This window comes from Malus sylvestris, chromosome 17 (assembly GCF_916048215.2).
Source record: "Malus sylvestris chromosome 17, drMalSylv7.2, whole genome shotgun sequence".
Taxonomy (NCBI): domain Eukaryota; kingdom Viridiplantae; phylum Streptophyta; class Magnoliopsida; order Rosales; family Rosaceae; genus Malus; species Malus sylvestris.
Window position 1 is genome coordinate 30,898,709 of NC_062276.1, and position 72,089 is coordinate 30,970,797.

At 38.2% G+C, this 72,089-nt stretch overlaps 2 protein-coding genes and 1 pseudogene across 2 annotated transcripts in view; 1 reads left to right on the forward strand and 2 right to left on the reverse strand.

Annotated features, from left to right (window-relative positions):
- Positions 1–4,497: 4,497 nt before the first annotated feature.
- On the forward strand, positions 4,498–18,072 carry LOC126611964 (putative F-box/kelch-repeat protein At1g12870; annotated as a pseudogene).
- Positions 18,073–21,420: 3,348 nt separating this feature from the next.
- Positions 21,421–22,440, reverse strand: LOC126611965 (uncharacterized). Its single transcript, XM_050280266.1, has one exon. It carries the CDS (start codon positions 22,438–22,440, stop codon positions 21,421–21,423), a length of 1,020 nt encoding a protein of 339 aa, XP_050136223.1.
- A 25,500-nt stretch (positions 22,441–47,940) lies between these two features.
- Positions 47,941–72,089, reverse strand: part of LOC126611474 (F-box/kelch-repeat protein At3g06240-like) — a 137,626-nt gene continuing 113,477 nt past the window's right edge. The window contains exon 3 of the mRNA XM_050279767.1: positions 47,941–48,568. Within this exon, the coding sequence (XP_050135724.1) occupies positions 48,023–48,568 (546 nt within the window). The 3' untranslated portion in view covers positions 47,941–48,022. The remainder of the gene's footprint in view (positions 48,569–72,089) is intronic.

Here is a 72,089-nt window from a genome sequence, read left to right on the forward strand (position 1 = left end):
CCCGTCCAGATGACCAGTTTCATGTATATTAGTTTGTTGTGAATTTCTCTATATAAACACCACTTCTCATCTAAGTTTGTCCAACCACTTAAGTTATTATTATTTTTCTAAGGGTTCTTTAGATATAGACTCTTGCAACTCTTATTCCCTAGATAAAAACCCACCTAATTCTAAATATCCAAATAAAACCCAAATTTGAAAAAGATTACCAAGTAAAAAAGTAATTGACCTATTATTACAAAATATTTACAACTTGTGCCACAATATTCAAATCAAATCAATAAATGTTATTACTCACCTTAATTATAATGAACAAATAATTATTGCATATACTATTACGCCTAACATACATACATACATACATACATACATACATATATATATATATATATATATATATATATAATTATTGCATATACTATTACCCCTAATATACATACATACATACATACATACATACATACATACATACATACATACATATATATATATATATAGACACACATATGTCAAAAGAATATAGTACTACTATAAGTTCAATATATATATAATTTACAAATATGTACTACTATATGTCTTACCTATATATGTAAATTTATGATTAGCAAATAATATATATTTTGTAGGTAAATTAATAATGAATCAACTAACATTTTTTATTTTTGTAGGTAACTTACTGTTCATATATTATTACATATATTTGACACATTTTATTATTATAAGATATGTACAAATAATAGGTAAATTAACTTCGAATCAAATAACCTTGCTTTATTTTGTAAGTAAATTAATTTTGAATCAAATAGCATTCTTTTGTTATGTAGGTATTTTATGAGCTTTAAATGCATCTAATCACAATCATTTAAATGTAGGCCCGTGCCATATCTTTGGCTAAATCACAATCACGCTAGGTGCAGTTTTATGAGCTTTAAATACATCTAATACAACAAGTACGACACATAAGCAACATGTACGACAATGCCGGAGTTGCCTGCTATTGCAACCTGTACGATAGTGTTAGAGTTGCTTTAAACATAAATGTAGTCATATCATAACCCCATCAATTCAACTAATACCATATACTTACTTGAACGTACCTAAACGTACCTGAACTTACTTGTGTGTCATGCGTTCACCTTTGCACTTCAGAGCGTTCACAATAATTTTGAGCAAGGAATATACGTATGGATATGCCATGATGAAAATCTAAAATAAAAACATTTCATAGTATTTCCAATTATATAATATAGTGTATTAACTATCAATCACCAAAACATAAAGTTAAAATGCACATTTTCACCAATATCCCTCACATTGCTCAATTCCTTAAACAAAGCTATTGTCTCGATTATATAACCTCATTTCTTATATAGCTACATCTAACGTCTCGTTAGACTGCCTACGTCACATTGCTCAATTCCTTAAACAAGGCTATTGTCTCGATTATATAACCTCATTTCTTATATAGCTGCATCTAACGTCTCATTAGACTGCCTACGTACCTTAAACAGGGATCAAGCTATTCGTAGTTCACATTAATCATTTATAGTGATACACATATGGATATATCACGATGAAATCTAAACTCAACCATCTCATAGTATTTTATAACATATATATATATATATCATGGCATAGATTTCTCAATTTTATTTAAAAGCATTTATAGAATTATCAATCATGAAAAATATGATAAGCAAGGAAAGATCCACTCTCCTGGAGTCTGCGCTACAACTTCCTAGCATAAACATCGAGGTGTCACAAACGATCGGCGCCTGTGACCAATTATCAAACCATATCTCAAAATTCTCGTTGATACAATACATAACTTACATCGCATATGAGTCTACATAATTTGGCCCGGAAGATCTATAGATCAGATCTTTGATCCATAACTTCCAAGGATCCACATTATGCTTCTAGAATACCAAACTAAAGTGCCAGAATGATCCAACAGTCAGATCTCCACCAATTGCCAAAACCAAGTGGCAGTTAACATTTTATTTTATGAACTTACAAATCCAATTCGAGAAGATCCGTACGTCAGATCCCAATCTGTTAGTTCCTATATTCCTCAAATATTATGAATAATAACCTATTATAGTTTGATGACGATCCAACGGTCGGTTCGTCGATTCATATAATGGCCTATTAACGTATCTTAGAGAATTTTGGTTCTAATGATAAATCTATGTCATTAAATTCTCAAAATTGAATGCAAGGCATCAAATATAGCCTAAAATAGCATTGGCGGTCCTCTGGCAACGCGTCGCCGTGGGTGGCAATTGGCCACCTCGGCTTGCTGGAAAAATCAACTATTTCTAAAAATTACCAAAATTTGCAGATTTGAAGATCTCAATGAGTAGAACAACTTTCATACATGTGACCAAGGCCAATTTGTCCTGGAAAGGCTCCAATTTCATCAAAACCCGTCGGAACCCTAGAATTTGGGTGTCCTCAATTCGACTCCATAGCAACTCCAACGCCTCCAAACTTGTTTGGGCTTTGTTCCTGGTCTCTAAAGGAGTATTTTGGTGGTGAATATCGAATGTATTTCATTCAAAAACGAGTGGATTGTCGCCAAAAGCTCCACGGTACCATTGCCGCCATACCTCGTGAAATAGCTTCATTTACTTCGAATTTTTGGGTGGTGAACTAAGGAGGGAATGTGTGATGATATTTACAGGTGGTGGGAGGTCGTAAAACACTGAAAATTGGATGGAAAACCCGTCGAAATTGCTAGCAGTGGTGCGAGTCATAACCGGGTCAAGGGGAACCCGTCGGGTTCCTCTCCTTCTCTCCTCCTTTCCTTTCTCTTCCTTCTCTCCTCTCCCATTGGTCCCTCACTTCTCTCTTCCTTCTGGTTGGCCCAACTCGTCTCTCTCTCCTGTTCCGATTGGGTAGCTCTGCCCAGTTCTTTTTCTCTTCTTTTCCTTCCTCTCCCCTTGACGCCTTCATCTCCCTTTTCCCCTAATTCTAACAACAATTAATAAAATAATAATACTTCTCAATATATACATATATAAATATATATATATATATATATATAAATAGTAACCAAAAATAAAAGTACTTCTCGAAAATGCTAATGGATTAATTCATACACTTCGCTATACGTTGATCAACGAAAGTCAATACCCCTGCCTCTAAGGGCATTTTCGTAAAATCATGCTTTTAAAATTAATAAAAATGTAAAATTTGGGACGGGTTGTCACATATTGGGTTTGTTATTATGTAGGTAAATTATTTTTCATGTATTTTACATATCTTGGGTAAATTTTTTTTTAAGCAATCTAACATTTTAAAATTTTAATAGTAGGTGCACTATTTGAATCAAATGTTTTTATTTTTTGTAGGTCAATTATTTTACATGAATTTTACATATATCAGGCATTTATATGTATGTATGTATGTATGTATGTATGTATGTATATATGTATGTATGTGTATGTGAAATAATTTATCTACATTAATATGTAAAATATAAATTTATTGACTTAATTAAGCATGTGTAATAACATATATTAGACATGTTTTATGTTATTATATATTAGGCAATGAATTTATAATGTTAGTGGTTTTTTTTTTTTTTTTTTTTTTGTAAAATCATTAATTCTTCCTTATAATCTGCATGACATTAATTATGTACATCAAACATCCAAATAGGGTTTATCAATAAAAAAATAATTCAAATAAGGGTATTTTAGGCATTCGGAAAATTTAAATGTGTGAAGTCAAACATAATTAATGAATTTGTTGATGTGGAATCTAGTCAATGGGTTTTATTCAAGTAAAAAATCTATATCAAATTTTATGTAGAGAAAATTAAGTTTTAAGGGCTAAAGTTATATTTTCAATTTTTTTTTTAACTGTGTCAAAAGCAAAAAACGGTTGTTATTCAAAACCAACATGTTAGTTTCTGTTGAATAGTACAGAAAGAGATAAAAACATGTTGGTCTATAATGAAGTTAAAAAATTGGGGTGCATGGGAGGCTGCGTTAGGGTGTTGACGAGGTGGTGTTGGTCTTTGAGAGTGTTTTGGAAAGAAAAGTGCTGAACTGAGAAAAGGTTTAAATTTTAAATTTTTCATGCAGTAAATAAAAATTAGGGTAAGATTAGATGAAAAGCGGTTATGTGATTGCATTTTTAATGAAAAAATTGACTTAATTAGTTAAAACTCGTGCATGAATATGTGAATTTTCTTTTCTTAGTTAATAAAAATAATGTGATATTACACGCTGGCCCATATACGATATGATGGTCCCTTCAAGGACATTCGACAAAATTGGAACGATATAAAGATATCATTTGAATTTTTCTTTCTTAGTTAATTTAATGTATCAATAAAAAAATTAAAAATAGCAAAATTAATGTATGATCCTCCATAAATCTCGAAACTGACTGCATCAGCCCTGTTTTCTTTAGAAAACTCAAAAACATGAACTTTGGATCGCCCCTGGTTTCTTTGATAGCTATATATGTTGTGGCTGTGGAACTCCAAGTTTACTTAGTACTGTTGGATTTTGGCATCTTAAGTGGTAATATGTTTAGTAATTGAACATCGATCTACCAAGCCTTAGGGACTTCGAGTTTGATTTAGTTTGTCACTCAAATTGGTGGTGTTCTTTCCTGTGTATATATACATGTGAAGAATTTCCGTGGAACAAAACTACCAAAATGTTCCTGGTGCGTGAAAATGAAACTCTTGAAGATAGGGTGGTCGAAATCTTGTCTAGGTTGCAACCTAAGTCTCTGATGGATTCAAATGCATACACAAGTCTTGGTGCACTCTCATCAATAGTCCAAGTATTGTGGCCAAACACCTCAACAATTCCGTGGACAACAAACTCTCATCCTCCACTTGTATTCTTCTCAACCGTTTTCAGGCTCACATTTTCCCGGAAGAGAGTTGGAAATATGAAATTTTATGGTCCATAATTAATCTTTCCATTTATAGTAATAATTGTTTGTGGTAGGAATTTCCGTCGGGGATGACTTCCTGGCCAACGAGTACACAGCTCCCCTGGGAGATTGGCGTCGGTTGAGGGCTGCTGTCGGGCTTCTGCTTTCCTGTCGGGCTTTGTTGGGCAAGTCTCGTCGGGCAAGACTCTTCGGGCAAGGCTGAAAGAGAAGGACAGCGTTAACTTTGAGAGGTGCCTTTGTGGGGCCTTAGGTGTAGGCCTTGAGGCTCACAATCAAGGTTAACATTTTAGTGCTCAGGCGTGCCACTGCCATCTTCAGCATGGTAGATGTCAAATGGATATCAAGTTTTAGTTGTGAATATGCATATGCCCGAGAAACCGTGTTAGATATAACAGGTGCCTTTGTGGGGCCTTAGGTGTAGGCCTTGAGGCTTCCTGTCAAACTAAACCAGTACTTGAGCATATTATATTTGGTCTTTATGGTTGTCGGAGTCTTATAACTATTATATTTCTGATTATCCGAGTCTGAGAGGTAGAGCGAACCCAAATAGGTGCCTTTGTGAGGCCTTAGGTGTAGGCCTTGAGGCTTCCCATTAGAGTTCGTTCTTATACTCAAACCATCTAGACCGCAGAATAGAATGAATCCAAATAAGTGCCTTTGTGGGGCCTTAGGTGTAGGCCTTGAGGCTTCCTATCAGAATCCATTCCATACTTAAGCGTTCTATGATAATCATGATAGAATAGAAATAAGACCAAGAGGTAGGTCGATTACTTGCGCCCCAAGTAACTTCGGACTTCTCGTTTATCAAGGATTGTCGTGGATGGGTTAAGTCCACATAAAGTTCTTTTTTATGCCTTGAGGCCAAGGACTTTTAAACTAATTAGATTTACATGCCTGAGGGCTTAGGACTTGGATCTGATTTAAACACTGAAGATATATTCAAATCGGATCCAAGTACTGAGAAAGCTTTGTCATCGTGATTTTGCTAGAAACAACTTGCATATAACTGGAAATATACAACATATTGCTAGACTTTAAAGAAAGAGAAGACAAAGACAGAGCAAAGCAGGTCGGGCAAGATTAAACCTTATCAATTAAGGCTGATCGTCTTGCAGGTCCCTATCTTTGTAGTTCTGTCAAAGGTCTGAAAGCTTAGAGGGGGAGAGGGGAAAGGAGAATACAAAAGGTGAATCGATACTATAACAAGTTCGAACAAGGTAGCAGAGCTATTACAGAGGTTTGGAGAAAAGATTATCTCGCGGGGGATGAAGGCTTGGGCTGACTACAGCTTCGTTTTGAAAGGCAAATCTAGCTTTTTGAGCAGAGTTTGTGCTTTTGTTTGTTTGATTGAGTGTCCTTATTCCTGTCTTCTCTTCCTCCTTTTATAGACGACTCGGTTTGGCTCCTGTAGCGACAGCTTTGCCCGAATGCGGTCTGAGGGTGATGACTCATCAGCCTTATTACATGTAATGCCACCATAAAGTACTTTATGGGCTGTGCAGTCTGATCAGTCTACACCACTTGGTCCTTGGGTAGGTAGGCAAGTGGCCCTTATGAATTGTATCAAGTCAGAAAAGGCCCTTTCCTGCTTTCCCAAGTTTCGGCCGAGCCTTGATCTTCTATTCCTCCAGGCCTCCTTTTGGGCCGACTCCATCTTTGGGCCAAAAATCAAGTTTCAATCCAAACAGTGCCCCCTTCAATTAATGTGAAGGTTGGAATCCCAGCCGTCGACATTGATTGAATACCTGCATGCATGCATATCCGTCCTTGGGAATTTGTGCTTCCGGTGCCCCTTGCTCTTCTCACGACCCTTGAACTGTCTTTTGGGCCCTATAAAATCTAGCTCGGGACTTCTCCTATCAAACTACCAAATCCCCTTTGGCTCTAGCCTTCAACTTCCATCCATCTTGAGCTTGTCTCCTCTTAGAAACTGAGAAATGGGTTCCTCAGGTTTTGAGTGGAGTTTCCTAAAACTCCCCTTTCGCGAGAAAATGAGGTTTCACCTGATGACTGCTATCTCCAACACCCTTGGTCAACCGCCCCTCTATCTCCAACACCCTTGGTCAGGCGGCTTCCTCTTGATGGTTTGTCTTCCCGCAAGCTGCGGCGATAAATCGGGCTTCACCATCACATATGGTGACAGCCCTGTCGGAGGATCCTCTACCAGGCCCATGTTGGCCGCACAACCCGATCACCCGATTGGGTTCCATCCATGAAGACATCGGGAAACCAGCTGAAGACACCACCATACTCAGAGAGAATCAAATGTAACACATAGGATTGGAACTCTGTAAATTTCATCAATTTGTCGACATGAAATAAATACTATTTTAGCAATTTCTGTCTTTCTGCCTTCTTTGAATGTTTGATGAACAAAAACACTGCACATGAGACTCCCGAAGCCTGTTTCACTCTGCCCCCTCTTCAATGTAACAATCCCTAACATCCCATAATGTAGGACAATATTTTTTTAAGAATCTAACATTAATGGGATGTTTCTGCCCATTTCCTTCGAGGTCCGCTAGGTAGTATCCTCCCTTATTCAAGACTCGACTAATAATGAAAGGACCTTCCCACGTCGGGCTCCACTTTCCAAAACCCCGAAGCTGAGCTCCTAACGGGAGGACTGTTTTCCATACTAAATCTCCTTCTTTGAAAGACTTTACCTTCACCTTCTTGTTATAAGCTCGGGCAACAGCTATCTTTCCTTCTTGAATCTGGTTCAAGGCTTCAATTCGGGCTGCATCCAGGTTTTCAATACCTTGACACATGGCTTCGATATATTCCGCACTATGTAACCCAAATTGGTTCTGAATTATTACGGAACTAACATTAATCTCCATGGGGAGCACTGCATCTTGCCCGAACATCAAGGCATAAGGAGTTGTGCCTGTTCCTGCTCTTTTAGAAGTCCTGTATGCCCACAACGTATTCCCCAGCATCTCGTGCCACTTTTCTGGACTATCCATCACCATTCTTTTAATAATGTTGACCAGGATCTTGTTACTAGCTTCAGCCTGCCCATTTGACTGAGGGTAGTACGGACTGGATTGGATCATCTTTATCTTGTACTTGCTTGCAAACTCCTTGACTTCTTTTGAAATAAAAGATGGCCCACGGTCCGTCACTATAGTCTCGGGCACCCCATATCTGTGCAGGATCTTGGTCTCGATAAAATTCTTGACTACGGCGGAAGTTATGGATTTTACTGCTGATGCTTCCACCCACTTGGTGAAGTAATCCGTTGCTACAATTATAAAAGTATGCCCTTTACTAGAAGCTGGATAAATTTGCCCGATGAAGTCCATCGCCCATCCTCGGAACGGCCAAGGCTTGACCACTGGATTCAAAGGCACTGAAGGCACGTGCTAGAGAGGTCCATGCCTCTGACATTCTTCACAACCGCGGGCATAAGATTTGCAGTCTTTTTCCATGTCGGGCCAGAAATAACCGTACCTTCTGAGTAGCCATCTCATCTTTGTCCCTACTTGATGTGCTCCACATATTCCCTCATGTACTTCGGCCATCACTCTCATGGATTCTTCCTGGCCTAAGCATTTTAACAGTAATCCATCTGGGGTTTTTCTCAGCAGGTTATTCGCCCATAAGACATATTTGGTTGCTTGCTGCCTATTCTTCTTACTTGTAGGTGAAGAAGGATCCTTCAAATGATGAATGATGGGTACCCTCCAATCTTCCATATTGGTTTCTAGAACCATTACATCCAAACTAAATCCCCTGTCTAAGATGGAAGAAAGGTTTCTTGTTTGGATCTCGACATCTATTCCATACTTTCTTTCCTGTATTGGCACTCCTGAGGCTAGTTGCGCCATTTCATTGGCTGCTAAGTTAGACCCCCTAGGAATATGATTGACTGATATCTCAGACTCCCAGAAACTCAACAATTGTGTTGCTGCCATATAGTACCCCGCCATAGTGATATGTCTGCACTTGAACTCGCCATTTAGCTGGTTTATTACCAACTCTGAATCACCAAAGACTTCTACTTTTGCTGCCCCCAAATCCAACAGGATTTCTAGACCAATAATCAATGCCTCATACTCTGCCCGATTATTAGTATTTTCTTGGTAATCGAGCAGGAATGAGTAATAATGATAAACCCCTTGAGGATTTATAATCACAATCCCAGCCCCTACAGCCTTCTGAGTGTGGGATCCATCGAAATACAGCTTCCAAGGAGTAATCCAGAGGCCCGTTACTCTTATTATCTCTTGCTGGATCCAATCTTCTTTGCCCGAAACATCACTTCTTGGTGGGATCCAAACGCTAGTAACCTCCAAACTTCCCGGGATATTGATTACCTCACTTTGAGGTTCCTGATGCTCGGTCAAGAAGTCAGCAATTGCCTGGCCTTTGACTGCCATTTGGGGTACATATTGAAAGCTGAATTCTGACAGTGCTAGAATCCACTTCCCAATCCTTCCTACTAGCATAGGTTTTGACAACATGTACTTTATCACATCTGTTTTGGCAATGATGTGCACGTGACAAGGTAACATATAATGCCTTAGCTTGCTGACAGTAAAATATAGAGCCAAACACAATCTCTCCACCGGAGAATATCTTGTTTCTACCTCGGTCAAAATTCTGCTGAGGTAGTATACGGCCTGCTCCTTTCCACCTTCATTATTTTGGGCTAGCAAACTCCCAATTGATTTTTCCGAAGCAGAAATATACAGCTTCAAGGGCTTTCCCCTTTGAGGTGGTACCAGCACTGGTGGAGAAGTTAGGTAGGCCTTGATGCTGTCAAATGCCTGCTGGTGGGTCGGCCCCCACTCGAAATTCTCTTTATCTTTCAATCTTAGTAGAGGAGTTAGCGGCTGGATTTTGCCCGCTAAATTGGCAATGAATCTCCTCAAGAAGTTGATCTTGCCTAGTAGCCTTTAAAGCTGCACTTTGTTGGTGGGTGGAGGTGACTCCAATATCGCCCGAGACTTGTTCTTGTCCACTTCCACACCTCTCTGATGCACCAAGAATCCCAAGAAGTTGCCCGCTCTTACTCCAAATGCGCACTTCTTTGGATTCATCTTCAATTTGTGGATCCGCATCCTTATCAATGCTTGCCTGAGATCTACTAGATGCTGCTCTTCTATTTTAGATTTCACCACGATGTCGTCGATATATACCTCCATGCTCTAGCCAATGAGATCATGAAAAATGGCATTCATTGCCCTTTGATATGTTGCGCCAGCATTCTTGAGCCCGAATGGCATGACCAGATACTCATATGCCCCCACATGACCAGGACACCTGAAAGCTGTTTTATGAATATCATCTGGAGCCATCTTTATCTGATTATATCCGACATTTCCATCCATAAAAGATAAAACTTTATGCTTTGCTACTGCATCTATGAATAAATCAGCCATGGGCATGGGGTACTCATCCTTTGGTGTAGCGCCATTAATATTTCTGTAATCGACACAACATCGTACTGCTTTTGTTACAGCTTTTAAAACGGGTACAATGTTGGCCAACCACTCCACATATTTGGCTGGTCTGATAAAACCAGCTTTCACTAGCCTCTCAATCTCTTCTTTGACCTTTTCTTCTATCTCCTTTGACATCCTCCATGGTGCTTGCTTGACCGGTTTATATCCTTCCTTGATGGGCATTCTATGTTCCACCAAGGTTGGATCTAACCCTGGCATCTCGGTATAATGCCAAGCAAAACAGTCTTTGAATTCTTGCAAAAGACAAATAATTTTTGCCCGATCATTAACCCCTAACAAACCACTGATCTGTATTGGTCTTGGATCCTCCTTCGTGCCTAGATCAATAACTTCCAAAGGATCCTGAACTTCGGGTGATGGCTTATCAGGTTCTGCACATAAAAATTCGACCAACTCTGGGCTCTCGGGCAAGTCGTCTGGCCCATCTAGATCATATATGCACTCGGCCATTTGAATGGCCCTATCCAGTTCTTCACTGCAAGATTCCTCTACATTTCCATGCTGGCTGGTTGAAGCTTCTTCCTGCCATTCTTGCTCTTCCTGCTCCCTTTCTTGTCTTCTTCCCTTCCCATATACCAACAGTCTTTTAATCAGGGATCTGACTGCCATGACCTGATCTTTCTTCTTTTGTTCAGTCATTGATGGTGTAGGGAATTTGGTATGAGACAGAGTCTATCCCACTCCTCCTTAGTAAGGAGCATTCCTTGTTCCAGAAGCTTTTGGGCCGTCACCTTGGTAGGGCGGCCGTTCTCGTCAGCTCCTGAACACTTCAAGATTCCTACATTGGGGTTGTAGAAACTTGTTTCCGCCACATTGGCTGTGGGGAGAAATAGCCGTGATTCGGCCTCTACTATCTCCCAAAAACCTGGTCCTTCAGTACCTGCCTCATGATATATAGCCACTTGTTGATGAAGAGTGGAAGGTATGGCTAAACTTTGGTGGATCCAATCTCTTCCGAGTAAGGCTCCGTAGGTGGAGGTGCAGTCCACCACAAAGAATGCCAGCATTATCTTTTTGGACCCTAAGTCCACCTCCAAAGGTAATATCCCATGCGTCTTAGTGATAGCACCTGAGAAGCTAGAAACCGTAAGGTCCGTGGGAATAAGATCTTCCGTACCTCTCCCCATCTTCCTTATCTGCTTGGCCGGTAACACGTTAACAGCTGCTCCTCCATCAATTAAAATTCTTTTGAATGGCACACCTTCCAAGTGAGCTGAAACATATATAGGCTTCAGATGGTTGGCCAACGAAATACTCGGGCGACTGAACACCATCTCGTCTGTGTAAATCCTCATAGGACCACCTTTGGATGCTTCTGAGGGCTCAGCCTTGCCCGAGTCTTCTTCTTCTGCTATCTCCACATTGACTTGTGCCATCATTGGCTCCGTTGTTAAGTAATCACCCTTCATAGTAGCAGGCTGATCAGGTCTGGCACCAAACGTGGCGGATAATACATACGCCATGTTGATGTGGAAATTACTGGGCTCGAGTACATCCTCCTTCTTGCTCCCAATTTGGTCCATGAATTCATCTAACCAGGCTATCGCATCGGTTGGAAGTAGTGGTTCTGGTATCCCTTCCTGTTGTGGTTGATCCATGGCCTCGTACAACGTTTGTTTTGGGACTTCACCAAAGGGATCCACCAATGGCAGAGAAAGTGGTCTTGCAACAGTCCCCATGTGAATAGGTTCCGGCTTCCACCTAGGAGTTGGTACCATGATCAGACCTTCTTGAGCTCTTCTCAAGATCCTATACTTCCTAGGATGTTGGCTCTGCGGCACATGATCCCCCACCCCTTCTGCTTTGCTATTGGCTTTCTCTACCTCCTGCTTACTTCGCCAACGGGGCTGGCTACTACCTCCAGATGTTGCTCTTTCCAACTTTTGATTTTTTGAAGCTTCGGAGGTAGTGGGGGTCTTCAAAGAGTTCATGTAGGCCTTGTGCTGCCTTTGAACCCTCCTGATCATAGAAGCTCCCATCGGTTTGGTAGGCTGTCCGTTCTTCCCGACTACATACCATTTTCGCCCGAGGTGGGCAGGATTCCCTTTTCTGCCGGGATTAGCTATCCCATCAATTCTCTTGATGATCTGCACCTTTCTGGACTTTGGTCTCCATTTTTTCTGCCTCGTCAGAAGCTTCATGGTTTCGAAACACTTCTGACAAAGCCTTGGGCTGGGAATCACCTCCTAAGCGTTGAAAAACACTTCGGGAAGTATCCTTCTTTGTTGCCTGCTTACTTCTTTCGCGGGCTTCTCTTCTTGTATCTTCTTCCTTCCTCCTGATTAACTCGTGATCAATGAGGACTCCAGCCGAGGGAACCTCGAGCTCACATTCACACTGGCATTTACTACACATAACCATCCCCTTGATTATGGCAGCCTTTGGATAGTCGAGCCGTTTGATTATTCCCTCTGTAGGTTTTTCGGCCAGTCTTTCTTCTTCTTCCCTTGTAATCTTCCCTTTTCCTTTCTCCGCCCATGTCATTTTGAGCATATTTATAGGGGCCTCTGAGAAGGGAAATGCAGGGTTGATTATGACCATCTCGTCTGGCTGGCTGTTTCTACGTCTTTTGCCTTTGGGAGGAACCACATCTATATCACCTCTAGAGCCTGTGGAGGCTTTCTCCAATCATTGCAGCATTTGAAATAACGTGGTCTGTAAGTCTTCTGGCATATCTGTTTCTTTATCTTCTGATTAGAAATCCCACCGGACGTGCCAAAACTATGTTCGTGGCAGGAATTTCCGTCGGGGATGACTTCCTGGCCAACGAGCACACAGCTCCCCTGGGAGATTGACGCCGGTTGAGGGCTGCTGTCGAGCTTCTGCTTTTCTGTCAGGCTTTGTCGGGCAAGTCTCGTCGGGCAAAACTCTTCGGGCAAGGCTGAAAGAGAAGGACAACGTTAACTTTGAGAGGTGCCTTTGTGGGGCCTTAGGTGTAGGCCTTGAGGCTCACAATCAAGGTTAACATTTTAGTGCTCAGGCGTGCCACTGCCATCTTCAACATGGCAGATGTCGAATGGATGTCAAGTTTTAGTTGTGAATATGCATATGCCCGAGAAACCGTGTTAGATATAACAGGTGCCTTTGTGGGGCCTTAGGTGTAGGCCTTGAGGCTTCCTGTCAAACTAAACCAGTACTTGAGCATATTATATTTGGTCTTTATGGTTGTCGGAGTCTTATAACTAATATATTTCTGATTATCCGAGTCTGAGAGGTAGAGCGAACCCAAATAGGTGCCTTTGTGAGGCCTTAGGTGTAGGCCTTGAGGCTTCCCATTAGAGTTCGTTCTTATACTCAAACCATCTAGACCGCAGAATAGAATGAATCCAAATAAGTGCCTTTGCGGGGCCTTAGGTGTAGGCCTTGAGGCTTCCTATCAGAATCCATTCCATACTTAAGCGTTCTATGATAATCATGATAGAATAGAAATAAGACCAAGAGGTAGGTCGATTACTTGCGCCCCAAGTAACTTCGGACTTCTCGTTTATCAAGGATTGTCGTGGATGGGTTAAGTCCACATAAAGTTCTTTTTTATGCCTTGAGGCCAAGGACTTTTAAACTAATTAGATTTACATGCCTGAGGGCTTAGGACTTGGATCTGATTTAAACACTAAAGATATATTCAAATCGGATCCAAGTACTGAGAAAGCTTTGTCATCGTGATTTTGCTAGAAACAACTTGCATATAACTGGAAATATACAACATATTGCTAGACTTTAAAGAAAGAGAAGACAAAGACAGAGCAAAGCAGGTCGGGCAAGATTAAACCTTATCAATTAAGGCTGATCGTCATGCAGGTCCCTATCTTTGTAGTTCTGTCAAAAGTCTGAAAGCTTAGAGGGGGAGAGGGGAAAGGAGAATACAAAAGGTGAATCGATACTACAACAAGTTCGAACAAGGTAGCAGAGCTATTACAGAGGTTGGGAGAAAAGATTATCCCGCGGGGGATGAAGGCTTGGGCTGACTACAGCTTCGTTTTGAAAGGCAAATCTGGCTTTTTGAGCAGAGTTTGTGCTTTTGTTTGTTTGATTGAGTGTCCTTATTCCTGTCTTCTCTTCCTCCTTTTATAGACGACTCGGTTTGGCTCCTGTAGCGACAGCTTTGCCCGAATGCGGTCTGAGGGTGATGACTCATCAGCCTTATTACATGTAATGCCACCATAAAGTACTTTATGGGCTGTGCAGTCTGATCAGTCTACACCACTTGGTCCTTGGGTAGGTAGGCAAGTGGCCCTTATGAATTGTATCAAGTCAGAAAAGACCCTTTCCTGCTTTCCCAAGTTTCGGCCGGGCCTTGATCTTCTATTCCTCCAGGCCTCCTTTTGGGCCGACTCCATCTTTGGGCCAAAAATCAAGTTTCAATCCAAACAATAATCACAACCTTTATTATGATTGAGAACCTAAACATTCCGTTTCCAATGGAAGACCATCATCCTGTACTGATTCACGGTTATTGCAATGGGATTGTATGTGTAATAACAGGGAAAAATGCTGTTTTATGCAATCCTGCAATTGGGGTATTCAGGAAACTTCCCGATTCATGCCTTCTTCTACCCCTTCGCAAGCGAAAATTCGAATTGGAAACGACTTTTCAAGCATTGGGATTTGGCTATGATTTCAAAGCTAAAGAATACAAGATTATAGAAAATTGTGAGTATTCAGATGATGAGCAAACATATTACCATCGTATTGCTCTTCCTCACACGGCTGAAGTATACACCACGGCTTCTAACTCCTAGAAAGAGATCAAGATTGATGTATCAAGTAAAACTTATTCCTGGTCTTGTTCAGTGTACATGAATGGATTTTTTTATTGGTATGCAACGGATGGCGAGGAATACATAGTGATGTAGGACAAGCTAAGGGTTCTCAGGGAGACAGGGGATGATAACCTGGGACTCACTCAACCAAGGGCAACGGAGCTCGCTCACGTCGCTAATTGTGGATTTGCTCACACGACCAAGCCAAAAGCTTGATTGGGGAAGGAGAAATCACTCACTTCAATTGCACAAAGCAAAATATATTTTAATTCATTCAAGTCTCCCTAAACATACATATGGAGTCCTTTAAATAGAGAGATTACAATACATTGGTAGGATAAATACTTATTACTAACGATTATAGTTACTAGAAACCTAATAAAACATAGCTTTGAAAGATGAAAAGGCACAAACAATCAAATTTAATATAAAAACTATATTTAATGTCATCCATTGCATCATACTCCTCTTCTCGAAAAAAAACTCGTCCTCGAGTTTCAGTTGACTTTTGGTTTTCCCTTGATCTTTTGGAAGGCCTTTCACACTTTTCCATAATAGGTACAATAGCACAAGAAATTTACGAGTGTTCGAAGTCTTGATCCATATTCTTTCTTCAAATGGATAAGCTCGAAATGGCACATGACTCCAATGGTGAGCAATGTTTCTCTTCTTCAAAGACTTTCTTCTAACCAAATCATCATGATAAAGAAATTTATCCCACATATAATCATGAATATCAGAGTAAGGAGTTTTTGCCCAATGTAGAAGTTATGCATTAATTAAGTCTGAATTTACCACCTCGCTCATAAACTGTGAAGTTTCCTTCACATCCACAATCTTTACTTGCTGCTCTACATTCAAGAGGCTACCTTCAAGAATCTCATTGATCACGTGAACAACAATATCATCTTCTAAGCAATTATACAAACCTGAGGAGTTTAACTTGCTTACCTCACTACCATCCTCATCAACTTCATTCACAAAACGATTATTGACTTCGTCTTCATCAATGTACTCATCATAAATTGGTGATAAATTCCAGTCGACAAAACTGATTTCTTCGACAATGTGCTCTTCAAACAAATTGTAAATCACAGCCATAGTCTTCAACTGCAACAGAAAACCTGCTTTGATGCCACTTGGCGCAGGAGAAGCCAAGGTTGACTCTCCAGGTGAGAAAGAACTCGCCCACGAGTTCACTGATTGAAAATCAATCCATAACCCAAAGTGTTGTAACCAACTTTTCTTTGCATGCCTAGTTTTCTTTTTCAAGCTAGCAAACAACTTCTTTGCATAATATAACAAAATGGCGGTTATTTCTAGAACCGTAATAGTTTATAAATATTTCTTGAGGATGTATCAACTTCCAAATATTGCAATAACTCTTTTCGCCCTCCCATTTTTTTGGTTACATTAGTGTCCATGAAGTCATACCAAACCGGATCATGAAACTCAAATGTAGGAGTAACTTCCACAAGTTTAGGTTGCTCATGTGTGGCAATGTTGTGTGGCGAGCATCCATTTTTGAATTCTTACACCACATCTATATTACTAGAAACCATTAGTATGTTGCTGCTTGTTTGATCAACACAAGACTCCACATCTAAAGCACAAGTAGAGGCCAAAATATCCCTTCTAGAATCTGATTTGCAAACCCCTTCTTGACATAGACTTGTTGAGTTCTTTAGTGATACAAATTCAATTGTTTTGTCCTAAAAAGTGTCGAGGTTGACATTCTTCAAGTTCACTTCTTCATTGTCAACATATTCATCAAAAATAGGTTGTACAGTCCAATCAAAAGCACTAACCATTTGATCAAACTTGGGTTCTTTATCACGATCAAATTTCATTTCACCATATTGAGTTTCTTCTTCAAGTGAAATGCCCAGTTTATCTTCCTTACACCTAATTTCAAAATAAGAAGGCAAAGAAAATTGACTTACGTCTAGGTTTGAAACCTTGTTGACTTCAATTGGTGCTTCAACCTTAAACGCTAATCCTTCAGCGTCATTTGGTTTGTAATCTTCCTCATAATCTCTCGCAACCTTAAGCCAGTTCTGAAATCTTGGCATCCCAAGCTTCCATAATTGATTTTTATTCCCTTGAGACGAATGGTGTCGTGGATTGTAAAACCACCTCAATTTTGCCTCATGATCAGAATTACTGCGTCTTGACCCACCAAGCTTCATACGAGCTTCTTGGCGTTCAATTCGCTTACTAAGTTGCTCAACTTGTCTTCGAAGTACTTGAAGTTCTTTGTCTCTTTCATCCCTAGATTCCACGATGCTCATATGGTGCTCATGTTTTCCTCTACCTATTTGTCCCACCATTTTACATAAACGGTGCGGAAACGACCCAAAGAAAGTAGCAAAGCTCTGATACCAAATGATGGGGGAATGTTAAAGGGCAGAGAATCAACTAGACGAACACTAGCACAACTAGAGAAGGAGACTAAGATAAAAAGCCAAGCTCTGTTCATAAATTCATTCAAATACATCCCCCTCAATCTCCAGAATTCTAGCATTTAAAAAGGCCTAGCCAACTGCTTAATTAAAGGCTAACACAACTTCCTAGTAAAACACAACTTACAAAAATACAAATTACTAAAATATAAATTAGCACTTAATTATGAGAGCTAAATGAATTTCTCTTTTCTCTTTCATGCACTGCATCACATACTTTAATTTGATTTAGGTGATGAGATATTTTATAAAATACAGTTCCCTTCTAGGAAAGAATCCGGGTTTAGTTTTGGTTATATTTGTCTTCGTAATGAGTCTCTTGCTTCTTTTTGCTCTCATTTCGATCAAAGTGAGGATTCTCAATTATGTGAAATATGGGTAATGGACGACTATGACGGAGTTAAGAGTTTATGGACAAAAACTCCTAATCGTTTGACCCTTACAAGGCATTAAGCAGCCATTAACATTTTGAAAAAGTGACGAGCTTCTTATGCTTGCCTCTGATGGAAGAGTCACCTCTTATAATTGTAGTACCTGAAATCTTAAGTATCTTCATATTCCTCCTACTATCAATGAGGTCATAGATTTCGAAGTTCTTACTTTTGTGGAAAGTATTGTTCTAATCAAGTAAGTTGAGGACAACGTTCCATTGTCTCCTATTTAATTTGAATGCTTGATATAAAGCTTGAGTTCGAATCTTTGCTTTGTGGCCTTTGTACTTTTGTTTTGTTTATCATGGGCTGCATTTTGTTTATGTGTCTTCTAAATTTTGTAATGTTATTTTATTTGAAACTGTATGATAACTATTTTCTTTAGAGTTATAACTATTAACGTGAACAACAATGGATGACTGAACTAATGATATTAGAAAAGGCAGAGAACGGAAGAGAAAGAGAGAGATGTGTATTAGAAGTTTTAGAAATATTACAAAATGATCACACAGAAACTGAACACACTACCACTTCTTATATAGCCACAAAGGCTAATTACAACGTTACCCTTCTACCTTAACTACCATTGGATCAACTAGATAATGCCATGTGGCATTCTGTTATATTGGTTATTACTCCCCCCCTCAAACTGAACAACCAAGTGAAGTTTGAATTAACCAGCCGAAAACTGAGCAAAAACAGCAAGTGCAAGCTTGCAGCAGTGCTTGACAAATACAGGACTATGCAATCCTTTTGTGAACACATCGGCCACCTGATCTGCAGTAGGTATATACTGGACAATCAAATCACCTCGTTGAACTTTTTCTCGAACAAAGTGATAATCGGTATCAAGATGTTTGATCTTAGAGTGAAACACAGGATTTGAGTTAAGCCATATTGTGCAGCTAAGGCAAGAATAAGTCGTACAGTGGTGTGTCGTACCACTGGACTGAAGGTTTCTGAGTAATCCAGCCCTTATTCTTGAGTGTAACCCTGAGTAACTAACCGAGCTTTATACCTTGATATTGACCCATCTGGATTTTTCTTGATTTTATAGACCCATTTACTGCCTACAATGGTTCTGTTAGATGGCGAAGGAACTAGAATGCAAGAACCTTGAGCCTTTAAAGCATCATACTCTTCTTGCATAGCTTTTTGCCACTCAGATTTACAAGATGCTATCCTAAAATTCTTAGGTTCCTCTATTTCTGATATATCTGCTAGGAACGAAAAACCAGCAAAGGATGCACCTGCAGTTGGACCAAAAATAGAATGATCAGAACCTAAGTCCAGAATTTGTAATGAACTTAACTCAGGTATCTCTGTAAGATAAGCTGCATAATTCTTTATGGAGATAGCTCCTATTTGTAATCTGGTTTAAATCCCATGATGTGGTGGTTGTTGGACAGGTAAGACAGGGGAACCAATATGAGATGAGCTGTCAGAAAGAGGAAATATTACCTGTAGTTGAGTAGGATCGAGGACAGGAAGCAAAGAAGGTTGATGTGGTGTATCACTAGCTGAAGAGTTAGAAGTACCAAGTGTTGATGCTGATGAAGATGCATGGCTTTGATGTTGTGGAGAAGTACTAACAGATCCTGATGTCCCAACATGATGAAGAACTGGTGACTGACCATGCTCAGATTGATTCCTTATAGTACTTAGGGGAATAGGAAATGGCAGAATCACAGAATTAGTGTTATCAGTGGACTTAACAAAAATATCATCACTGTGAGTTGACCTTAACTTTGAAGGAAAAATGGATTCTTCAAAAATTACATGCCTTGATATAATACACTTCTTGGACTGTTGATCATAACAGATAATGCCGTTATACCCCATTGCATAGACTAAGAAAATACACATCTTGGATTTAAACTGCAATTTATGACTGTTGTAAGGTTTTAACCAAGGAAACACAAAAGATCCAAATATTCTCAAAGACTGCAACTCAGGCAACTTGTTGTATAACAGCAGATAAGGAGAACTAAAAGACAAAGTCTTACAAGGCATTTTATTAATCAGAAATACTGCATGTGCACAAGCAAAGTACCAAAACTCACTACTTAAACCAGAAGCACTTAGTAAAGTGAGAGTAGTGTCCACCACATGCCTATGTTTCCTCTCAGAAATCCCATTCTGTTGAGGAGTGTAAAGACAGGAAATGAACTGCATAATACCTTTTTCAGCCAAGAAAGATGTAAACCTCTTGCTAGTATATTCACTTCCACCATCTGTTTGCAACCCTTTAATTGTCATTCCAAACTGGATGCGAATGAAAGTATAAAACTTGACAAAAATTGCATAAACATCAGATTTGTTGCACATGGGAAATATCCTAGTAAATCTTGTATATTCATCAACAAACAGTACATAGTATCTAAAACCTTCCACAGATTTTACAGGAGTTGGACCCCAAACATCAGTATGAACTTTCTCAAAAGGAACCACACATTTGTTATTCCTAACCGGAAAAGGTACTCTAGACATTTTTCCCTGAATACAAGAAATACAAGTAGTACATGTATTATCTAACTTGTGTACAACTTTAGACTGTCTTAACATTGCTGCCAATGTATCATGTGCTGGATGTCCTAATCTTTGATGCCTAATATCTGATTTCACCATTTTCCCTAAGTAAGCCACTGGATCTCTTATAACAGATTCTAGCCTTCCAGAAAGTTTAACCACCGGAATCTGAAACAACTCTTCTGGTTTACTCCTTCTGTGATACACCACCTCCCTTGTCTTCTTGTCCTGCACAAAAAAAATCACACTCATCACATATAAACCAACTATTATTATCTACACTTAATTGTTTTACTGAAAGAAGATTTCTGGTAATATTTGGAACATGCAGAACTTTATTGAGAACAAGAGAACGATCAGCAGTATGAATGGTAGTGGGGCCAATATGTGTAATTGGTAGACTTGAACCATTACCAATGGTTATATTATCAGAACCTTGATAAGAAGCCACTTGATTCAATGCATTTATATCTGCAGTCATGTGGTGTGAAGCACCCGAGTCCACAATCCACGAATCCGGAGGAAGGACCTGAGATGTTTACTATGCAGTCATAACAGATAGGGAAAATGGAGGTGGCTGACCTTGATATGTGTAATTGGCTCTATGAAAACTTTGCCACATATCTGACATTCCATAATAAAACCAGCTGTTGTATTGCCCGTATTTCTGTGAAAACAGTTCACTGCAGTATGACCTCATTTATTGCAGATTTGACACTCAATGACAACATTTGGTCTAGCTTCTGTATTGCCTGACCACGATCCAGTAACATTCTGAGCTTGTCTTGACCCGGAAGAGTAATGACCATTTCCACTGTGAAACCCTCGGCCTCTGAAATTGTTACCAATTATTCCTGTATTGACCACCATTGCCATTGCAAGACTTATAACCCCCATTGTAGTTCTGAGTTCTGAACCCTTGCTGTTGACCAGAATTAGATTGAGCTACAAGACCATATCCATATGATTGATCATGATGCCCTGGAGGAAATGTATTAGAACCAAACATCTGAGGCTCCATACCATGGTGATAAGCATTATTGCATACACTATGTGGTTGCTGAATAATCGTGCCACCTATAGTAGCAGGTATATAAGCATGATGTTGAGAATTGGACGAAGATACACCACTCGAAGATCCACTGCCATACATGACAGATCCCAAATTAGTAGTCTGACCAGAGTGAGAACCCTGAACATAAAGAGCAGCCATGTTCTGAGATAGCAGATTCATTTCCCCTTCAATTTCCTTTTCAATTCCAAGTAATTGTGCACGAAATTCCCGTAAGGTAATAGAAGATTCTCGTGCCAAGATAATAGTGCGAATAGCACCATACTCCTTTGGTGAACTTGCCAACCCAGCAATGATAATATCATTGTCAGAAACTGTCTCTCCTGCAGCCATTAACTGATCTCTAATATTCTTCAAACGCAACAAGTATTTATCAATGCTATCTGCCCCCTTCTGAATTGTATGCAACTCAGTTTTCAAATGGTTAACCCTAGACTTCGAAACAGAAGCATAACGTTCAACAAGATTCGACCATGCTTCAAAGGCAGTCCTACACCCCAAGACATATTCCATTGCCTCATCTGTTAGTGTAGCAAGTAGCAGACTAATAAGAGCCATATCAGTAGACTCCCAATCAAGAAACTCTGTGGTAATGTTCTGTGTAATACCAGCCTCTGAACTGACTGCATGCTTTGATGGGCAACCAATCGTACCATCAAAATGACCAAATAATTTGTACCCTTTAAGAACCGACTGAAACTGAAATGCCCATTTGGCAAAATTATCATCTCTAAGTTTTATAGTCAACATACCCAACAAATTCTCAATCTTGAATGAAGAAGACGCCATTGAAAAAGATTCAATCAATCAGAACTCTGAGTAAAAATTTACCAAACAAGGAGACTGACACTCCACGAATACAAGAGACGTCCAAGATTCACAGAACAACACTCAAATAAGGAGAATGACACTCCAAAGCACACCACAGATCGCACACTTCAACTAGAGATACTAAATCAGGAGATTGACACTCCAAAACACAACACAGGAGACTGAAACTCCAAGATTCATAGAAAGAATGACACTGTCTTCATTAAATTGATAAGTCCTAGAGAATGATACTCCAAGAACCAATACAGAAAGAATGATAATTGCAGAAATCAACACATCACGATTCTACCAAAAAACCCAAATATTTGCTTCAATTAAATTGCAACAAATTGAACCAAAACACCAAACACCATAGCTCCAAGAAAGAAACAAAAGCACCTGATTCGCTCCAGCTTTCCAAGAACGGCTCTCCAGATCACCAAACGCCCAATCGTCAAGCACCCATTCTCCGAACACCCAATCTTCAAGAGAGCACCCAAACCAGCAGAAGTCTTTACCAGAATCGAGAATGGCGACGAGCCAATTCCGGCGATAATACCATATTAACGTGAACAACAATGGATGACTGAACTAATGATATTAGAAAAGGCAGAGAACGGAAGAGAAAGAGAGAGATGTATATTAGAAGTTTTAGAAATATTACAAAATGATCACACAGAAACCGAACACACTACCACTTCTTATATAGCCACAAAGGCTAATTACAACATTACCCTTCTACCTTAACTACCATTGGATCAACTAGATAATGCCATGTGGCATTTTGTTATATTGGTTATTAATAACAATTCCCATATGTTTTCCTTTTGTCCTTCAGAGTGATCCCTTCTTAAAAACTTAAATAAATTTTACTCATTTAACGTAAAGTTAACCTTCTTGCATAGGAGGGCAAATATTTACGGTGGATAAACTCCCAACTTCTATTGCTTTTTATTATAAAAAATAAAGTGAGAAGTTATATTAATTTTAGGACCATTTAGCTAAAAATCATCCTTGTGAATTCCAAAATGTTGATATTTTTATGTTTGTTGCAAGTTATTTGTATGATTGTTGCAAGTTAACAGATTTCTTGGTTGGATTCTAACACTTCGTTTGGCTGGCATTAATTTGGGATTCTGTTTTTAAATTGTATAATTAATTAATGATTTTCCAACGGATCCTAGGGGCCCCATATTTTTATTGTTTTTCTTATACCGGAAGGGGGATTTAGAACCCTAGGCATCATATTAGGTCTCAGTTTTTTGGAATGCAGATATGTTGTGGGACTGGGGAAGAATCGAAAGCTGAACCTCGGGTGGATAGTTTCATCCTTTTAATTATTTGAGCTTCTAGCCCCTTGCGAACTTTCGGAAAAGATGGTGCTGTTAGTAACTGATAAGGATTTTACCACACATACAAAAGGGTTAAAAACACTTATAATACTTGCAAGAATGACAAGAATATTGTAGTATAAAAGGTTCCTACAAGGTCGTTTTCCACAAGGATTATTAAATAATTAGAAACAAACCAAATTCCAATCAATTATTGTAAAGCAAGATTTGAGATGATTCATTTTAGGAAAATTTTATTTAAACCCATCTAACATATTTCTACACCTAACTTACTCTTTGCACCCATTTGATTTTTAACTAAACTATTAATATCTCTTTAAACTCAAATTTAATACCTAATATACCCTCATAAACCCAATTCAATATGTGGATTTATTTTTACATCCATTTGATTTTTAGAAGCTAAATTTGAATAATCGTGCGCTTTATGGTGGTGCTAAGAAAGGCACTATTGGAACATGATATAAAGGCTAGGATTATGGATTATTTGAACATTCCTGAGAATGAGTATGGTCTTGTGTTTACTGTGAGTAGAGGTTCTGCATTTAAATTGTTGGCCGAATCATACCCTTTCCAAACGAACAAAAAATTGTTGACTATGTTTGATTACGAGAGCCAGTCTGTGAATTGGATGGTTCAGAGTGCCAGAGAGAAAGGTGCAAAGGTTTACATTGCCTGGTTTAAGTGGCCAACCCTCGAACTGTGCTCAACTGATTTGAGAAAGCAAATTACAAACAAAAAGAAGAAGAAAAAGGATGCTGCAACTGGTCTTTTTGTTTTTCCAGTTCAAGTTACTGGGTTCTTTCAAACCGGACATTATTCATGGTTGGATGCTTTCGTTGTTGTTTTAGCGGAAGGTAGGATAACTTCGTTGTATTTGTTGAAAAAAATTACAGTAAATAACTTCTACTCTCTAAAAAATTGAAATCAAACGAACAAAAAATTCATAAATTGAGTCATACCTTGGTTGGAGGATTCAAAACTTCAAAATCACCATTTATCAATAAAAAAAAAACTTATTTTTCTCTATGAGAGCTATTAGGGTTTTAGCTAGAATAAACGTAGGATAAACAAAGAGTAATCGTATGATTTAATTATAGTGTTTGGGTTTATTGATAAATTTGAGTTTTATTATTAATTTCATTTTGTACTTAATAGTAATTATGCAATAGGGTAAAATAGACAATTAATACTTAAAATTTAAGTTGGGTGTAAAAAGAGGTTAAATGAGTTTAAATAAAATTTCCCTTCATTTTATGACTTAATTTTAAATAAAAACGAATTTAATTAATGAAAGTAGACAATTCTACAATATTAAAGATGAGGAAAAGGAAACAGTTTTTTAAAAATTAAGTTAAGAAAGCACTAGGGATCCGCCATCACCTTAACAATCCTATAGAGTTCTCCCAATTACTTATGACCTATACATATATATTTCGAAGTTAGGTTTTCCTAATATATGCCTACCTGGACCCCCAATATAGAGTTTATATCAAACATGCAATCCATTTGTGGTATTCAGATCAAATCTAAACATGCATGACTCATTAAGTCTTGTGAATTAATAATTCGAAAACATGCATGCATATAATCACAAGAAAATTGAAAAGAAGTTACATATTCTTTTTAAGGCTCGTGTGACACACCCCGACCGAGATCGAGGCATGTTCGCCGTCACGTGAGGGTGACGTAGCCATGTGCACAGTGCGGAAGCAAAAGGATAAGAAATATACGAATAAATAAAAACCGAAAACTACTAAAGTGCACTAATAAACAGGAAGTGTTAGGAGTGAGATTCAAGAGTAAATACTCCTAATCAAAGCATAGAAAATCTAGGTGTAGTCCAATAGGACAAGTACTAATTATACAGTGCCAAAAAATGTCCTACAAATATTTTATTATGTCAGAACCGCCGAAGTCCTCAATGCCACCAACAACAAGCTTACCTAAAACCTGGAGGGGCGCAAAACAGAAAACGTGAGTGGGCAAAAACAAATGTTTTTCAAAACCATTTCATCATTAAAATGCTCTAACCCCTCGCTGTAAAACACGTATAGATTTTCCTAGAAATAGATTATGAGCAGATGCATAAATATATACATACATACATACATATATATATATATATATCAATTCAAATCATACTTCACATAATCATATTCATAAGTATGCCATGCCAAAACATAAAATAGAACAAGTAACTCAGGTGAGAATAAATTCATGAAAAACAACATATTAGCCGGAACCCCTGCATAAGTCTGTATGGCTGAATTCATAACTCATTAGTCAATCTAGCCGGAGTCACTACAATGACCTATACGGCACTGCACTGCACACAAGTCGAAACCACTAAAAGGGTCTGTACGACAAGACTGGGTGTAATATATTTATGCTCAATACTACGCTCTCTTAATAGCTGGGCTATAAATCGCTAGTCACCTATGATGGTCTGTACGACATGACTGTGCACCTAAATTGGATCCAATGTGAGCATATGGTGCCGGAGGTGACATTATAAACAGGCATGTGCCATATCTCTGGCTAAATCAGAATCACCCTAGGTGCAGGTTTATGAGCTCAATCACATGTCATGTTATCGATAATTCACATAACCAAACATAACTCACCTGGTACTTACTTGCGCGTCTACAACACCACAATTATATATTATGCATCATATACTACTTCATATATAAAATATAAATTTATATGCATGACATTCAGGGCATACTTTCATTTAAACACATTTTCTGGGAAATATCAAGTATTTAAATATATACTGAAAACCGAAAGCCCACTCACTGGTATGTCGAAGGGTCGTAGCCTCCGAGTCGCCCTTGACTGCGCTCATCCTCGAGATAAGTCTCATATTTTAAAAGCCCTAAAACCCACGGAATTCGCCGAAAAATTCCTCGATACTTCGGCCAAACTTGCAACTCGTCAAATATTAACTTTCCGACGTCCAAATTCTTCCAACGAACCACTGCAAGCCTCGTGAGGACCTCCTTAAGCTACCTATAAGCTAAAAATGGTACCATTCAACTCGTTTGAACTTTAGGAGCACGATGGTGTCCTTTAAATGCTCGATCTGCAACTTCCCACTAGTTTTGTTGGTGATCCGTACGTGAGGGAATGAGAGAGAGTGAGTTCGAGGGAGAGAGAGCACGGGAGAGAAGAGAGAGGAAGAGTTTGTGTGTGTGTGTGTGAGTGGTCCAAGTGGGTCACCAACCAAAACCACAAAAATTAAGTTCTAATTTGTCCCAAAAATTAAGGAAAAATGTAAGTTTGGACCACCACTAACATGCATATTATACACCACCACACTCATGTCCAAGGGTAAAATAGTCAACTCACGTCATCGATAATTTATTTCCGGACGGGCTGTGACAATCTACCAACCTTATAAAATTTCGTCCTCGAAATTACACACAACCAATACATCCACTAATAGTCATAAAACAAGTGTGGATATATCTCTTTCATCCGATCTTCTGTCTCCCAAGTAGCCTCTTTTACTGAGTGATTTCTCCATAAGACTTTCACCAAACACACTGTCTTATTCCTCAGTTCCTTATCCTTCCAATCCAAAATAGTCACTGGCTCCTCTTCGTAGGTCGAATCTGAGATAATTTCCAACAGTTAAGGGGGAATCACATGTGAAGGATCTACAACATAATGACGAAGCATCGAAACATGAAACACATCATGCAGTTTGGACAACTTTAGAGGCAACTCAAGCCTACAAGCAACCTCACCGACTCACTCAATGATCATATATGGTTCAATGTACCTATGACTCAGCTTGCCTTTCTTTCCAAACCACACAATTCCTTTCCATGGTGATAGCTTCAGAAATACCCAATCGCCTACATTATACCTCCGGTCAGTGGCATGCTTGTCTGCTAAGCTCTTTTGTCGATCCTGAGCAACTTTTAGGTTAGACTTGATCACCTGAATATTATGAGTAGTCTCCTCTACTATCTCAAGACCCACTGAAACTCTTTCACCAACCTCTGACCAGCATAATGGCGTTTGACAAGACTTGCCATAGAGTGCTTCAAATGGTGTCATACCAATACTCGAATGGTAACTGTTATTATAGGTGAACTCCATCAAATCCAAACAATCACCAAACTGCAACACTGAAGATCTTAACATATCCTCTAACGTTTGAATGATTCTCTCAAATTATACATCTGTCTAAGGATGATATGCCGTACTATAAAGTAATCTCGTACCAAGAGCTTCTTGGAATGATATCTAGAACTTAGAAGTCAATCTAGGATCCCGATCCGAGATAATATTAACCGGAACGCCATGATACTTCACAATCTGCGATATGAATAACTTAGCTAATCGGCTTAATGAATACTTTTCCCTCACTAAAATAAAATGTGCTGACTTAGTAAGCCGATCAACTACCACCCAAATTCCGTCATAACCATTATGTGTACAAAGAAGCTTATACACAAAATCCATAGTAATATTTTCCCATTTCCACTGTAGAACGGGAAATGGCTGCATCAACCCAAACAACTTCTTTTTTTCAGCTTTAACCTATTGGCAAATGGCACACCTACTCACATATTTGGCAATTTCCCTTTTCATACCCGACCAATAATAATATGGTCGAATGGTATGATACATCTTGGTGTCTCCTAGATGCATCACATATGCTGAAATGTGTGCTTCATCAAGGATTTCTTTCTTTAACTTTGCATTATTCGGCACATACATTCTACTCTCCTGCATAAGAATACCATCAGTTTCTCGAATCCTGAAATCTTTCTTCTTCCCTTGATTCCTTGCTTGAATTATTTTCTGGGTCTCTTCATCATTCATCTGGGCCTCGAGCACACGATCAATTAAGATTGGCCTAACTTGAAAATCAGCAAGCAAGGCTTCCTCTTGATCTTCCACTCCTAACTCCACTCTAGTGGACTTCAAATCCGTAAGAAGAGGAACATGACAATCATAGATGGCATTCAGTCTAGCTGGAGTCTTCTTACTAAGTGCATCTGCCACTGCATTTGAATGACCAGGATGATACTCAATCATGCAATCATAATCATTAAGTAACTCAATCCATCTCCGCTGCCGAAGATTAAGATCCCTATGAGTAAAAAGATACTGAAGACTCTTATGATCCGTGAAGATCTTACATTTCTCACCATAAAGATAATGTCTCCAAATCTTTAAGGCAAAGATAATAGCCGCTAACTCCAAATCATGAGTAGGATAATTCTTCTCATGAGGTTTCAACCGTCTCGAAGCATAAGCAATCACCCTACAATGTTGCATCAATACACAACCCAGACCATTCAAAGAAGCATCATTGTAGACCTCGAAATTACCATTATCATTCGAGAATGCTAAAATAGGTGCATGAGTGAGATAATACTTCAACTGCTGAAAACTTTGCTCACAATTATCATCCCACTCAAACTTAACATCCTTCCAGGTCAACCTCGTCAATGGCAAATCAATCATTGAAAAATCCTTAACGAACCGTCTATAATAGCTTGCTAGGCCAAGAAAACTCTGTACCTCGGTGACGGTTCTAGGTTGCTCCCAATTCTCCACAGCTGCCACTTTTTGAGAATCCACTAGAATGCCTTGAGTAGAAATGACTTGTCCCAAAAATGCCACTTGATCTAACCAAAATTGACACTTGCTAAACTTAGCATATAACTGGTGTTCCCTCAAACTTTTCAACACCAATTTAAGATGTCTAGCATGCTCAACCTTAGACTTAAAGTATACTAGAATATCGTCAATGAAGACAATAACAAACTTGTCCAAATATGGCTGGAATACTCGATTAATCAAATCCATAAAAGCTACTGGTGCATTGGTTAACCCGAATGGCATCACAAGAAACTTATAATGACCATATCGAGTCCTGAATGCGGTTTTAGGGACATCTTCATTCTTAATCTTCAACTAGTAGTAACCAGACCTTAAGTCAATCTTAGAGAATACACAGGCATCTCGGAGTTGATCAAACAAATCATCTATACGGGGTCACGGATAACGGTTCTTAATGGTTACCCGATTCAACTGCCTGTTATTAATGCACAGCCTCAAGGTTCCATCTTTCTTCCTGACAAATAAGACTGGAGCTCCCCAAGGTGAAGTACTAGGTTGAATAAAGCCTTTATCCACTAATTCTTGCAACTGAACTTTGAATTCCCTCAATTCAGCAGGAGCCATTCTATAAGGAGTCAAAGATATAGGATTCGTACCTGGAAGTAGATCAATAACGAATTCCACATCTCTATTTGGCTGCAATCCATGCAAATCCTCAGGGAATAAATCCAAAAAATACCTAACCACATGCAAATCTTTCATGCTACTAGGAGCATTATCATTCAACACCACGTGAGCCAAATATCCCTGACAACCTTTCGACAACAATCTTTTGGCTTTCATGGCAGAAATAACACCATGCCTCACTCCGCTAGGTTCTCCTACAAATGTAACTTCAAGTAATCCAGGACGATGAAAAGTGATTGTCTTTCCATAACAATCTATCTTGGCACGATTATAGTGCAACCAATTAGTGCCCAAAATCACATCAAAATCCATAATATCCAACGGCATAAGATTAGCTGGCATAACAACATCCTCCACCATCACTGGATATCCTGGATATACTCGATCCACAAAACATCTATCCCCTATAGGCATAGAAAACTCTAAATCGAATCTTAGAGGTGTAGGATGGGGTTGCATCATTTGAGTAAATGTATGAGAGATAACGGAATGTGTAACACCACAATCAATCAATACCCTAGCAAAATGACCAAGAATATTTAATGTACCCATGATTAAATCAGGATTATTTTGAGCATCTTGCAATGTCATGTTATGGATATGTCCCTGATTCTGCTATCGTGCACCACGACCTTTGTTAGCATGAACACCACGTCCTTGTCTTGGCTGACCAGACTGCCTCGAAGATCCTACACTGCTAGCAGCAACATCTACCTGCTGGGGCTATCCCTCTTGGTACCACTAAGTTCCACCTGCTGAATGTGGTTGATATGGCATAGAACCTCTCTGATACTGAGGGTAACCACCCTGATAATGAGGATCCTGAGAGTACTGATAATATCTTGAAGTATAAGGAGCGGCGTCACCCTGATAATGATAAGCACATCCTCGACCGGTCTGAGCATAACCACTAGGTCCTGAAACTTGCTGGGTCGGCGCAGGTGGTGGTAAGGAAGGCTGTTGGGGCCTCTGCTGAGTTTGAGGGAAATAAGCAACCCTATGTCCCATTTTTCCATAAGTATAGCATGCACTGCTGCCTCTCCTACACCTCCCAAAATGCCTATTATTACACCTGCAGTATAAGGGAGCACCAGATCCACCTGAACCACCAAAGTACCTTTGCCTCTGAAATCTCGGGCCTCTGAAAAATCTACCACCTCTCATTTGTATATTAGAGCTCAAACCTCCACTAGAAGAACTGGAACTGCCACCGCTTCTCTTAAAACTCTGGGTCTTACGAGGTCCCTAAGATGATTGACTTTATACTTTATCATCTTGCCTCTGGTTCCCATTCTTTACTTCTTCATCTTCACTTTCACTAGGCATGTTCTCTGAGTCCTCAATCCGCAGTAAAACCTCATAAAACTCCTAGTAAGTGGCACAGGGAGTCGATGTCGCTATAGAACACTATTTCTTCTTAGTACCTAACCTGAATCGACGGAGCATCTCAACCGGATTAGCAGCAACCTCCAAATCATATCGAGACAAATAAGTGAGCTTCTTGTAATACTCATTTGCTGACATCTTTCCTTGTTTCAAATGTGTAAACTCTTGTTTCTTGCGATCCATATACTCAGGAGGAATGAACCTTTTTCCGAAACAATTGTTTAAACACTTCCCAATCTGCTACAACTTCTGGTGGCATTTGGTATGACTCTTGTCTCCACCAGGATGCAGGCTCCGGACCCAAAAACCAGGTAGTCGTCTCAACCTACCTATCAGGAGGAAGATTCCCCTGACTCTGCATCACAAGGAAAGTCTTCTCGACATAATTAAGTCACTTCTCCGCTCCCTCATGTTCTTCATTTCCTATGAAGTGATTCAGCTTTAGATTATACACAGTCTCAAGAGGTGTCATTTGAGGAGGACGGAGCGAAGACTGAATGGCATTAGCTATAGCTTCCCCTAATTGAGTAATATCAGGGAAAATAGGCTCAGCTGAGTGATGTGGCTCTCTACGAGGTGGCATAGTTCTGACAAAAGACATCACAATGATTAGATCATTCACAAGATATACAGGACTGCTAAACCTAAGCTCTGATACCAAACTAACACACCTCGACCGAGATCGAGGCATGCTGGCCGTCATGTGAGGGTGACGTAGCCATGTGCACAGTGCGGAAGCAAAATGATAAGAAATATATGAATAAATAAAAACCGAAAACTACTAAAGTGCACTAATAAACAAGAAGTGTTAGGAGTGAGATACAAGAGTAAATACTCCTAATCAGAGCATAAAAAGTCTAGGTGCATTCCAGTAAGATAAGTACTAATTATACAGTACCAGAAAATGTCCAACAAATATTTTATTATGTCAGAACTGCCGAAGTCCTCAATGCCACCAACAACAAGCTTACCTAAAACCTGGAGGGGCGCAAAATAGAAAACGTGAGTGGGCAAAAACAAAAGTTTTTCAAAACCATTTCATCATTAAAATGCTCAAAGCCCTCGCCATAAAACATGTATAGATTTTCCCAGAAATAAATTATGAACATATGCATATATATATATATCAATTCAAATCATGCTTCACATAATCATATTCATAAGTATGCCATGCCAAAACATAAAATAGAATAAGTAACTAGGTGAGAATAAATTCATGAAAAACAACATATTAGCCGGAACCCTTGCATAAGTATGTACGGCTGAATTCATAACTTATTAGTCAATCTAGCCAGAGTCACTACAATGACCTATACGGCAGCACATTGCACACAAGTCAGAACCACTAAAAAGGTCTGTACGACAAGATTGGATGTAATATAATTATGCTCAATACTACGCTCTCATGATAGCTGTGTGATAAATCGGTAGTCACCTATGAGTCGGAACCACCTATGATGGTCAGTATGACAAGACTGTGCACCTAAACTGGATTCAATGTGAGCATATGGTGCAGGAGGTGACATTATAAACAGGCATGTGCCATATCTCTGGCTAAATCACAATCACCCTAGGTGCAGGTTTATGAGCTCAATCACATGTCACGTTATCGATAATTCACATAACCAAACATAACTCACCTAGTACTTACCTACGCGTCCACAACACTACAATTATATATTATGCATCATATACTACTTCATATGAAAAATATAAATTTATATGCATGGCATTCAAGGCATACTTTCATTTAAACACATTTTCTGGGAAATATCAAGTATATAAATATATATTGAAAACCAAAAGCCCACTCACTGGTATGTCGAAGGGTCGTAGCCCCCGAGTCGCCCTTGACTGTGCTCATCCTCGGGATAAGTCTCACCTTTTAAAAGCCCTAAAACCCACGGAATTCGCCGAAAAATTCCTTGATACTCCGGCCAAACCTGCAACTCGTCGAATCTCAACTTTCTGACATCCAAATTCTTCCAACGAACCACTCCAAGCCTCGTGAGGACCTCCTTAAGCTACCTATAAGCTAAAAATGGTACCATTCAACTCGTATGAACCTCAGGAACATGATGGTGTCCTTTAAACCCTCGATCTGCAACTTCCCACTAGTTTTGTTGGTGATCCGTACATGAGGGAAGGAGAGAGAGTGAGTCCGAGGGAGAGAGAGCACAGGAGAGAAGAAAGAGGAAAAGTTTGTTTGTGTGTGTGAGTGGTCCATGTGGGTCACCAACCAAAACCACAAAAATTAAGTTCTAATTTGTCCCAAAAATTAAGGGAAAATGTAAGTTTGGACCACCACTAACATGCATATTACACACCACCACACTCACATCCAAGGGTAAAATAGTCAACTTGCGTCATCGATAATTTATTTCGGGATGGGCTGTGACATCGTGGCCTCACCCTAGCAAAAAGAAAATTAGTAATGCGTATTCATAATAAAAATAAAAAAATTTTGAATGTAAAAGGCTGAAAATCTATACGCTTGGCCAATTTCCTCTCTCAAATAACACACGGAAAAGAAGAGCCAATAATAGGGCCGGCCAAGCTTATTTGACCTAGTCAAAATTAAATCATCCTAATAAACGGTCTTCCAATCGAACTAGGAAACTAAATAAATAAAATATAATAAGAAATATAACCCTAAATTGAAAAAGGAAAATTCGCCTAAAATATGCACAGCCACGGTTTGGACCCCTAATCTGCTCTAAAACCAGCACAATATAGCTAGATTTAAAGCTTGGAATATTATGAACACTTCTCTAGAAGACCACGAACCCATTAGAGGTCATCTTGGGCTCCAAAAACACAATTTAAGCCCAGAAACGTCAATTTTCAGTAGCGCGCACTACTCCTTTATTCCATCGCCAGAAAATAACCGCTTAGTAGAAAAATCCCAAATTTTGGCGCGAATAGGCAAGAGACACACAAACGTCATCCAAGTTGAATCACTCCAAAATTCGTCCGTTTGATCACGTTGTGCTCCAGAGGAATTCAAATGTCCTATATTGAAAATATAAAGGAAAGTATCAAAATTCTACCAAAATAATTACCAAAATATACTAAGTGTAGGGTGAAATATATAATATGAAATTGACTCATCAAAATACTCCCAAACTAACTTTTTGTTTGTCCTCAAGCAAAATAAAACTAGGAAACAAAAATAAAAGCTAATGAACTAAAAACTTAAATGAAAATTAACTAAGAGACAAAAAATTCCACTTTCAAAATTGCAATCCATAGAACACGTTAAAAATCAGAACATCTTTCCAACAGTTCCAACCAATCCCACCATAGAGTCTAAGCCATTTAGAATCAATTAGAGAATTCACAAACTTCCTTTGGTGTAAAGTGAACCAACATAGTTAAGGAGACTCGACTAAAACCCTTACGTCTCGTCCTTTTTATTCAACACTTCACACATACTAACTTGACACAACTATTATATTTTTTTTCTTATTTTCGATTTTTTTTTCTGTAACAATACTGGCCGTGCAATGTTGGTTCACTTAAACTTTCGATCCAACCCCTGTAGCGAGCTTTAAGTCAGTGACTCCCAAAAGACATGGGCTTTAGTCACTAGGTGTAGAACACCCCCAAGAACTTACTAACTCGACCTAAAAAGGCTAGGAAAGCAACTAACCATCCTGCCCCATGCCAAAACTCTACAGTTTGACTCGAGAATCACTGCTAATTAGGTAAGATTGGCCCGGTTACTAAGCAAAGTCTCGAGTGGAACAATTATTACTTTATTCGTAACAAGAACTAACCTTTACTTTACTGAAAACAAAAACTAAGAATGAACTTAGACTAAAAATAAGCGTTTCAATCTCACTCCCCACAGACCATGTTGATATGAATGTGTAAATTTTCAAAGTTTAACTTATGAATTAATGTCTAAGCAATGATGTATAGAAAATACTCTAATGTGAGATTAACCTTCACCATGTCCATTTGTTCTAACATTTAAAATAGACTATGCATATTAACTTTAAAAAATGATTTTTTTTAACCTGACACCAAAATTAAAATCCTAAAATTTTACTTTTCCACCCCTAAATTTATTTCACACATTTGTTCTCAAGGTGTGGAAAAATAAAACAAAAGACAAATAAAATAATCAAAAGAAAAATAATACATAACCCCTAACTGAATCTAGAAAAAAACGACATGACGAAAAGAAGTGAAAACTAAAGAAAATACAATAAAACATGAACAAAACAAAATATATATGAAAAACAAAACAAAAATAAAAATATGGGAGATGGACACACCCGGGCTTATTTTGGAGGATTTGGATCCTCTCCTGAGCTCAAGGAGAGAATCTTCCTGACCAAGGAGTGTGGGCATTTTCATCCAACGGCTATAAACAGGGGGTCCCTTTAAAGTTATAATAATTATAGTCGTCGAATGAAAATCCAATGGCTTACACTTCTTGGTCAGGAGGATCCTCTCCTTGGGCTCAGAAGAGGATCCAAATCTATTTTGGAAATCATCATGTACGTGACAAAACTTGGACCTTGGAAAGATCACTTGTTGACATTGGAATAACCTTTTGGGCAGAACCCAACCCCAAAACTCAAGTCCAATAGCATACAAAAACCAATGGGATGGATTGTAATGGGATGCAGCTGGCATACTATTTTTAAAATATTGTTGCTGGCTCCCCATTTCTCAAGCTTAAAGACGCCCGATTCACTCACATTCCTCAAGCCCAGAGCTAAACGGCCTTCTATTTCTCCATTTCAAAACAGGCATTTCGGAACAGACACAAAACCCACATGATGTGTACACGTGTTATGCATCTGTGTAGGGAACTCCTTAGACTGAACCTAATCCTGGGCTAAAAGCCAAATTTTCTATTTATTCCCCCCCCCCCCCAAAAAAACCAACCCAACCCAAATGTTTGAGCTAAAAGCCAAATGCCAAACAAAATCCAAATACCCCCTAAGAATTCGCCCACAAACGCGTAGACTCGCCCAAACCCAACCCACTCTCGGCCCTCGGACATGCCCCACTCTCCCCACGCAAGCTGAGGCCTTTAGAACCCGACATGGTGGGAACCATTGTTAGGGCCACTGTCAGCCACCATCAGGAGCCCAACGGGTCTTTTTTGCTTTGGACGGCTACTAGTTTTGGACCGTTGGTTGATCCAATGGTTGAAATCGAATATAATCAAATCTAAAGGTAAAAAAAAGATCTAACGACCCAAATTTAAATACAACGGCTAAAATAATTAAAAACTATTATTTAACTCAAAATTCACCCAAAAACTCTATAAATACCTATGTATTTGTTCAAACATCCACACAAAACTCATTTTTCTCCTACAATTCTTCCAATTTTTCTTTCTACCATTTCCAAAATTCACCCAAAAACTCTAAAATAGATGCCTTCAATAATTATGACAACGAACTAGACAAAAGACTTTGTAGAAGAAGACACTTCAATTTATTACTAGAAAATGTTGTACATTTAAAATTATTACATAAAATAACAACATAGCACACTTAAATTTAACACAAGAACCTATTAATACACCAACATCATCAACATTCACCTTCTCAGCGCCATGCATGCTCAACCAAATCCTAGGGGAGTGTGTCATGACCTTGAGAAGCTTGAATTCTATTTAAATGTCTCATATATGCACTCAATGTGACCCTATCCTGTTGGGTCTCATATGTGGTTGCAGCAAGATATTCAACATCTCTTGCCATAGCTCTCGCATGTGTTGGTTGTTCAACATCCATTTCTTCGTCTAAATCTTCTTTAATTTCGATGTGCTCATCTTCCACAATCATGTTGTGCAAAATTATGCACGTCATCATGATTGAATGGAGGCCTTTGGTATCCTATAATCGTGCAACCCCCTCTAACAACGGCCCATCAAGCTTGTAGGATCCCGAACGTTCTCTCCACATCCTTCCTGTAAGACTCTTGCTTTTGAGAAAATAATTTCATCTTCGCACTACCGAGATGAGAATAACTTTTGACAAAGGTAGACCAACTAGGATAAATACCATCAATTAGGTAGTAACTTAGCTTATACCTATTACCATTTACCTTGTACCGAAATTCTGGTGCCCATCCATTGACAACATCATCGAACAGAGGAAAAGACCAAAGAACATTGATATCATTGTTTGATCCAGGAGCGCCAAAGAATGCATGCCAAATCCATGTGTCATAAGACGCCACAGCCTCGAGCACAATGGTCGGCTTGTTATGACGGCCCTTGAATTGGCCAGCCCAAGTAGTAGGACAATTATTCCACTTTCAATGCATACAATCGAGACTTCCTGTCATGCCAGGGAAGCCTCTTTTGTCTGCCTTACGTAGAAGCCTCTTCAAATCTTCACGATTTGACTTGCGGAGGTATGTGGCTCCATATATGGCTTCAATTGCCTTACAGAAGCGCTTCAGGTCCTCAACAGCAGTAGTCTTCGCAAGTCGGCAATACTCATCTGTTGAGTCTGTAGAGCACCCATTAACTAGCATCTGAAATGCAGATGTGAGCTTCTGATGAGGTGATAGACTTTGTCAGCCTATGACATCCTTGCAAAGTAGTGGTCATGATTGACAATTGCGTTCAAGATACTTTCAAAAAGCTCTCTCCTCATCTGAAACCACCTCCTAAAATCTTGAGCAGGAAATCTCGGACACTCGATGAAATAATCTTTAATCATTCGGTCATGACACTTTTCTCTATCTCACTGCACAAATGAATGTCCCATGACGGAACCATGATAGCTAGATTCGACATGGTGCTCATATTGCATAAGCAAGTTTGCAAATTCAGCTTCTAAGTTCATCATTTCTGCATCTGCATTGTCAAGGCTTGCTTGGTATTGTGCCATCTGCATTGCCCTGCTACACCTTCTTCAATCACCCATTGATGAGATATTGAGGATTTTTAGGAACAAAAACACTTTGAAAGTTGAAAGATTGGTGAATATGTTGTGTGATGGTTTGATATTCAATCTGTGTCTACATGGAGGATGATTGAAGGTTTCAGTTTCATGTGTGTAGGTTTGTGTTTCATGCATTTCATGTGTTTTGTATATATTTTGGTATATGTTTTGTGTGTGTCATGTGTTTCACATGTGTTCTGTGTGTCCTTCATCTCTATCATGTGTTTTGTATGTCCTTCAAATGTGTATGTGCTTCACATGTGTTTTGTATGTCCTTCACATATGTTTTGTTTGTGCTTCACATGTGTTCTATGTGTCTTGTGTGTTTCATGTATTTGTGTTTATACATCTCTATCATGATTTTCATATTTTTTTTCATAGTGTTTCATGAGTTTCATGTATCGATTTAGTGATTTTTCAATATTTATCGGAATTTAAATATTTTTAGATTAAAATGTTCATGATAGTCTACATATATATTTTTTTTAAAGTTAGTTTAAGAAAAAAATTAGTCTGAGTTCATTCTTTAATAATCTGGGGCTAAAATTTTAGGCCAGAAATGTTGGAATAAAAAAACTGTTTTTGGACTAAAAACTAAATTTTCTGGGCTAAAAATTTTACCTTTTAGCCCAAAAGTTGGAGATGGTCTTTTAGACCAAACCCAACCCTGGGCTAAAAGCCAATTTTAGCTTTTATTGCCCCCCAAACCCAACCTAACCCAAGGTAAAAATGTGGGCTAAAAGCTAAAACTCAAAAGAGGGCTGAATACCCCCCCAAGATTTATCCCACATGCACGTGGACTCGCACAAACCCAGCCCAATCTCTGCCTGAGGACATGCCCCACTTTCCCCATGCTGGCTAGGGCCTTCAGCGCGCCCGACATGGTGAGGCCTACTGTCAGGGCCACTATCGGCCACTATCAGGAGCCCAACGGCCCTTTTTTTTTTCATCCAATGACTGCTACTTTTGGACTGTTGGATACAACGGTCTAGATTCAAATTTTGTTTTCTTTAAAAAATATAATCTTAAAATACATTGAATCTAACGGCTGAGATTGAACATAATCAAATCTAACGGTGAAAAAAAAGATCTAATAGCCCAAATTTAAATCCAACGGCTAAAATAATTAAAAAAATTGTTTAACTCAAAATTCACCAAAAAGCCCTATAAATACCTATGTATTTGTTCAAACGTCCACACAAAACTCACTTTTCTTCTACAATTCTTCCATTTTTTCTTTCTACCATTTCTTCCCATTTCCAAAATTTTCAAGATGGAAAGAGAGCATATTAGAGATCGTAATTGGACTTGTGAGAAAGATGTTGCTTTACGCTTGCCATGGGTTTCTGTTAGCGAAGATGGTGCAATTGGCACGAATCAAAATAAAAATGTTTTGTGGGATAAAATCATTGAAAAGTTTCATGAAAACTATAATGGCGGCGGGAGGAAAGGTGGTGGTGTTTATAATCGGTGGAAGACGATCAACCAAATATGCACTTATGGAAGGGAAGCTTGGAGAGAGCCATGGTTGGCATGACTAGTGGAAGAAGCGTTGCAGAAATTAAGGGTGGGCACTTGGAACCGAAAACCGAAACCAAAACACGAATCGAATCAAACCGCACCAAACGGTTTGGTTTTGCGGTTTTGAAACGGTTTCGGTTTCAAAACCGAACCGCGACACACAAAACGGTTTGGTTTCGGTTTTGGGTTTTCAAAACCGCACCGAAACCGAAACCGAAACCGCACCATACAATAAATAATAAAATAAATGTTATATAACTTATATTTTCAACTTTTCAACTAGGTTATAACTTATAGGTTTGGTTTTGCACTTCGACTCCACTGCTTCTGCTTGCATCTCTACTTCTGCCTTTGCGACTACATTTTTGCTGCATTATTTTTTGGTGCAATTTTGTGCAGTTTAGGTGCAGTTTTTGGTGCAGTTTTGCTGCTGTTTTTTATGCAGTTTTGCTGCATTTTTTTGGTGCAGTTTTGGTGCAGTTTTTGGTGCTGTTTTGCTTTAATTTTTTTTTTCTTTTCAGTTTTGACTCTTTTTTGCTGCAATTTTACTACATATTCATTAATTAATATACGAGAAAAATAAAACCGTCTTATGCATAAATAGGTATATATTTTAAATTGTACATTTTTTCTTAAAAATCAAACCGAAACCCACTGAACCGAACGGTTTGGTTTCATTTCGGTTTTGGCTTCAAAACCGCACCGCACCGCACCGCAAAATGTTTCGGTTTCGGTTGTGGTTTCACTCGAAACCGCACCAAACCGCACCGCGCCCACCCCTAGCAGAAATTGTGAGTTTCTTTGTTGATATTTTATTTGTCATGTACATAATATTATTTTGCAACTAATTGTTTTTATGTATTTTGTGCATAGGGTGACAAAGCAATGGAAATTTACAAGACAAGAGTAACACCAAAAAATCAACCTTTTAAGTTGCATCATGCTTGGGATATCCTCAAGGAATGTCTGAGGTGGGCAACCGATCCAGACCAACAATGGGGAAGATTATTTCAACATGAAGTTGCACCTACAAATGATGGAGATGAAGGTGTCCATGAAATGACCCCAACTCCTTATTTTGCAAACGCCCTGGGAAGAGATAAGTAAAAGGAACCAAATAGAAAAGGGAAGTCCCAATATCCAATGAGTGCACACATTGCTACCGGATTTGCAAGATTGACCGAAACTCATAGCGCTCGCCAAGAAGAAGCGGCCTGAATGCGTTTGCAAATGAAGGAAGAAAGGGATAGGGAGCAAGATAGGTTCGAAATTAATTTCATGAAGGATAACCTCACACTCCAAGGAGGAAGAATTTCTTACGTGGTAAGCAAAAGAAAATTTTGCGAAAGTATGCCACAAGGAGTATATGTCAAGATGATGAATCATTTCAAGATTATATCCCAAGTCCACCATGAAGTCCACCACCAAGTCAAGATGGTGGATATCATTATTAAGTTTATGTAGTGTATGAATTATCGATTGTATTAAGTTTATGTGGTTTATGAATTGTCGTTTGTATTAAGTTTATGCAGTTTATTAATTGTAGCATGTATTAAATTTATGGCTTCAATTATTGTACAATAGATGCTTTCATGTATTGATTTAGTGATTTTTCAATATTTATTGGAATTTAAATATTTTTAGATTAAATTGTTTATAAAAATAATTTACGATCGTCTACACAATTTTTTTTTTAAATTTAATTTAAGAAAAAAATTAACCTAAGTTCATTCTTTAATAATATTTTTAGGCCAAAAAGGTTGGAGCAGAAAAGCTGTTTCTAAGCTAAAAATTTTGGTTTTTAGCCCAAGGGTTGGAGATGGTCTCAAAGCTCCAATTTAAGAGCTAAAATGTGTCCCATCTCATTTCTGGTTGTTTTTAGAAACCTTAGGCCTCTTTCTCTCTCTCTCTTTCTTTCTAAAATATGAGAAATCTCATTTTTCCCAGCCCTCTCTCTAATATCAAAACCCGAGCTGCACCTCTACACTCTTTCTTCTCTGCATAACCCAAAACCAGCAAGTCTCCACCATGGAAATGTGGGCACATCGAAGCTCCAATCTTCCTGCAGAGGTAAACATCGCCCCTGACATTCTTGAATATGTGTCCATTTGGTGATATTTAGACTAAAAAGGAGGAAACTAACACATGTGTGTTCTGATATGCGTATGAGGTTCTAGATCCGCTTGGATGTACTTGTCTAGATGTCAAAAATCTATTGCTGATAATGTACAGTGGTTGCAGATACAACCAAAGAAGGATGTAGAGGTCCAATAGTCACGGTACTCATCCCTAAATGTCCGATCTCAGCTAATCTACTAGAAAGGTAATATTTTTCTTGTTTCCCTGCACAAATGTGAGCTCGGCATACACTAGATCTGACCATATATGAATGTGAACCCCTTGTTTCTGGTTGTGAGCAGAACAATGGCTGATCTTGGCATTTGCAAGAGAAATGACAAAGCATGGCTTTGTTAAATCACAGTTCCAAGCAAACAAAGGGTAAGAACACTTGTTTGTACATGCTTTAGGTTTGATCTTCAAAAATATGGCAATGTATCGCTGCATGTCACATATTTCTGCATTGTTTGTGTAGGACATTTGGTTGGTATTCTTGTGATTGAGAGCCTGGAGATAAACTTTGACTAAAATAAATACAACTACAAACAAGCACTAATCTAAGATTATAGACTTAGGCATTTTGTTTAGAAATTGCCAATTTTACCCTAACAAGAGTGACATTGAGGACTGAGAAAGATGGAAAGTTGGGTGAGAGGGAAAGTCTGAAAGAGAGGGTAGAGAGGGAGAACAAGATGACTGTGGAGTACAGGAAAAGGGTTACACAAGACAAGCATCCATCAACCAAAATATTAAAAAAAATGACAATGCACAGATGACAGGATTTACAATATTTCCCTTTATGTTCGGCTTCACTTGATTGTAGTGATAAGCACTACGAGAATATGTGAGTGTGTGTCTTTGTGTTTGTAGATGTGTAAACTTCATTGCATACAAAGAATGCATCACAAAGCTCCATGTGACATATGACTCATCACAAATAGACAAGTCATCAATTACATGTAGCACAAATCAAGCAAAGGAAGCTCAAAACTTCCCCAAAATTTGGCAAAAGGGGGGAATCTCTCCTTACAATCGACAAAGGGCCCAAATTGCTCCTAAAATTGAAAAGAAAGCTAAAGCATCTTCATAAAACAAGCAAGAATTGAAGATTGCTTAGAAAATAGGCAACAAGCCCTATAGATTTTGGCCAAGCAAGGGAAAGTGGCTAAAATTAAGACACAAAACATGCATAAATTCACCCATGGACGAATCAAGACACAAATCAAGGCCAACTCCATCCAAAGGCATGGCTTTGGAAGTCTATAAATACAAGGCCCTTAGACAAGCATAAGGGTCGACAATTTCTACATTCAAGGTCGACAATTTCCACAAATTAAGGCCAAAATTCTCACAAAAGGAGAACCTCTGCCAATCTTTGATGACTAATATGATGCCAAAGCTCTCTTCAAAGAACGCACAACCAAAGCCAAAACTTTCTTGCAACCAAATCTAAAGCACTCCCTTGAAGAACCAAGAAGAACTTGTGCCGATTCGTTCAAGACTTTGTTGCAAGCTCAAAACTTAGAGTGACGTTCGATTCAAGATCAAGCCGTCAAAACCCTTCAATCAATGAAGTCATATATCAACTCTAAAATGATTGATGCCTTGAGGATGCCAAGGGGTTATCAGCCATCGAAATTCATGCAATTAAATGGAAAGTGTAATCCTATACAACATATTGCTTATTTCATTGAAACCTGCAACAATGCTGGGACGAAGGAAGACTATCTCGTCAAGTAGTTCGTACGCTCACTAAAAGGTAATGCATTTGACTGGTACACCAACCTCGAGCCCGAGTCTATCAACAGTTGGGACCAGCTTGAAAGGGAATTCCTCAACCGCTTCTACAACACTTGTTGCACCGTAAACATGTTGGAGCTGACGAGTATGAAACAATGGAAGGATGAACCTATCATCGACTACATTAATAGGTGGCGTTCATTAAGTCTGGATTGCAAATATCAGCTTTCTAAAACCTCTGCCATTGAGATGTGTGTTCAAGGCATGCACTAGGGTTACATTACATCCTCCAAGGCATAAAATCGAGAACATTTGAAGAATTGGCAGCTCGATCCCATGATATGGAGCTGAGTATTGCCAATCATGGGAAGACGGAGCCTATCACCGACTTAAAAAAGGATAAGGTGTTCGCCCCAAAGGTAGACAAGACTGGAAAAAAGCCCTCCAATGAAGCTTTTGTTGTCCATACTACCTCCATCAAGACTTCCTCCGTGTCCGTCAAGATCTCCTCAAAAAAAAAAGAACAAAGGAGATAAAGAGAGGTATACCCTTTTCTTGACTCTGACGTCACTACAATGCTAGATGACTTGTTGGAAAATAAGGTGATTGGGTTACCTGAATGCAAGCGCCCTAAAGAGATGAATCTCGTTAACGATCTTAGGTACTGCAAATATCATCATATCATAAGTTATCCTATCGGTAAGTGCTTCATCCTCAAGGAGCTCATCATGAAGCTAACATAACAAGGGCAAATAAAGCTTGACCTTGGATCCTTCGATCCCGTGCCTCTCAAAGTGACGCATGAACACTCCCGTCCATGCTCAAGCTACACAACACCTTCTGCACAACGATCGCTGAGCGCAAGTGACCAAAATGCACCTACCAACGATGAAGAAGGGTGGACACTGGTGACCTATAAAAAGACAAGGAAGCCAATGTAAACACGAAAATTCTGTAACTAATGAAACCAGAACACGTCTACAAAGTAGATTTGTATTGATTGAATTTGTAGGTTACAATCTCTATTTACAATTTTCCTTTGATTCAGTCTTCAAATTTGTTGTAGATGCATAGGTTGTTGATTTAGGGGTCGCGATGACTTGATCTCGGACTAACGATTGAACGGTTGCTTCAAGTTTTGAGCTTGAAACAATGCATGGATAGTCTTCTATCTTCTCCACGATGGTCAGCCTTAGAAAGACTTATAGAAACCAAGCAGCCTTCTAGAAAAAGGAAGACAATGCCAAAAGAAGAAAAGCTCGATGGTCTAGCAATAAAGGACGACGTTCAAAGCTCGATTCTTTCAAGGATGAAGCGCCAAGCAACCTTGGAAGTTCACATAAAAAGACAACTAAAGGTAAAGAGGCACACCATCATCCACATTGGCCAATTTTCACGCCAACAAGCCCAAGAGGATGGCACTAAAGAGAAGGTCCAAGACATCTTCCACATCACAATCCAAAAAGATAAAGAAGGCGAAATCCTTGAGGAAGACATCACTGCTGTGCCACCACAGCTCAAGGATAGGGCAAGCCACAATTGATGATCTCAAGGAGCTCAACTTAAGGAGGTATTTCCGTTTGTAATCCTTCGAGCATAAGTCTTCAAATGAAGATCATGGCGGAGGCTTATTCAGCTCTCGAGTGGATATTCACGTCTTGTACCCACACATAAAGTGGTTTCTATTAGAATCGTCCAAATCAGGAAAATCGAACTTGTCACGGTTAGACAATCCACTTAATGGAGGGAACAAGATTATGATTGGTGCTATGGAAATAAGATATCCATAAGCATCAAAGTTAGAACATTTGGGTTCTAAGACATGTTTTACATGAAAAACGTCAGGCTTCCATGGGCGTATTGTTTTATGAAAACTTCAAGTTTCGAAGGCACTAAATTCAAAACTACATGTTCAATTTAGTTTATGAACATTTAGTTCATAAAAGAGAGGTACCTGCAAGAACACATAATGCAATATGCTGATTTAAGTGTAGTGAATTTGAGTTGCTTCGGGAACTCAAGTGTGAGAGCTTCAGGACTATGAAAAAATGTCAATGGTTCAAAGTAGAAAAATAAATTATTAAATTGTTAATGTCCAAAAGTGATATTCAAGTAAAAAATTTTAGATTGATTATCAGATTAATGGACTGCTGGTTACTTTTAATTAATTCAATAGATCGGGACCAAACGACTTCAATCGTGGAAGCAAAGTAATGACAAACTGGTCATATTAGCTTCGGTTGGCAATAGGCCAAGTGACAATTATATTAAAATTAATTGGGTATGATTTATAACATAGGAATGCTGAAAATTGGAATTGGGTCGAAAAAAGGTTGTGGCTCAGCCTTATTTAGGCTGGCTGCAGTCCACAGATAGGCCTTACAACATGTCTGCAGGCCTTATGGGCCTCAGGGAGGCTACGAGCCTCAAGGCAGTGGGTCTGGGGTGAGCCCAGCAGTATGGGCTACTGGTTTGGGTCAAAATAGGGCACAATGGGATAGGCCTAGCACGAGGCTGGCCTGGGTGTGTGGGAAAGCCCAACTGAAGCTAGCTTTTGGGTTTTTGGCCGGGGGAAAGAAAGTCCAGCATCATAGGTTGCTAGAGAGTTGGGTCGAGGGCTTGGGCGAAACCCAGTAGGTTTCTAGCTTGCTGCAGGTAGGCCTAGGCTTGAGGACAAAGGCCTAGCAGCATGGGGCTGCTGATTTTTGGGCCAGGGACATGGTAGAACAAATCCAAGAGAGTTGCAGGCCTCTTTTGGAGTTGGGCTGGGCTAGAGGCCCGAGGAAACCCTACCAGGCTGAGGCTCTAGTGTGTCTTGTGTGCATAGCAAAGCCCAAAAAGCTGATGTCGTGTGGTCCAGACGTTAAACGACGTCATCTCAAGGTTCTCCACTCTGCAATGCTGCAAGCGAGCGGCTGGGCTCGGCTCAGTGGTGCTAGCGGCGCCGCGATGGTGAGTCGCGACTTAAGCCGCAAAAATCCCATCATTTTTTTTCAACTTTTACTAGGGTTTGAAAAACTCTAATTGCTTCTAATTTATTTCGAAGCTTTGACTCACAAATTCCACATAGCAAAAATTGCATAATGCATGAAACGTATATAAATATTGTCAAATATATGAAACATATACAATATATGTATCAGATGGTAAATGTAAATATAGGGGGTTCATGCATCATGAGGAATGTTTTAATACTTCATGGTCGTTTGAAAAATACTCCTTTATTTAAAAGAACCTGATTGGTAGAAAACAACTGAGCCTTTGAATTTGTGGAAGATCATTCTCTAAAAGTCGTGCATCTCCAATGCGTTGTATTATTGATTGGCAGAAAACAAATAAAAGTCTTTGAATTTTGTAGAAGAAAACCTCCTTCTACAATCCTTCAGTTCCTTAACTTCTGCCAAGAACGTGCTGATAACGTATTGTAGGCCTATTTTACTAAATTGTATTTAGGACTAGAGAGGAGAGAGGCCGACGGCAAGAGAGAGAGAGAGAGAGAGAGAGATTTAATTGTGAGGTTTGTTCTATTCCACTCCATTGTGCTTTTATTTATAGTAGTAGGGAAGGTTAATTCCTTACGCTAATAGGATTACAACTCTAATAGTATAATATCCAACCCTAGAGAATATTCCAAGATATCCCTAGATACAGTAGGATTTATACAATCACATTCCTAATCTAATAGGACTGCAACACATAGGGTTTAGGAGCTAAAAGCCTATAAATATTATTTGTTGCATGGCATACTAATTCCGTTTTTTATGAACTAAGATTAGGAGCTAAAAGCCTATAAATATTATTTGTTGCCTAAACTTTTTCAGTGTCCCGGATTTTACTTTTAAATGTTTGCACTCCTACGCTACAAGGTTAACTTGATTATGTTAAATGAGGTAAAAACTAATTAGGTTTTTAAAAAGGGAATTCCGAAGACAACAGCAAAAAAAAAAAAAAAAAAAAAAGGTAACATCTCGCTCTCTCGAAGTGCTGTTGCAATGTTAACAAGGTACTAGCTTTTTAAGGGAGTCAAGTTTTTAAAAACTTATTAGCTTCTTATGCTTGACCCTAAAGAAAATTGTTATCTTACACTTTCAAAATAAAATAACATTACAAAATGTGGAAAGCACAAAAACTGAAGGCAACCCATGAAGTAAAAAGGCCACAAAACAGATTAAATTAAAAGATGCAAACTCCAGCCTCATGTCATGCACACAAATTAAATAGGAGAAGTGGAACTTTCCTCACAACTCACTTGACATGAACAATACTTGTTACATAAATAAGAGCTTCGAAATCTACAACCCTGTTGAGAATAGGAGGAATATGAAGATACTTGAGATTTCCAGTACTATAATTATAAGACGTGGCTCTTTTATTAGAGTCAAGCATAAGAAGCTCGTCATTTTTCCAAAATATCAATGGCTTCTTAATGCCTTGTAAGGGTCCAATGGTTAAGAGTTTTGTCCATGAACTCTTAACTCCGTCATACTCGTCCATTACCCATATCTCACATGATTCAGAATCCTCACTCCGATCGTAACGAGAGCAAAAAGAAGCAAGAGATTTATTTCGCAGAAAAATATAATAAAACCGAAAACCGGATTTTGTCCTAGAAGGCAAGTGTATTATATGAAATGTCTCATCACCTAAATCAAATGAAAGTATATATTCCTCGCCATCTGTTGCATACCAGTAACAGAATCCCTTCATGTACACTGAACAAGAACAGGAATAGGTTGTACTTGATATATCAATCTTAATCTCTTTCCAAAAGTTAGCATCCGTGGTGTATACCTCAGCCGTGTGAGGAAGAGCAATACGATGATAATATGTTCGCTCATCATCTGAATACTCACAGTTTTCTATAATTCGCACAACCTTGTATTCTTTAGCATTGCAATCATAGCCAAATCCCAATGCTTGAAAGGTGGTTTCCAATTCAAATTTTCCCTTGGGAGGGGAAGGTAGAAGAAGGCATGAAACGGGAAGTTGCCTGAATTCTCTTGTTGCAGGATTGCACAATAGCACATTTCTCCCTGCTTCAACACAGACAATCCCACTGCAATAACCGAAAATCAATACAAAATCATGATCTTCCAATGGAAACGGTATATTTAGCTCCTCAACATCATAATGAAGGTTGTGCTCATCACTATCAATGGAAATATTAATCATGGACCAGAAAACCTCTTGTTTCCAACTCTGGTCTGGGAAAATGTGAGCCTGAGAACGGTTGAGAAGGATACAAGTGGAGGATGAGAGTTTGTTGTCCACGGAATTGTTGAGATGTTTGGCCACAAAACTTGGATTATTGATGAGAGAGAACCAAGATTTGCGTACACATTTGAACCGCATCAGAGCCTTGGGCGGCAACCTGGACATGATTTCAGCCACCCTATCTTCAGGAGTTTCACTTTCATGCACATGAGACATTCTGACAGTTTTGTTTACAAGAAAGAACATAACCAGTTTGAGAGCCAAACTAATCCAACTCCAAGTCCCTAAAACCAGGTAGATCGAGGTTCAATTACTAAACATATTACCACAAAAGGTGCCAAAATTCAACATTACTAAATAAACATGGAGTTCCACAACCACAACATATATATAGCTATTAAAGAAAATAGGGGTGATCCAGAGTTGGTGTCTTTTGGTTTTCCAAACAAAATAGGGGCGTTTCAGTCAGTTTCGAGTTTAATGGAGGATCATACGTTTAAATTTTACTATTTTTATTTATTTTTACCGATAAAAAAGGAAAAGTGATAATTAAAAGGGTTACAAAACTTTGAATTTTAACCAAAACCCATGTAATAATTTTATTTACTAAAAATATGAGTATACCCCTTGGAATTCAATTTTCATTAACTAAAACCCACAATTGTAAAATTTTCTAATAAAAACCCAATGACTAGGCTCCAACTAAGCAATATCCATAATTAAGTATGACTTGGCAAAATTGGTATTTTTGGATGTCTAAATTACCCCTAATATCATTGACTTTGGGTCTATTACTTGTTATCTATATTTATTTTATATTATTTCATTCAATTAAACATTTTGAAATGTTTATGCGTATTTGGAAAAGAAAAATTTTAGTGTCATGATTTCAATGCATATTAATAACAAAAATTACATGATATTAGAGTTTTTGATTCCTTATATAGTTGTTTTCACATTTATGTAAAAATGAGCTTTTTTTTATCCTTTTCAAATAATTGTAACAGGTAAATTAGTATTTTTTACAAATATACAAATGTTATTTTATTCAAAATTACCAATATTTTACATATATAAAATAACAATATAAGTTCCAGGTAAAATAATACATGCAAACGTTCCTAACATTAAGTTATTTGCATACACATATATATAATAATATCAAAACGTGCCTAACATATGTAATAATACATGCAAAATAATTTACCTACAGAATAAATGAATGTTGATTGATTGCAAACAACACATAATAATAACAAATGTGCCTGTTATATGTAATAATGCATGCAAAATAATTTACCTACAATAATTGTCAAACAAATATAAAAAATGGTAAGACAAGTATAAAGTAGATACTTTTGTTATTTTACATATAAATATAGGTAAATTATTTTACACACATGTATAATAATAATATTTTACATATAAATATAGGCAAATTATTTTACATGCACATATAAAATAATAATAATAATAATAATAATAATAAAATGTGCCTTATATATATTAATACATGTAAAATAATTTATCTATAACATATAGAAATGTTATTTTATTCAAAGTTAATTACGTATATTTTATATAAAGATATAGTTAAATTACTTTACACATACATACATATGGTAACAATATAATGTGTCCAACATATGTAAAAAAAAATAATTATCCAAGCCTAACATATGTACTAATACATGCAAATTAATTTAACTACAACATTAATTTACCTATATATTACATATAAATATAGGTAAATTATGTTACATACCGTAATAATAATGTGACGAATATATATATGTAATGATTTACCTACAAAATATAAAAATATTACTTTCTTTCAAATACATATAATTATAAGTGGCTAAAAAACGTGAAGAGGAGTAATTAGAATTTAATGCCCATATTATGTTGGCATGATTGAAGCCAAAATTGGTGGGTTGTGTGTGAGAAAACGTTAGCAGGGTTGTGGCATATGTTGTAAATTATCTGAAGTAATAGGTCATTTAATTTCTAATGTGGCAACATATTTGAATTTTGGGTTTATATTAGATGTTTAAAGATATGTGGGTTTTAATCTAAAAATTAAGAGTTGTATGGGCCTATATATAAAGAACCCTTACAAATATAAGTAATTTATTTCACACAAATATAATAATAACAAATTGTGTCTGATGTATACATGCAAAATAATTTACCTACAATAATTGTCAAACAAATATAATACATGGAACAGATGATGGTAAGACAAGCATAAAGTAGATACTTTTGTAATAATAAAGCACTTATTTGCCATAATTATGGTGGACAATTAAATACATCAACATAATTAGGTGTTGTGGCACAATAGTAACTATTTTGAAAATAATAGGTATTTATTTGTTTACATGGCAGTTTATTTCAAATTTGGGTTTTATTTGGATGTTTAAAACGAGATAGGTTTTTGTCAACAAAATAAATGGTTACATAAGCTTATATCTAAAGAACCCTTTTATTTAATAGTTAGGACAAAACCAAATATCAAACCAACCCAATAAAACTGACCAAGCAAAATAATTTATCGAGCTTCTGATTTTACCTCTAATGTTAAGTCTTTGCCCGTTTATTTAGCCCGTTCCTTCTGATGGAGAGAGAAAAGGTTTATAACCTCAGATTAATTTCTCTCTCTAACGTCTATAATTTTCTGATTTCATCAGCTCATTATCCGATCTTCTTCTCCGTCAAACTCTGAAAATGACGACGGAAATCCTGATGGATGTGATAAATAGGTACAGTTGATCCAGTTAAACTCGCGATCCCACGACTCGCATGACAGAAAGTTGAGAAGCAATGCTTCGGGTTCGCTGACTTGCGAGCTGGTGTAAAGGAAGCAAGGTAGTTAGTAGCATCTAATAAGGATAAAACTGTTAAAAGCACAGTTAGTTAGAATTGTTATAAGGTGGTTATGACAGCTTGTAATTAGTGAATGTTTGTTTGGGTACTTTTGTAATTAGCTGGTTAGCTAAGACTAGTGAGTCACTAGTATATATATGTATATACCATTGTATAATTTTATCTTGATGAAATGAAAGATAACATTTCTAATATGGTATCACCCGCCTAAAAGTCTCACGACATTTTCGATCCTATTTTTCCCGCCTCTCTCTCTGCATCGTCTCCTAGGGTTTGCTTCTTCTTCTCCGATCAATTGATCACTTCAACGCTCTTGCTTGTGGTCTCTGCTTCTTCTTCAAGCTATGGCGACCTCTGCAACTCAGTCTTCTTTCGCTTCGGATTCTCCTATTCATCTTATTCCTGCTGCCCTTTCTAACCCTAATTCTGCAATTATGATCCAAAACATTGGATCCATGGTTCCAATCAAGCTTACAACGACGAACTACGTGACCTGGAGTTCTTTATTCGCTCTGATTTTCCGCCGGTACAATCTTACCAGATTCATTGACGGCACAATGGTTGTTCCGTCGAAATTTCTTCTCGATGCATTTGGAAATCGCACCGCCACTCTGAATCCCCAATATGTTGCGTGGTATGAGAATGATCAGAACATCTTGCTCTGGATCAACTTTACGCTCTCGAATGCTCTCATTCCCTACAATGTTGGTGTTAATTCAGCTCGGGAGTTATGGTCCAAATTGGAATCGCGTCTCGCCACTGCATCGCAATCGCACATTCATGAACTTCGCTCTCGTCTTCACAATATCACGAAGGGCGATTCTACGGCTGCAATCTATCTTCAACAAATCGAAAAAATTGCTGATGCCCTAGCCAATGCCGATGCTCCAATTGAAGACTCTGAGCTGATATATGTAATTCTCGACGGTCTGCCTTCTGAGTATGAATCTTTCATTGATGCTGTTCAATTTCGCCTTGGCTCCACCACTGTTGATGAACTCCATGGTCTTCTCTTGAGTAAGGAACTGCAATTAAATGCTCGCAAGCCAGCTTCTTCATCAGCATCGATTCACGCTTTTAATACATCTGCTGGTCTTCTTCCCACACCAACTGGTGATTTTGGTCCTCAGTCATTTTTTACTTAGAATGGCTCCACTTCGAGTCGTGGCAATTTCTCTAATTCTCACCAATTTCACAATCGAGATACTCAGCGGAATTTCCAAGGCTCTCAAAGTCATCCAAGGTTTAATCGTGGAAATCAAGGCAATCACCGATATAATCGTGGCAATCAAAGTTCTTGTTCCTACTACAATAACTCCAACAGAAAGCTATCTTGCCAGATTTGCCGTCAGAGGATTATGAAGCTGCAGAGTGTCCTTATCGCATGAATCCTCACTATGGTACTAAGCTTTCTCCGACTACATACAATGTAACTACCTCTCCTACATGGTTGCTTGATTCTAGTGCTAGCTTGCACATGACCAATTCTTCAACTCATTTGCAAAATCCTGAGCCTTACCATGGCCCTAAACAAGTTTATGTTGGTGATGGCAAAGGTTTGCCCATCCTTAACTCTGGATCTTCTAATATTAACACTACCACTCACTGTTTTGCTCTCAAGAATGTCCTGCATGTTCCTCATCTTAAGCAAGATTTGATTTCTGCAAATCGATTCATACTTGATAATTGGTGTTCAATTCATTTGTATCATTTTCACTTTCTTGTGAAGGATCTTTCTTCAGAGAAAACGCTCTTTAAGGGTCTTGTGAGAGATGGATTCTATCCATTTCATGCATCTTCTATTGCTGGTAATAAACAAGCTTTTGCAGCACATGCTAAAGCTTCCCTACATACATGGCATCAAAGATTGGGTCATCCTGGCTTCAAAATACTACATAAGCTTGCAATAAAGTCATGTATTTCTCTTTCTAGTGTTTTACATAAAACTGTCTGCTCTAGCTGTGCTCTAGGCAAGTCTTCAAAATTGCCTTTTGTTTCTGTTTCCTGTACCTCCAGTAAACCTCTGGAATTGTTACACACTGATGTATGGGGTCCAGCACTTCTTCTTTCTATAAATGGACATTGTTACTACATCATTTTTGTTGATGATTATACCAAATACACTTGGTTCTTTCCTCTTGCATCCAAGTCTGATGTCTTTGACACATTTGTCAAATTGAAAGCTCTCGTGGAAAATCTGCTCAGTTCTAAAATAGTTACTATAAGATATGATTCTGGTGGAGAGTTTCTTAGTCTCAAGCTCATCAATTATCTGCAATTACATGGCATTTCACATCAGTTAAGTTGCCCTCACACGCCTGAACAGAATGGTTGTGCTGAACACAAGCATCGACATCTAGTCGAAACTGCTAGAACTCTTCTCACAGCCTCTCAAGTTCCTAAGCTCTATTGGGATGATGCTTTTGCTACGGCTATCTATCTGATTAACAGAATGCCAACAGCTACCAAGTCTTCTCTTTGGGAGTTGCTATTTCACAAACCTCCGGAGTATTCCTTTCTGAAAGTGTTTGGCTGCAGATGTTTTCCATGGCTGAAGCCTTATACTTCTTCTAAACTTGATCCAAAGAGCAAAGTATGTGTCTTCTTGGGTTACAGTTTGAATCACAAGGGTTATAAATGTCTCGATACTCATACTGGCAGAGTATATCTTTCACGGCATGTTATTTTTTATGAAATCACTTTTCCTTTTGCTCAACAAGACTTATCTCAGTCTCTCCCATCCAGTTCTAGTTCTTCAATACTACGGAATCATCACACCATTCCCACCACTTTAACTTTTCCCATTATACCTTCACCACTACCATCTCATTCCTTTGCTGCATCTAGTTCCCTTCCTGCCCCTATTTCCTCTTCCTCATCTCCTCATCCTATTTCTCATCCCATCTCTGCCCCTAATCCACTTGTTGTACCTTCTATACCTCAAAACACTCATGCCATGCAAACTCGTTCCAAATCCGGTATTGTCAAACCAAAGGCTTTTTTAAGCAACTAAACATTCTCACTGGACTATATACCCTCCACTTATCTTTAAGCCTCCAAACACTCTCACTGGAGGAAAGCTATGCAGGAATAATTTAATGCTCTTATTCAAACTGGCACTTGGTCTTTGGTCCCTTCTCATTTTTCTCAAAATCTGGTTGGTGCAAAATGGGTATTCAGAATTAAACGCAAGCCTGATGGTACCATTGACAGGTACAAAGCAAGGCTTGTTGCCAAAGGATTTCATCAGCAACAAGGTTTAGACTACACTGAAACATTTAGTCCAGTTGCAAAGCCAGTTACCATTCGGCTTCTTCTTACTTTGGCTGCCAAGTTTGATTGGTTCCTCAATCAACTTGATATCAGCAATGCATTTTTGCATGGTAATCTCACTGAATCTGTGTTTATGGTACAACCACCAGGATTTGAAGACCCTACAAAGCCTACTCATGTTTGTCATTTGCATAAATCTTTGTATGGTTTGAAGCAAGCCCCCAGGGCTTGGTATGAGAAATTAATAACTGCCTTAAAGTCTCTCGGTTTCTTTGGTTCTCAGAATGACTATTCTCTGTTTGTCAAACGGGAACCAACTCTGGTCTTCATTTTGATTTATGTTGATGACATTATTGTCACTGGTCCAAGCTCCCATCTTTGCTAAGAGGTTATAACTCAACTCGGTGCCTTATTTCCTGTCAAAGATCTTGGCCCCCTTCATTACTTTCTTGGCATTGAAGTAACAAGATCATCCTCGGGGATATTGCTTTCTCAGAACAAATATATTCTTGATCTACTCACTAAAGCTCATATGGAGGGTTCCAAGCCTTGTGTTACCCCAATTAGCACCACTAAATTGGATCATGAATCTCCTCTGCTTGATAATACTGAAGAATATCGATCTCTAGTTGGTGGTTTGCAGTATTTAACTTGGACTAGGCCTGACTTATCTTATGCAGTGAATTTGGTCTGTCAATTCATGCATAGTCCAAGGCAAGCACATTTCCAGGCCGTCAAGCGCATTTTTCGATATCTTAAGGCTTCATTGCCAATTGGCTTAGGGTTTCCTAAGTGTTCCAAGTCTCTCACTCTCACTGCCTTCTCCGATGCAGATTGGGCAGGTTGCAGTATTGACAGAAGATCCACTAGTGGTTTTGTAATTTTTTTGGGAGACTTTCTTATTAGCTGGAGTGCAAAGAAACAACCTACTGTGGCTCGATCCTCAATTGAGGCTGAATATCGGTCTCTTGCAAACACTGCAGCTGAACTCACCTGGATTTGCAAGTTACTGACTGATGTTGCCCTTGTTCTTCCCTCTTCTCCACAACTTTAGTGTGATAATATCTCTGCAATTTCCTTGGCTAAGAACCCTATTTTTCATGCACGAACCAAACATGTGGAGATAGATTATCACTATATCCAAGAAAAGGTGCTCGCCAATCAAGTGCAAGTTCTTTTTGTCTGCACGGAAGATCAACTTGTTGACCTTTGTACTAAACCTCTATCCAAGCCTCGGTTCATCTTCCTTTGCAACAAACTCTCTCTTCGGTTCCCTCAGTTAGGTTTGCGGGGGGATAATAAGGATAAAACTGTTAAAAGCACAGTTAGTTAGAATTGTTATAAGGTGGTTATGACAGCTTCTAATTAGTGAATGTTTGTTTGGGTACTTTTGTAATTAGTTGGTTAGCTAAGACTAGTGAGTCACTAGTATATATATGTATATACCATTGTATAATTTTATCTTGATGAAATGAAAGATAACATTTCTAATAGCATCTTGGAGCATGACCTTATCGTAGCGGCTGGAGCCACAGTACTTGAAGTTTGGTCGTTGTGAGGGCGTCGTATAATAGGTGGCCTGGCAGAAGTTCCTGCAGCAGAGGATAAGGATGAGGGTTTGGAGATTGAAGTCTAGAGGGCCCAAGAGGCCACTAGTTAGTCTTGGTAAAGCCCCCAGACGATGGATTTTTTTTGAAACGAGGCGCAGTTTTTTGATCCTAGGAGCTCTCTGACCATGCTGTATGGTCAGCTGTTTGGTTGGTGGCCATGGTCGTCGGGTGGAGAGGGAGAATAATAGAGATTTTATGGGACACAAAAGTTAAGATGGGTTTGGAAAGAGAATACGTGGCCCGGTCTATGTGTTTTACTGTTTTTTATTATTATTACTATTTTTTTTTCTAAGAATGACTTTACATAGTTTACCTTCACGTGATATTTTTTGTCTAAAAATACTTAATACAGTCTTAGTATTCTAGGCTTGTTGAATCACTAAGAGTGAGTGATTATAAAGTTATGGTTTAGGACCGTAATTATTTACTATGAATTTGATAATTCTTTGATGCTAACCCATGTTCCAAAAATTTCAATTAGAATTTAATATGCAGACTATAAATATCGCTTGGTTGATTGTCTTCTTTTGTTTGTCCTAATTGTAGGTTTTAATGATTTTACTATTATCAAACTTGTGTTTGTCTTATTTATTTCAAGTTGCCAACTTTTGGGTTTAATTGCCACTTGTAAATACAATTATGCGTTGGCAGTAACATTGCTCAATTTATGAGAGTCATTGTTTAGTTCTACAAATAATCAATATTTAGTAAAAGAATAAGTGATAGTATTTATGTTCAGTTCTAGAAATCAGCAGTATTCAACCCTTAAGAGCATGATGTTCATCTTAAGTGAACTTACAATTACTAATCACAAGAAGCCCTCTTCAATTTCAGGATGATGTTCCAACAGAAATTGCATCAAATTACTTGTCTAAAAATCCTAATGGTCGCGAATCACTAAGACAATTAGATAGTTTTAATCGCGGTGATTAATCATTCAAAGCAAGCATGCATGCATTCATAAGTGTGGAAGTGTGCAGATACATACACTTAAGGAACAATTTGAAAGGAAAAGAAGTGAAAGATGCCATTTGTTAGATTGCTTTCCAAGTTGTATTCACATTTTCAGTAACTACAAACATAATTGCAAGCTGAAATGATGCATAGCATGTGTGTAGAGGTGTAAAGTGGCCAAAAGTTGATGTTTGCAAGATGAAATGATGCAAAACATGTGTGTGAAAGTTGTCTAACAGCTAGTACATGTGGAAAAGGGATGGAATATAAGGCAAATGCATAAAAAACTGAAGAATGAAGGCACATGGACAGCTACAAAAGAGTTGAATTAGCAAGAGAGGAATGATTGCCTTTTGTTAAAGGCAAGACACAATGATAAAAGAGCATGTAAACTAGTTGTTTTTGCATCATTTTGGTCTTTGTTTGTATTGTTTATTGAAGCCACTTGAGTGATTCTTTGCTTTGGAGCTTCTATTGATAGGAGCATATTTATGCGACTTAGTTGGCTTGTTCTTGTGCATTTATGTCGTGTTTCCTTAGTTATTTTAATGTTTAAAGTCATTTTCGTGTGTTTTCAGATTTTAAGGACAAAGTAGGCAAGAAGATGCATTTTGGAGCATTTTGGAGCAAAATGGAGCTTGGAATGCATGTCACATATTTGGAACCAAGGTTTGGACGAAATTGAAGACTTGAAGAGGCTAAGAATGTGAAGAATTAGTGTACAAAGGATCATGAACTCAGCCACAAAAGGACACACATCCTTGCCATGCAATCCACATAGCATTCCCTTTGGATTCCCATGCATGCTTAATCATCCTTGTCCCTTAAAATATTTCTGATTTCATGCCTCAATACACTCAATTATCACACTCAATTGCTGCATACCTCTTGTTCCCTTCACCCATCAGATTTCACAACCATTCCATGCACCAATTGATGCTTCATCATTTGGGATCCAATGCCTTGTGCAACACATGTTGCTGCACCTTTAACTAATTTCTGAAACATTTCACCTCCCCTTTTCATTTCCATGCAATGAACACAATCATTCATGCTCCCTAGCTGAAATACCACTCCATTTTACCCTCCATACTTTGCATCATTGCTCCATTTTCATCCTTGGACCATTGCACACCACAAATTCACCCTCCTTGCTGTGCATTTCCCCACTGCCTAATCTGATTCTCTAGGGTTTTTGGGGCCTATATATACATGTTTACAACCCTTGGCAAAGGGTTGAACCTCCCATATTCATCATTCATGCAGAAAATTCGTCCATACTCACCCTAGGCAGCAAAACACCCCAAAAACACCATTCTAGTGCCCAGAAAACATAATAGCCACTCCACCTTATTCCACCATCTTTGCCGAGTTCTCTACCACCCTCCAACCATCAAACACTCCTCCACACTCACCCTAAACCTTTCCATACCATTCCCCATCCATTCTACACCATAAAACTACCCAAAACCTGTCCATAACCCAATCTGCCGCAAGCAAGGGAAATGAGGAATCTTGGATGCACTTACTGCCAAGTTGGAGCATTCTAGGTGTTTTCTTTCTTTGGATTTTAATGTCTAATTCATGTAATCTTTGTTTTGCTTTAAGTATGATTGGCTAATTTCGTTTTTGGCTAAGGGTGTATTCAAAACCATGATTATATATGTGAAATGAGTTGATTACTTCCAGTTATTGTTACATAAGTCGTGAATACAATTTGCTTAACCATTTGATTTAGAACTTATTCTTGTATGTTGATTGAGAGTGCACGCTTAATTTGCATGCTTGAATTTGATGCTAGGATATAAATTTGTTTCACCTAATCGTTATGAATTTATATTCGTAAGTAGTGAAGGTCGCTAGTCACGATCGTGTTAAGTAGATTCCTGGCAAGAGTATCATGCTTTTCATAGTTACGAATGCCTTGTCGATGCTTATGATTTCCAAAGAACGTAATGATTCTAACTTGTGCCTTTATCATGCTGTTCATATAAAGAACTTGTTAGGAATAATTTGTTTGCGATGCATATTCATCGATTTCAATGATCCTAGGGAAATCTGAAGGTTAATTTAAGCGGACCTAATTAACTTGGAGTGTTGAGGTTCATAACTTATTCAATTGATAACTGGAAATCGATTTAGGTTGCATATATTTCATGTGTGGAGAAGAACCCCTTAGCCATTCCATCATCCATTGATTTTTCATAACTTTGTATTACAATCTGTTTCTCTTACACTCTGCCATTTAAGTTTATTTTCGTCCAAATCAAATCCCCAATTATTTTGAATTCCTAGATTAATTGGAAAGTGTGTTGGTTTATGTTTTTAAGTGTTTTGGTACAAGTTAAAACCCAAATTCGTCCAATTTGATGGTTTGTGTTCAAAACTACCCAGAAAGTGGTTTTTAGGCAGTTTTGAGTGTTTGTTTGCTGTTTTGATTCTTTTGGTTCGTTTTAGTGTTTTAGAGTTTTAGAGTTTAGTTTTGCATTTTTTGAGTCTAATCTAGTGCTTTAAACTTTGTTTTTACATTTCTAAGTCAGTTTTCAAGTGTTTAGCAATCCCTCCTAATCCCCGGTCTAGAACGATCCCTATTTACATACTTTGCTACAATTGATAAAAAGAGGGTTTAATTTTGTGTGTTAACTTATTTTTCACATCATCTATAAATAGGGAGTGAAGGGAAGAACAACACACTACGTCAAAAATACCCCCTCTCATCTCAGAAATTCGTCCAGCCACATTCCACACCATTCTACACTCCCAAATCACCATACATCCATAAGTCCTTACCTTTGCCGCACCCTCCACCTATCCTAAACACTACCATACCATCTCACATCCATTCCTCCATAAAAATATCACCCAAAACCTATCCTCAAGTCTTGTGCTGCAGCAAAGAGGAAGGAGGACAGTCCATAGGCGTGCTTGTTGTTCAAAGTGGATCGTTGAAGCGTCTAGGTGTTTTCTTTCTTTTGTTTTCAATGTCTAAATTTGTTTATCTTTGCTTTTTGAGTATGAGAAACTAAACCCCCCTTGGCTAGGGGGGATTCAAAACCATGTTTATGCTTGCTATATGATTTGATTACTTCCAATTGCGTTTCATAAGTTGTGAATTTAATTTGCCTATCTACAAGAATTAAAACTGATTTGTGTATGTTGGTTGAGAGTGCACGCTTAATTTTCATGCATAAGTGCGATGCTAGGATATAAGGGAATTTCACCTAATTCTTACGAACTTATATTCAAAAGTAGTAAGGTTGTTGATCACAATCGTGTTAAGTAAATTCTTGGCATAAGTTTCATGCAATTCATAGTAACAAGTGCCTCGCCAATGCTTATGGTTTTCATAGAACTTAATGATTCTTGCTTGTATCTCTATTATGCAATTCATGTAGGAAGCTTGTGGGGAATGCTTTGGGTTGTCGTATGCAATTCATCCAATTCAATAACTTAAGGGAAATCTGAAAGTTAATTCAAGCGTATCTAATTAACTTGGGGTGTTGGGAATTCATGGTTTATTGAGAAGCAATTGGAAATCGTTTCGTATGCAAGTGTGACATGTGTGGAGAAGAACCCCTTAGCTAGCCTTCCATCCATTCACTTTAACCAATTTCGTTCTACAATCTGTTTTAATTACAAAGTTTTGTCTTGTTTTCAATTTCGTCAAAACCAAATCCCCCTTTATTTTAAGGTGTTAGATTAGTTAGAAATCCATTTAGTTTGTGTTTTTAAGTGTTTTGATTCAAGTGGTAACCCAATTTCGTCCAAATTTGTGTTTGTGCTCAAAATTGCCCAGAAAGTGTTTTTAAGGCAGTTTTGAGTGTTTGTTTGCTGTTTTGAGTCTTTTGGTATGTTTCAGTGTTTCAAACTTTAGTTTTACATTCTTTGAGTCTAGATTAGTTAGAAAGTGTTTTGGTTTGTGTTTTTAAGTGTTTTGATTCAAGTTATAACCCAATTTCGTTCAGATTTATGTTAGAGTTCAAAACTGCCCAGAAAGTGTTTTTAAGGCAGTTTTGAGTCTTTTGGTTTGTTTTAGTGTTTTAAATTTTAGTTTTGCATTCTTTGAATCTAGTTTAGTGTTTTAAACTTTTTTTTTACGTTCCTAAGTCAGTTTTCAAGTGTTTAGCAATCCCTCCTAATCCCCGGTCCAGAACGATCCCTACTTATACTTATACTACAGTTGTCAAAAGAGGGTTAAATTTGTGTGTTAAGTTAATTTTCGCATCACCTAACGGCGGGAAAATTGTCTTATCAAAATAACAGTCTGCAAACCATGCGGTAAACATATCACCAATCAAGGGTTCTAAATATTGAATGATAGATAGTGTTCAACATCAAATGCCCAATTCGGCGATGATGCTTCATTTTAGTACGTTGTGGCAGTGCAATAGGCATATAGATAACACAACCAAAAACTCGTAAATGTATAATGTTTGGCTGGTGCCCAAACTAGAGTTATACTGAGAAGTATTGATGGTTAGCAACATGTCTCAACCGAACTAATAATGCATCATGTAAAATGACATGTCCCCATGTAAAAACTAGCAATTTTGTTTTCATGAGCAGAGCGCGGGTAATTAATTTCATCCGCTTAATAAATGCTTTTGCTAAACCAATTTGGGTATGGACATGAGGAACATATGGTCCTTATTTAATAGCTTATGAATTGAGATTCTCATGGCCTTTATTAGAATTAAGTTGTGGCACTTCGGCTCTTCAAACTTAAGGTACTTATCAAGAAACTTCATGTCCGATCTTGAGGATCTAGAGACTTCATGCCTGATCTTTTTGCATGATGGAACTTCGGGTCCAATAATTTTATATATTGAGGATCAAGAAACTTCAGGTTCTAATCTGATCAAGGAACTTCAGGCTCAGTATGTACTCATCGTAACAAAAAGAAGTACAATAAATAAATTACAGCAATAGGCGGTAATTCTAGCCATGGTAAATAAATTGCATTTAAGTAAAATAAAGCTTGTGACAAGGGCTTCAATTCAGCATCATTCACATAAATAAAAACTTAAAGCAGTAGGCGGCAATATCGTCGTCCATAGTAAATAAATTGCTTTAAAGTAAATAGTACTTGTGAAAGGATTTTAAGCCAACACCATTCACATAAACAACAATAACATGAAATATATATATATATATTTTTTTTTTCTTTTCAGAATGGTGGTTCCAAAAATCTTTGGAGAAATGTTGTGGGTACTTTGTGTATTATTTCTCTCGGAATCCTATTTACACACATGCGTACACCAAGTATTAATAATGGATCACATGCACCATTCAAAACCTTTTGGTTTTTTTCCCTTTTTGTTTTATTATATCTTCCCTTCATTTCTGTCAGGGCACCCAACCAAATTACTCTTATTTTATTATTATTAGATATATATTTTTTTAATCTTTTCAAATGGTACAGATGCACCATCCCTCTTTTTCGTTTGTTATTATTATTTTTCTTGTCACCTTTTGTTTAGTGGGGTGCAGAAACTTTTCTTTGCGCATAACGCCAGTATAATAAATCGGAGATGGTGGAAAAACACAGTTCAGGGTATAGGGTGGAGCTGTTGAGCAGGAGTATATGCGCATCTTGGCAACTTCTGCAAGAATGGAGAAACAAAAGCTGAAACCAAGAAAGATAAAAGAAAAGAGTTTTTATACTTTTGAGGATTTAGCTCCCCTTTTTTTTTTCTTTCTTTCTTTCTTTTGGGTTTCTTCCAGCTACAGTTAAAAGGACCAGGAGACAAAGCATACTTGTCCCTTTTCCGGTTCTGTTTTCGTCAAAGGGACTGGCGGGTTGGGTCAGTGTGCTTTGACTGGGTGCTCCACGGATCTGAACAGGATGTGTTCGACCGAGTTAAGGGTTGACGACTGCGACGTCTGTGAGATTCCAGCCGACGGACGGAGGTATACCGGATTTGTGCCGTTGTGCTTTCCACTGACACGAGAGCTTCTCGTGTTGATAACGTGTTGTGAAATCGACGGTGTGTGCAGTGAAATAAAAGAAACAAGAGTAGTAATGCTTTCATTAAGATTTGGAATAATAAGAGTACAAAGATAACTCTCACTATTCTCTCCTCTCCTCTTTCTCTTTTTCTTTCCTCTTTCTTTCTTTCATAATCTCTTCTGTGAACTTCACACCTTGATGTTGTGTGGTGTTTGTATTTATATAGAAAATGAGAGTAGTGTGTAGTAAGCTTCAGCAAACAAAGGAATGGTCCATTATTTAATTATTTGAGTGAACATCAACTGTTCTACAACAAAAGAAAGAATGATAGGACCTGATGTGCATCAGACAATGGATGCCTTGAAACGTGTGCAATGGGCCGCGAGAAAATATGCAGTCAAACACCAAAACAGCCCACTCAGCTGCACACATTGGAATTCGCACACATGCCAGCATGTTCACCATAAACCGACACACATTGGATTTCCTTCCACTAATCTCTAGCCCAGAGCTGAAGGGTTCTCTTCTTGTTCTTTTTCATTTTCAAAATAAACCCTCGCAGAAAAAGATCTTTAGGATTCCCAGCATAACAGGTCCCTATGTCTACACTGTCAAAATACAAAGAAGTTCTCGTTCATCATATGTATTCTTGAGAGAGAAAGAGAGATTTGAGAGAATAGCAATCTTAGAGAGAGAAATGAATTGTATCTTGTATGTATTGAATGAATGAATTGTGTTACAATAGCTACACATATATATATAGACAAGGCTATCTTAGTCACTAAGTAAGTTAACAACTGATAACAAACTTTAACTACCTAGCAACCTAATCTACGTACACTTGTCAATATCTGAAACACCTAATACATCTTTACATCCCCCCGCAATCTCATGCTTGATCGAACTAAGCATGAGATTGGAACAATGAGACTGAAACAAAGGTGCAGCAAGGCCATTGGTGAGAATATCGGCAAATTGTTCTTTGGAAGACACATGACAAACATTCAAATCTCCTCGAATCACCTTTTCCCGGACAAAATGGTAATCTATTTCAATGTGCTTTACCCGAGAATGAAAGACGGGATTAAAAGATAAAGCAATTGCCGAAATATTGTCACAGTAGATCACTGGTGTAGTGAATACAGAAACATGCAGATCACACAATAATTGACGAATGGGAAGAACAACAGGTAATTGTTCTATTTGAAGAACAACAGGTAATTGTTCTATTTGAAAATCTGGTTTGCATGGGGTGCAAACTAATTGAGGGAATGGGAAGAACAACAGGTAATTGTTCTATTTGAAAATCTGGATCAATAGGGATTTGAGACTGTGTAGAACTCTGAGAAGCTGGCTCATTGGTAGAGAAATCCAAAGATTCTGAGGCATTAGAGGGAAGTGTTTGCAATGACTCTGAGGTTGTAGGGGATGGAGCAAGTGAAGAAGATGGTTGAGGAGGTATGACTAGGTTTTGGGAAGTGACTAAGGGTGGTAAGGACCGTGGGATATGAACAGACACCTGTGACTGAGATAAAATGTTATGAGATTGAGTGGATGAGTGCTGAGAATTGGAAGAAAATCAAATTCATCAAATAACACATGTCTGGAAACCATGATTTTGTTTGTAAGAAGATTAAGACATAAATAACCTTTGTGTTATCCTGCATATCCTATAAACACACATTGAGTTGTTTTGGGTTGCAACTTAGTGGTATTATAGGGTTTTAAAAGAGGATAGCATGCATAACCAAAGATTTTAAGATGAGAAATTTGAGGAGGTCGACCAAAAAGACATTTATATTGTGAAAACATGTGCAAGGTTTGACAGGGCATTCGATTAATAAGGTACACAGAAGCAGCACATGCATGAAACCAATACTTAGAGGGCATGGAAGCATTTTGTAGAAGGGTGATAGCAGTTTCTAAAATATGGTGATGCTTTCTTTCTGCAAGACCATTTTGCTTAGGGGTGTAAGGGCATGATTTTTTATGAACTATACCCTTAGCAAGTAGGAAATGTGTAAATTGATGACTGGAGTACTCACCCCTCCATCACTTTGAAAAACTTTGAGATTGGCAGAAAATTGAGTTTTCAAAAACTGATAAAACTGAACAAAGATATTGAACACTTCACTTTTATTAATCAATGGAAAGATCCAGGTAAACCTGGTACATTCATCCACAAATGTAACATAGTATTTGTAACCTTCAACCGAAACAGTGGATGAAGGTCCCCAAACATCACGATGTATCACCTCCAAGGGGTTTACAATTTTATTTGCAGGGAAAACAAAAGGAAGTTTGGTAAATTTGCCCTCTAAACATGATTTACAAACAGAAGACACATGATAAACAGGCATAGGGATATTGGATTGTTTTAACATTGCAGATGTCACAATGTTGGAAAGATGGCCGAGCCTGTGGTGCCACAACGTTATTTTGACTTTTTGTCCAAGAAAACAGGATTGTGTGGTAGGGAATGCAGATGATTGATGTGCTTTATTGATGAGATGTTGTGGAAGAGATAAGGGAATGGGATATAGGCCAGCTCTACACAGTCCCTAGAGAAGAACTCTCCCTGTGACCTTGTCCTGGATCCAGTAAGAGAACTCATCACATATAAATTGACATTTGTTATCCTTACAAAGTCTATAAATGGATAATAAATGTTGAGATATATGAGGAACACGTAGAATTTTGTGTAATTCAAATGCATATTGAGGTGTTTTTAGTGTACTAGAGCCAATATGAGATATGTTCAAACCTGAACCACTGGCTGTGGTTACGGTATCTGTACCAGAGAAGGGAGTAGCAAGATTAAGGTTTGCCAAATTAGAAGTCATGTGAGATGTTGCTCCTATATCAGCCACCCAAAACTGGTCTGAAGGTGTTGATGGTTAACAAGTTGTATGCATAGCAGATAGAGTAGAAGATGAAGCCCCTCTTTGATGTGAGAAATCGGTTCGATGATAGCACTGTAAGGCAGTATGTCCAAATTTCCAACAAATTTGTCATTGTGGCCTAGAAGGTGGATTAGGAGAGGAAGAATGTCTCTAAAAGCAATCAACAGCAACGTGACCTCGTTTTTTACAGATTTGGCATGTGGGAATATCATAACCATGGTCAGGACATGTAGAAACATGTGGCTTTCCTAGACCAATGATTCCGGCACTGGAATTGGAAAACCCCGAATTGAATCTAGGAGTGGAATTATAGTTGTTTCTGCCTCTTCCTCTACCTCTGTAGTTGAAACTGTACCCTCCATTGTGATTAGAAGAACCACCATTATAAGAACCAGCATTGATTGAACCATTAAGACTATAGGTCTGTGATTGAGTCTGATTAGACCCTTCTCCCAACATCAGAGCCTTTCCTTTTCCTTTGTTCTCATTTGCCATCATTGCAGACACAAAAGATTCACTCACAGAATTATTTTCAACAACAGCTTCTTCGGCTAATAGCTGAGACCTAAAATCTTCAAGTGAAATAACATTGTCTCTCCCCCTTATAACTGTTCGGAAAGTATTATACTCAGCAGGCAAGCCCTTAAGTGCCAAGATTACAATGTCATCATCTTCAAAGATTACTCCTGCAGCAGAGAGATGATCGCGTACATCCTTGATCCTTTGAAGATATTGAGAGACAGAATCATAGCCTTTCTTGATATTCTGCAACTCAGTTTTCAACTGAAAAATACTTGCTTTCGTGACTGTGGAGAACCGATCCTTCAAATTAGTCCACATATCATGAGAAGTAAGACACCAATGATACAAGACATGGCTGTGGGAGATAGGGTATCAATGATCAACTGCATGAGAGCACGATCATGCATTTTCCAAATCTGAAACTCCTCAGTTTCCACACCTTCAACATCCGAATCATCTTTAAACCGAGTAGGACATGGACGAGTTCCAGTAACAAAGTAAAAAATACTATGACTTTCAAGAAGTAATCGAATCTGATAATTCCATACAAGATAATTTGTATCATCAAGCTTCACAGTAACAGAATTAGAGACATTCGAAATGAGATTCATGATTGGAGACTATACAATATGTAATTGTGCAGCAGTCACCATATTTGTAAGAATTTGAGAATTCGTGAAAACGATCACAAAACTATGGTTTCAAAGAGAAAAATCGGACAAAAAGATCACAAAGAATTCAACGTGGTGAAATCTTGTAAACTGATATCAATGCAAACAGATCTTGGAAGAAGCAATTAATTGAACACTTGGCATGCACAATGAGACATAGACGGTAATAAAGCAACTGTGCAGATACACAACCTCACAGAGCTATAGAGAGGAAAAAGAAGAGCAGAAATTCACACCAGAACAAAGTGATCAGGAATGCGGAAGCAAACAAAGCAGATCAGGATCGAGAAATCATCATCACCGGCGAGGATACCATGTCAAAATACAAAGAAGTTCTTGTTCATCATATGTATTCTTGAGAGAGAAAGAGAGATTTGAGAGAATAGCAATCTTAGAGAGAGAAATGAATTGTATCTTGTATGTATTGAATGAATGAATTGTGTTACAATAGCTACACATATATATAGACAAGGCTATCTTAGTCACTAAGTTAACAACTGATAACAAACTTTAACTACCTAGCAACCCAATCTACGTACACTTGTCAATATCTGAAACACCTAATACATCTTTACATACACCTCATTCAAAACTTCAGCCAAAATCTCTCTAGAAAGTGAGAGATGTCTCTCATTCTTCTCACCTCAAGCCCAGCGCCATGAAGGCCTTCCATTTCAGAACCTATCCAAACCAAAATCATTCGAGTTCAATCACCACTCCTCTACGATGTCCTCCTTTATCTTCTTGCTGCCTCCATTTCTTAGAAATCCAACTGGTTTCTGTCTGTGCTTTGCATGCTCGCCATATGGGGAATATTGAACCAAATTTTCGCATGAATCTACATCTGAACTTAGACATGAACAACGGTCTCACCTCTCTGCTACTTGGATCCCACCCCCAAACTTGTCTGTAAAAGTTTATTTTATTTTTATTTTTATTTTTTTGTGATGAAATGTGAGAAAGATAGTAAAAGGGGTCCAATTAGCATTGAGGCCTTGGCAATCCCCACTGTAAGCATTCTTGAACTATGCCTCATTCTTTTCTGCATTCGTGTAATTTATGTACTTTACTACTGATAATGAAATCTCTGATGAATGTTGCGGATGTGAATGCATCAATGCTGCTTTGATTTCGTGCAGTGGAATTTAGGACCGAATCAACTTCAAACGTAATCTGCAAAGGCCAAAAATAAAAATAAAAACTAATTAGACAAGAACTAAAAAGTTAATATGCTGTTTTTTTTTCTTTCATTTTCTTATTTTTTTATATAAAAAAAATTAAGGCAAGAAACCAAATAAACGAAAATAAAATAGAGTTAGAAAAATTGGGTTGCCTCCCAATTAGCGCTTTAGTTAACGTCTTTAGTTAGACGGAGAGGAATGACGTAACGATCACGTCAGTTGTTCCTTCAGAAGTAACCACTCCTTAGCAGCATCATAGAGTGTTAGTAGGTAAGGACTGACTTAAACTGTGCATTTGAATTCATTGGTTGAATCTTTCTTGTCCACCCTTCTAAGGGAATGAGTCTTTGTAAACAAATAAGGCCCCTGGACTCCCTTCTAGTAAGGTTTTGGTATTTGTTGAATTGGCTTCCACCTTGTATTTAACATCCACAATTTTTGCAATGGCTGGATTTCTCTATGAGGTACTTGGCTATCAATAAGCTTCTTCTTTCCCATATAGATTTTTGCCTGTTCGTAGGACTCATCTGGCATTTCTTCGAGTTTGATGGACTGTGTAGGTCCACTGTCTGTTACAGCCGATAAAATTTTCTTATAAGTAGGTAGCTGTCCTGTATCCGGATTTGTCACTGTGTCCAAAAACTGACCTTGTGATGTACCAAACGCTGATTTTGTATGAATAGCTTCTAACACATCAATTTTTGTGCATTCGTGCAACCTTTGTGGGAAGGGTTATAGTGGCACATAAGCATGGGTGGCCCTCGGTTCTGGGAAGAGATCCGAATGTGTTGCTTCCTCCCTTGGGTGTGAATGGCTAGCAGAGTGCTCCTCAGTTCCTGAGACAGTCTCCTCTTGATCATTAAAGTTGTTCCTACAGTTTGATACTTGAATTTGAAATCCTTGATGGGTTCTTTCAATGTACAACTCAGTTGATTCCAACAATATAGAAAGTTTGTCCTCCACTAAGAGCTCTTGTGGCACATTAGGTTGCTCAAAATATTGCTCAGGATGCTTTTTCAAACTTGTAGAACTCTGAATATGGATTGTTCCAATGCCTTTTGGAGTCAATTCTCAAATTGACATGTTTTTGGATAAACTCAGGAAAATATTCTTTTTCGGGGCACTCCAAAAGATCATGGGTCTTTAAACAACAAAGGGCACTAACTGTAGATTTAAATCCATAAAAACCCTTTTCTGCTAAAGAAACCCATAACGGCAATCCTCTTGTCGATGGTTCAATCATGGGCTTGCTCTCAAGATCAACAAATTATGACCTGCGAACCAAATAAAATAAAATAAAATCAACAAATAAATAAAAGATATATACAAAAATAATTAACTAAAAATATGATAAACACAAATTATTTGAAACAATTTCAGGCAACGGTGCCAATTTCTTGATAGAGATTTTTACTACCTACAAAAGTAAGGATAAAAACACTTAAAAACACTTTAAAATACTTGCAAGAGTACAAGGTTGTCCTAGTATAACAGCTTAAGAAAAGTCATTTTCCACAGGGATTGAATGAATAATTTGTGTTTAAAACCAACTCTTAATTAATTATTTAAAACAAAGTTTGGAAATTGTTGATTTTAGAATTTAATATAATAAAAACGAATTTTAAAATAAAACAATTAAAGAAATTAACTAGAGAACAATTTAAAAGAAAATCAATTTGTAAAACCTAGGGTTCCGCCGTCCCCATAACAATCCTACGCAATTTTACCAGTTACTTATGAATTTCCACACATGCTTTGAAGGTTAGGTTTTCCTAATGCATATTTTCCTCATGATGTTTAAGCGAAAACATATATTTAACATGCAACCCGTCTGTGATGTTCAGATCAAATATAAACATATATTTAACATGCACAACCCTTAAGAGCATGATGTTCGCCTTAAGTGAACTTACAATTACTAATCACAAGAAGCCCTCTTCAATTTCAAGGTGATGTTCCAACATAAATTGCATCAAATTACTTGTCTAAAAATCCTAATGATCACTAATCACTAAGACAATTAGATAATTTTGATCGTAGTGATTAATAATTCAAAGCAAGCATGCATCCATTCATAAGCAAATTAATAAATCACGTATTCATGCTAAGGCTCAAGGCATTGCCCTAGCAAAAGAAACCAGTTACGAACAATCATAAAACAAAATATTATTTAGAATAATGATAGAAAACACTTAGAAAATAAACTTGAATTGTCAAGGGCTTATGTGTTTCCTCCTCTCCTTCCCCTTTTCCCCTAACGGCTAAAAACTCTTATTTATACTACTACAAAATAAAACCCTAAGGGGGCGTTTGTTGCACTGGACTATCTCGGATTGGACTAGCTTTAGGGACTAAGCTGGACTGGCTTAGACTAGACTAAGCAAGACTAACTTAGTGAAGCGTTTGGTGCAGTGTCAGAATAAGAAGTAGGATAATAAAATAAATTCTTTTTTTTTTCTATTTCTTTTTCCTGTTATAGTACACTCCTGAAACCTCTCTTCCCTCTCATTTTTTCCGTCCAAACTCCATAGATTCCAATCAAAGCTTTTCCTCCATTTCAATTGATAAAGCTCTCCGTCCAAATTCCACTACTTGCAACCACATCTTTCTCCTCCAAAACACAAACAATAAAAAATTCAATTGAAATCAAAATGGAAATCGCAGCTGCATTCTTTGTATACCCAACAACGACACTTTGATTTGAGCAGGACGAGGAGATAGCGGGAGAGGACGTGATCTGGGTTGGGTCGTGCAGATTGGCTCAGCATCGAGCAGGACGAGGAGAGAGAGGGAGAGGACGTGATCTGGGTTTGGGGCGAGGAGAGAGGGAAATGATGCAAGCATTAGTGAGAGAACAAGAGCAGTGGAAAGAGCACGCGAAAGCAGAGATAGAGGGAGAGGGAGAGACAGAGAGATAAGGAACGGCGAAGGAGACAACGTTGTGAGGAAGACGTTCTTAGCAATCCCATGGTTCAACACCGGACTAATTTGGACGATCTAATGAGGCCCGGAGTCCACATGAGTCCAGGCTAGTCTCATTTAAGTTAGTCCTCAAGCATTCCAAACATGGGACAATACTCCTAGTTAGTCCAGTCCCACTTAAGAAGGTGAAACAAACGCCCCCTAAAAAGTCTTAGAATAAAACTAG

Bases quoted from the DNA above. Each gene is read 5' to 3' on its own strand.
- LOC126611965 (XM_050280266.1), bottom strand. From the start codon at position 22,440: ATGGCGTCTTCTTCATTCAAGATTGAGAATTTGTTGGGTATGTTGACT.